This window comes from Macrosteles quadrilineatus, unplaced genomic scaffold, assembly GCF_028750875.1.
Source record: "Macrosteles quadrilineatus isolate MER2022 unplaced genomic scaffold, UCM_ALF_1.0 Scaffold_6__1_contigs__length_79288215, whole genome shotgun sequence".
NCBI classification, from domain to species: Eukaryota; Metazoa; Arthropoda; class Insecta; order Hemiptera; family Cicadellidae; genus Macrosteles; species Macrosteles quadrilineatus.
In genome coordinates, this window is record NW_026542599.1 from 59,148,486 (window position 1) to 59,220,574 (window position 72,089).

At 33.4% G+C, this 72,089-nt stretch overlaps 1 protein-coding gene across 1 annotated transcript; it reads left to right on the top strand.

Annotated features, from left to right (window-relative positions):
• The first annotated feature begins 25,513 nt into the window (after positions 1–25,513).
• LOC128997048 (neuroligin-4, Y-linked-like) lies at positions 25,514–53,244 on the top strand. Its single transcript, XM_054422628.1, has 8 exons — positions 25,514–26,146; positions 40,414–41,020; positions 42,717–42,872; positions 45,480–45,680; positions 47,114–47,847; positions 48,513–48,664; positions 50,769–50,887; positions 52,227–53,244. The coding sequence occupies exons 2-8, from the start codon at positions 40,564–40,566 to the stop codon at positions 53,132–53,134; spliced, it is 2,727 nt and encodes a 908-aa protein (XP_054278603.1). The 5' UTR covers positions 25,514–26,146; positions 40,414–40,563; the 3' UTR covers positions 53,135–53,244.
• The last annotated feature ends 18,845 nt before the right edge of the window (positions 53,245–72,089 follow it).

The following is a 72,089-nucleotide window of genomic DNA, read 5'->3' on the forward strand; positions in this document are numbered from 1 at the left end:
AATTTAGATAAAAATACGTCACGTACAAATATATCCACGATAAATTGCAAATAAGAATGGTATTTTTCATAATCTTAATAAAGTAACCGGTTAGAGAGTTACAAAAGGTAAAAAATTTACATCTATCAAAGATGTTTAACGAACTGAAATATACAGGGTGGAACGAAGTTAGTGTTAAACAATGTTATGTGTTTAACTACTAAGTATTGGTGACAAAATGGCACTAATTTAAGTTTTCATACCCTCACAGGTAGGGAATAACAGACAATTTAAGATTTTTTCAAAATATTTGTATTTCCTTACATAAAATGGCCATAAGTGCACTAAACATTGTTTTTATTCCAAATTCATTGTCATATTTAGAATTCTCGTTAAATTCCCATTATTAATAGTACAAATTCATTGAGATGAAACATCTGCATAAGCCCTTATTTGGCAATGGAAGTTTGAATTTGTGATTTTTTAGAAAAAAGTAATAACTTTTTCCAAAGTTTTTCTATACTACACTGGACTGTAAAGAGTGTCAAATATTACTAAACACTTCTGCAGTTAATAACCTTTAAAATTATGTATAAACATCTACTGTTCGTTTGATTTGTCGTTCTCAAATTTAAGAGTTTCTCTTGAAAAACACGGAACGGCTAATGTTTAATTTCCTGTAAAAAAAAACATGTATTGGCTTCATTGATATGGCAGCAGCTGCTTTTAAAATTATTGAAATGGGTATTATTTGCAATTGTCAGAATCCTTGTGAAATTCCTAATAAGAATATTGAGGAATTGTTAGGATTAACACTTTATGAACCTATGTTTTGTGATGAATCTCCATTTAGGGGATTTTTCTTATTTATTGGGATAACTTAAATATCGTTTGCGGTGTTAGTTCTGTGGTACATTCAATCCATGTGCGAGATTGACTTAATGCAAATTACACAACTTAAATGATAACAATGATAAAGATGGGTCATATGGTGTGGTTTGCTCGCATGCCAGGTCACCAGACCGTAAGTCCACTGGACTTGTTTTGTGTGGCTATGTGGAGTACTTGGTCTCCTCATCTTTAGTTAAAGATAATCAGGAAATTTACAACTGGATAATGAATGCAGATCTGAAAGTAAGAGGAACGTAGTATTTTAATGTTACTGTTGGTGCCACGTGTAAAAACTTGGCTGTATATCAGGGAAATTAAAGGAGATTAAAAAAACTCAATAGTTGGCATCAAATAGAAGGCGACTATTAAAATGTTAAGGAAGTAAGGTACAGTTGTTTAAGTTTCGAATATTGAGTGTTTTAGGATTAACTTTTAGTTTTTGTGTAAATAAGTTAAACTATGTATTTCTGAGGTTTTAACAATTATTTTAGTAAAGAAATATATCACTTGGCTGAGTTATTTCCATTAGCATGTGTCTAAGCACTACAACCAATTAATTGGTTTACTTTACTTAGGTTAATTTTGGGTTTGCGGTGAACATATAGACAACATTGCAAAGTGTAGTATCTACATAATTTTAGAGGTTACTCCATTGGAAGTATTTGCTTATGCTTAGAAAAAAATCTTAAGTTAAATGGACCATGTGTAACTTTAAACAATATTCAATGAATTCAAAAAATAAAAATTAAACTAGTTTAACATGTTTTCACAAAACATACGTTTATATGGATGATAATCCTAATGGATCTTTAATATTCTTACAATAAATCTCACAAGGATTCTAAAAATTACAATAAATCCTATTCAAATATAATTGTTATTGCAGCTAGTGCCATGTTATTTAAGCAGGTACATGTAATTTTAAAGGGAGGCGATTTTGGCCATTCCGTGTTTTTCAAGAGAATCTCTTAAATTTGAGAACGACAAATCAAACGAACAGTAGATGTTTATACATCATTTTAATTTTAAAGGTTATTAACTTTAGAAGTTTTTAGTAATGTTTGACACTCTCTAGAATCCAGTGTAGTATAGAAACACTTTGGAAAAATGTATTACTTTTTTCTAAAAAATCACAAATTCAAACTTCCATTGCCAAATAAGGGCTTATGCAGATGTTTCATCTCAGTGAGTTCGTACTATTAATATTGGAAATTTAACAAGGATTCTAAAAATGACAATGGATTTGGAATAAAAAAAAATTTTAGTGCACTTATGGCCATTTTATTTAAGCAAATACACATATTCTGAAAAAATCTTAAATTGTCTGTTATTCCCTACCTGTGAGGGTATGGAAACTTTAATTGGTGCCATTTTGTCACCAATACTTAGTAGTTAAACACATAAAATTTTTTAACACTAACTTCGTTACACCCTGTATAACTTGTTGCTATTGAATCATGTTTTGTAAGAAGCCCGTGGCAAATTTAAAATGATTTTTCTATGAAAAGTAAACAAAGGCAGAATGAAAAAAGAAATGAGGTAATATATTACGGTCGTATTTAGATTTATACTCCGGAATAAGAAGTGTTTTCACAAGATTTTACTGGTAATAAAATAGTCTTTTCGTGTATAGGTTGTAATCCCTGATAACATTTGACATTTTATGACGCACATAGTATATGGAACTCCTTATTTTATGTTTCAATAAAAAATATGTGTTCCCAAAATTAATTTTAGTACAATATTTGAAGCCTTGACAAATGAATAAAAGTGAGTTCACTAAACAATGATATAACTAGACATCATGAGGTTTTTTTTCAATTATCATGAATTTGTTGACATTGAATAGTGCTTCAAATACAAGAAAAATCTTGTTAGTTTGTATTTAAAGAGGTACTTTTTTATTAGAGAGGGTTCTTAAAAACTAGAGAGTTTGAAGGATATCGAATCCATTTGGCTCAAAACTTGTCGAATAAAAACATGGTTTTTACCAAGATATACATTTAGTTACAGTTTAAATATATAAGTTTAGTTTGTTTCAACGGAATTGTAGGTTTTCGAGGGTTTTTTGAGTATGTGAATTGAATTATGCTATATTTTCCCTAAACAACGTGATATATTTACATTTAAAACAATAGATTTAAGAGTCTTCCTTAGTGGAAGCCATGTTGGATTTCTTCCCCATAAGAACAATGTTAACTTTGGGTCCAAATATCTCATCAGCAAATTGTCATATAATTATGGATAAGGAGTTAAATTTAAGGAATTGCGGTCCTCTAGAGATTGACGTTTTTTATTTCACAATTTTAAATTTTTATAATGAATAATTGATTATTAATTAGCTTAAAATTAAGCTAATTATTGAAAGGAAATGAAAATGGATTTTCGAAATTCAAAAACCTCAGTCACAAGTCTATTATGTAAAAAATACAAATTATAAATTTCAAAGCTATATCTTAACAAATAACGCCGTTACGTGTCCACAAATGATGTAATGTTTAACATTGTTCTTATGGGGAAGAAATCCATCATGGCTACCACTAAGGAAGACTCTTAAGGATGAAACTACAAAAAGCAGGAGAATAACTGGAGCATGTTGTGAGTTATTGGAATCAGCGTCGAACAAACAAGTTAAGCTAGTTTCAGTCACTAAAGTTCTTATTTAAATGACAATTTATGTAATTTTTACCAATATGAAAATAAAAACAGCTAAGTTTATTTCCTATTGACGTTATACATATGATGGTTACTCTTAATTACTAGATTTTTTAACACAATCAACGAATAACCTTATCTTAAGATAAGTTAATCATAATGCGTTATATAAAACGTTTAATTTTTCAATTTGTTCATTTTTATTTTGTTAGTTTTATTTATATATATTCTGATGATTTTCCATTTTCAAATCCAACCCGTTCAAAATAATTATACAGCATGTAATTAGTAACGATCATGTAAATCCTCCAGCTATATGAGTATTTAAATCAACTGCTAGTTACTACATGAGTGAGCTGCTCAATTTTAGTTATTAATAAGAATTATTTGTAAACTGGTCCCTTGAAAAATTACCCAGATGAAGTCTCTAACACGCCTTGTAACTAATTACGTGATTGGATCTCTCCTTGTGATTTTTTTAAGGGCCATAAAGGAGGAAACTAAGAAACTAGTTCAAGAAGATAATTTTTAACTATATAGATATGAAAGTTTACGTGTTTTCATCTTGTTTATACGTGATCAATTGGTAAACAAGATAAAGAGAAACTATTGAAAATACACCTATTACATCGCTTCTGCTAACAGTCATTCAGTTAGATGGCGTTACTTACGGTCTAATAGTCATAGTCAACTACTTCTCTGGTAGCTTTGAATACAGGGAATAAATAGATTTTAATATGTAATTGGTAAATTTATGATGAATGGTAAAATGTTAGATTTTTATTAACTGCATGTCAATGCTGCCAACCATTGACATTCAGCTAATAGACGAGAAGTACACAACTGATGGTTGATACACAAGTCTCCGCTGTTGGCAGAACTGACAGTACAGCTTGACTTATTGGTTGGATGCTACAAATCAATACAAATGTTTTGCAACCATACAAACTCAATATGGAAAATACAAATAGTTATTTTATGAAACGTACCGTGATCGTTTATTAATCCAAAATAAATCAGCAAAAGAAATATATTAGACACCTTAACGTTTTGTTAGATTATACATGCCTATTGGTTAACTACCGAAATGTTAAGTAAAGATTTTATAAAACAAAAAATTCCCGTAGAAATTAAAATATTTCTTTTACCGTCATGTTTGTTGAAATTAAACTTCTTTATGTATCCTGAAATATTATAACGTCAATTAACACTTAACACATCCTGCCCCATTCAACCAAATAATAAATAATTCCCACTTCGTTATAAAGGTTCTTAGTCTGTTGTTTATATATCATGATAAACAAACTGACCATTATTTAGAAGTTACATTACTTTTTATTTATGATGACAACTGTTCTCTCATGCATTGGTTTTGGGCCAAATGCAGTGTTAAGTTCCTGCTAAGCTAATAAAGCTGCAGCTAATAAATCTGCTAAGTAATCATAAAAAAAATATTCGGCTCTTAGGATGTAATTAGCTAATCCTCCTAGCTCCTAGCTCTTAGCTCCTAGCTAGCTTCCTAAGCTGGGTAGGGTTTGTTATGATTAGGCCTACAGTAGTTACTACTGTAGTTAGTTCAAACTGTAATTGTATGTAACGGGATTTACTGCTCCTGTTCCTTTTGTTACATAACAAAAATTATTTGTAATACTTATTTGCATGTTAAACTTAGAGCCATTGCAATTTTTTCAATCCGGTACATGTATTAAGTCTTGAAATTATACGTGTATGTATACCTAAAATGTGTATTGTAAATTAAATTCAAATTATGATTTATAAAGAGTGAGCTGTAAACAAGATAACACTATTAGAGAGGCAGCGTTTTTATATTACCAAAGGGAGTTTAGTGATTAAAAACCAACGCTGATTCCTTCCTCTAATCCTAACCGAAGGTGCGCTGAAGCGAGAAATTGAACAGTGCCTCATCGTTAGATACATTTTAATCTTGGTTTAAGATTATCAATCTTAAAATTCTTGAAAAACCACCAACTTGTACCAAAACATTTTTTTATAAATATATTTATTTCGATGCTTTCATAAAGGGTAGGACTAAAAATCATAAAAACCACCGTTAGTTTACCGATAAATATTTGTGTTTAGTGCAATCATAGAATTATTTATGATAATATGAATGTTTTTGTTTAATTCAACACAAAAATATATTTAGATTATAGCCAGAGAGTATTTCCGTATTTCTTAAATGTCTTAAAAAAATCATTCTACATCATATTCATGTAAAAATAATTAAAAAGCTAAAATACGATAAATGTAATAATGTGATATCCACCGTTGAATCCTCCCAATGGCAAACCAGTTTTTCTATTCCATTATTTTTTTATACAATTTGTTATTTTATGTTTCACGAAACTCAACCAAATTGTATGAATTAAGGCAAAGAACCTTTTTTTGCGAAGCATGTCAAAACTGACAATACCGCTGTAAAACAAATACATTGTGTGTCTGATGAACAAATGGTAAATAGGTTATATGATATGATGACGTTAAATCACTTTTTTATACTTTTGCGGAATACAAACAACAAAACTAGTTGTCTCGGAATACGGAGGCTAATTACTATGTTTTTTTCCAAATGTCATGCGATTTGCAAATAATTTATGTTTTTGCCTAACTAAAAACGAAAAACATGGCCATGAGTAAATAATGCTATGAGTAAATACTATTTATGACATATTGGGAGACTATTTGTATCCACACCTATTTTTACATTTATGAAACAGTTTTTCTTAGCCTATATAACAACTGTTTGAAGACGGATTTTATAATTTAATACAAAAAGGTAGAACAAATAATAATTTTGACAAAACATAGTATTTAACGAGTACGAATTTTAAAACCTACTGGGTACTGAGCTTGGGTACTTGGATCGTTACGAATAAAAAAGTTTAATGTGACTATTCCTGTTATTTTACGAGCTCTTAAAAGTGAAATAACTCAAATGTAACCTCAATTCATTAGCGATAGTGGCCAACCATTATACATTCCTTAACATAAAATGTGCATTTTTTTATTATTCATATGAACTTTTTTTGCCAAATCTATATTTTTTATAGATGTTGATATTTATAACAATCAAATAAAAGTTAAAATTCTTACCAAAATATATAAACACAATATGATAAAACAAAATTTTTATTTAACAAAACAGGACAAAGATTATAAATTCGTAGACAAACAATAAATTGAACAATTTCTTTTATTCGTTATATCCATACGAATATATTTAATATATTTATTGGATCCCGTGTGTAAATAAAGTATTTAAATTTATATTTTCATGCAAACAAGACGTTTATTCAATAAATCTACCTGAAAATATAAACTACTTCGTTGTAAAGTCTGTAGAGTGAAACGCTGGTAAAAGGAAATGATTCTGGAATTAGGTCTTTCCAGGTCAAAGTTGTTTGTCCGTCTCGTGTAGCTCGTTTGGGTGGTCTGCTGTAACCACTAAACCACTTGCTTAAAAAAATATGAAATATTATCACCAAATATTCCTAAACTTAAAAAGATTTATCACTATAAACCAACCTACTTAGGACATATAACTATAACTATTATATAGTATAATATAATTGTTAAACCTGATAAGAAAACAGTATTATAAAAATGTGTTGTTATTAAAACATTTTTATTCTTTAAATTACGGATTAACACGTTAGTAATACATAGAAGGAAATGTATACAATTATTTCATAATATTTTAGTATTTGAATGAATGATTTATTTGATACTGATCAATTGGAGTGTTACCCTTACCGTATTTTATTGTATTTACTGTCTTGTGAGTTAACAGTATAGGTGTGTATATACAGGGTGGTGCAGAGAAACGGAAAATTTTGAAACCAAGAAAACTGTACAAAAAAATCTCTAATGGTGAAAATGTGTTGGTCAAGGGTGGAAAATGCATAAAAAATTTTGGAAATAGGAATAATGTAAAAAATCACATCAGTTAAGTGCTGTCTTTTGGGCCTATTCGTTCAATCGATTTTGAAGACTTAGCATTGAGCGACGCAATGTGTCCTCTGGGATGTTGGCGACGTGTTCTTGGATCTGAGTCTTGAGCTCAATAAGACTTCTTGGCCTAGTCTGGCACACAACGCTCTTTAGATGTCCCCATAGAAAAAAGTCGCACACTGAGAGGTCTGGTGACCGTGGAGGCCAAATGACGTTAGCGTTCCTTGAAATGATACGCTCCCCCCAAACAAACGTCTCCATGCAGCCATTGACAGATTAGCAGTGTGTGAGGTGGCTCCATCTGGTTGAAACCAGGTTTGCTGGATTTCAATATCTAATAAAGCATGAAGCCGTGGAGCAAAAAATGTCTCCAGCATATGAATGTAACGTTGAGATGTGACAGTTACATTTGAGCCATCTTCATCCTCAAAAAAGTAAGGTCCAATCACACCAAGACAAGACCCTGCACACCATACAGTAACCTTGGGACTGTGTAACAGATGTTGACGAAGCTCAGTGGGATTTCAATGAGCCCAGTAACGCATGTTCTGCTTATTGAAATGTCCATTTAAATGAAAGAGACAGACATCCAAACATGTGCAGCCATTGCACACTGTCACCATTATTTTTTTTTAGTACGCTCTCACGGTGACTGCACGCTCCGCATTATTTCACTGTTCAATCTCAAATAAATTATTACTACTTGGCGTCGTGACTTCCGTTTCTCATTCCTACAAAACATGCAGGTGTACCAACAACGACTTTAACATTTCCCGGTTCTCTGCGCCACCCTGTTTATACTGTATATGTATATATACTAGCAGAGTACCCGTCCTTCATATGGGGTTGGCATATAAGTTTAAAATGCTTATGGCAGTTATACCCAGGCTTTGCGTTTGCAATGGGGGAGGACAAAGATTGATAAAATTTGCTTCTTTAAATTGACGGTATACTAATGGTATTACACATCTACCATAGCCATAATGTTCTACCACTTCACGTAAACAATAAAGAAAAAATCACAAATTATTCATGACATTAAAACAAAAACATAACTGTAAAAAATACTACTTTGATAGTTCTCATTGCGTATCGCAGTTTTTTGTTGCTGCTTAGTTCAAATTAGCTGTTTACATAAATGCAAAAAAAAACTATAGTGCTGCACCCTGTTGGTAAATCTTATAACTTTTAATGCTTTTGTATATCATATAACCAACTGCTTCTGTTGAAACAGCTGACTAAATTCTTTAATTCCCTTTAAATATGAATACTCATAAGGTTAACATGGGGACTACAGAGCCACTGGGGCAGAGCCCGAAAGGATTTTTAAGATAAGAATATGCCTATATGTTAATTAATCGGGAATGTAAACTATCATCATGCCAAATTTCAGCCCAATAAATCCCATGCCTCACTTTCAATTTAAGTTTCCTAAATGTATCACTCGCTTAGCTTAGTCAAGAGGTGTTAGGTTAATGAGACATAAGACTGCTTAAGGGTGTTACTCAACGTGTAATGAATAAAACACAATTTAGAAAAACAACAAAAGTTACAAAGTGTTACAACAGCAAAATAAAACTATGAAAAGGCAAAAAACAACAATAGTCAGATAAATTAATTTACAACATTAAATTTACAAGAAAAGAAAATCAATTGAAAAAATTTAAAATAATTAGTTACTGACAACTTATATGGCTTGTTTTGTTTTACAAAACTTTAGTTATATATTTTATTCTTTTTATATACTGTTTATTGTCACAGAAGCACACGCACCGATACACGCACTCCGAAACTCTTGATCTTCTTGGTCCGGTGGCCCATGGTGATCTCCTCGATGTTTTCCTTCCGGTCCTCCAGCTCCGAGACTCCTCACCCCCCCATCTTCTTCATTAGCCCTTCTCATTGGCTGATTACCGATAGGGTGTGTGGATTATAGGTTAACGATGTTTCTTGGAAGTCAGCCCTACCGGTCATCGCCTAGCTCACGTCAGCTGGGAAAGGATTTTGTAAATCGATGCTCATGCTACTGTTCAACTCTGTTCACACCAACTGGTTGACTAAGTGAAATGTGAACAGAGGGTCTGCATAGAAGATGAGCACCGTGGGTACGGGGTTAATCCTATTTCTTACACCGTCCAGTCCAGTGGTTTATACGTGATTGAACTTCAAACAAACAAACAAACACACAAACTTTTACATTTATAATATTAGTAAGATATATATTTCTTTGTCTATGTTTCTTTATGTAGTACCTTATGTACTTTATATATATATATTTTTTTTTCTTTCGGTATGTTTTTTTATGTAGTAGTTTGTACTTTTCGCAAATGTAATAACAAGTACAATGCTGATAAGTGAATATTTGAATCACTTTTGTTTGTAGGAAAATTTTAAAATAACATTTACTGTGTAAAGCTCTGAAAAATCTGCTATTTCCTCCGAAACATGTGTAGTGAATACTATTCAACATCAACAACTGGTGTAGCAGCCATCTGCTATTGATATTGCCTACGTCGCATACAAACTGCCTTCTTGAGCGTAGATATTTTCTCAGAAAAAAGGAAACTCAAACATGTCAATGTTTATTAATATAATGCAGATAAGTAAAGATACCACACATATTTCGTATTAAAATATTAAAAAAATATGGGTTGGTTAAAATACGATTATATCCATTGCCTGGGGGTTTTCATTTACAAAGTGTAAGTATCCTAAAGATGTTCTACTTAATTTTGATCTTAACTATAAACATTTACTACTGTCATCACTAGCGAACTATACCACTAAAGTATGCAATATTATTCTAACTACTTTGACACACTGATGACTTATTTAGTTCTTCAGATTACATGTTGGTAGGATTTATAAATTTATTTTTAACTGATATAAGTGTCGTGCTCATATTCTTGTAAAATGTATTATTATCCGTAGGAGAAAACACGTTTTTTAGGAACCTAGGATTTTGATCTAATCACCAGACATATTGATAAGGCTAATTTAAAGTAGTGGGATCTGAACAACCAGCATTCCCACATACCTAAGAGCCATTGATTTAAAAACAATTGATCTTCCATTGGAAGACTTTAAAAGCCGTATAGCTTTGACTACTAAATGAATTTATAGGCCAACACCAGGCAGTGAGTAGTACAGATTTGATTGCAATTATTATTTACCAACACTTCACTGACAGCTAAGGTGGTATTCGCAGTAATAGCCTGTCATTTGATCTTTCCCTCAGAGGGTTGGATGGTGAACATTTTACTCTAATTTATGATAATAACATATTATAATTTATTCTTTTGAATTAAAAAGGCCCTTTATCAACTTCCTCAGCTGTAAAGATGTAATTTACTATATCAATACAATTGATAAGGAAACAATCTTACTTGCTAATACTGTTAATGAGAGTTATTGGCCTAATAGGCTGTGTCCCCAATTGATATAGAATATTATCATGTTCCAAGTAAGCTTGAACTCGTCTGCATTAATTACAAAATAAATAATAACAGGTAACCTCAATAATTACTATTTTTATGTGTAATTTGTGTGAACATAATTAATTCAAATGTGATTTTATAAAAAAAAAAAATTAAAAACATTTGCTTTTCCATCCAAATGATACATGAAAGTTGAGTATATAATATTTAACAATTTCATAGTTATTAGCTGAGAGACAAGTGAAATGATTACATAAAACCATAGAAACATCTTTAAGAAAACATCATAGAACACAATCTTAGAAAACATAATCACAGATCTTAGAAAACATAATCACAGATCTTAGAAAACATAATCACAGATATTTTTAACGGGTGTGATGGTAAAATTAATATGTCTGCAACATTAATTGATTTGGCTAAATCTTTTGACTCAGTCTCTCATTAAATTCTTATAAAAAAATTTTCTTTTTACGGAGTAGTTGAAAAATCATTAAATCAGTTAAGCTCATATTTAGCGAACCGTTTCCAGCTGGTGCAGGTAAATAATTCAAGATATAATATGTTAAAAATCCAAATTGGCATACCTCAAGGATCAGTCCTAGGGCCTCTACTTTTTATTTTTTATGTTAATGATTTGCCTTGTTTTGTCCCCTGTAAAACCACTCTTTACGCTGATGATACTACATTCCCCACAAGTGGTCAAAATCTGAACAAAGCACTTGGAGAACGGGATGAGGTGTTAAGCTGAAGAGTGGTTTCGGGGAAATGAATTGAGCATTAATAACTCAAAAACAGAATACATTCATTTTAACCTTAAAATAAATTCTAATGACAATAAATCGGAAAAATTGCTAGGAATCCATATTGATCACAGAAGCTGAATTGGAGTGAGCGAGCATACAAACGTTTTATGTAGTAAATTGGCTAGAACTGTATTTTTGTTTAACAAATTAAAGGACAATGTAAGTGAACAAATTATTATAAATTGTTATTACGCATTTTTCCATTCTCACCTACAATATGGTGTTATCTTCTGGGGTAACTCTGTAGGAGCTAAAACGGTTTTCAAATGGCAAAGGAAAGCAGTTAGGTGTATTAGAGGAACAATGCCCAGGGAAGATTGCAAAGCAGATTTTAAGGCCTTAAATATCCTAACCCTTTCATCTATATACATTTTAAATTGCTTATTATACGTAAAAGAGAATATAGACCAGTATAGCATCTGATCTGACATACATGCACATTACACAAGAAATAGCCACCATCTCAACTTACCACTTACAAGACTTACACTTACACACAATAGCTACAAATATCTTAGTATACAATTTTTTTAATCAATTGCCTCCTTCTGCAGTAACGATTTCAATAAAAAAAATTCTAAACAATCCTTGAATCATGGTTAAAATTAAAATGTTTTTACTCTGTAGATAAGTTCTTGTCCTTGGAGGTTTTAGATATAAGTATTTTTTAGATAATTTTAGATCAAGGTTCCTGTTATTTATTCTATGACTATGTTCGATATGCTTTAATGCTAAGATACCATTTGACGAAGATTGCTGACCCTGCTCCGGCGAGGGAGGTTCGTGGAAAGGCCCCCCCTGTTTCAAAGAAACCCAGGCCGAGAAAGCCCAGGGCTGAGGCAATCCTGATCAACCCCTTAGGGGGGCGCTCTTTTGCTGAAGTCTTGGGTCGACTCAAGTCTAAGGCCAAGCCAGAGGAGACGGATACGATTGTTAAGTCAATCAGGTGTACCCAGAATGGGAAAGTTCTCCTCGAGCTGGGGAAATCTGGTGACCGAGTGGCTTTTGCTGCAAAGGTCAGAGAGGCTCTGGGGGACCACGGTACTGTTCGGGAACTCGAGCCTAGGGCCTCGGTGGAGATCCGGGACCTTGACGGTCTTTCGACTGAGGCTGAAGTCAGGGAGGCTATCAACAAGGCCATCCCTGATATCCAAAATGCCGACTCCCTTAAAGTATGGCTTACGCGGCCCAACCGCAGCGAGCAACGCATAGCTATCGCTGAAATGCGAAACCAAGATGCCAGCAAGCTGCTTAATCTCACACACCTGAGAATTGGATGGGTCAATTGCAGGCTCAGACGGAGGGTGTTTGTACCGCGATGCTTTCGCTGCCTCAGGTTTGGTCACTCTTCCCGAATCTGTAAAGGACCCGACCTATCCAAGAATTGTTTCAGGTGTGGCGGCTCGGGCCACAACAGGAAGAACTGTACCGCAGCAGAGCGTTGTTTTCTCTGCGCAGAGAAAGGCCAAAAGGACGCCTCATTAGGTCACATTCCAGGGGCTGGGCGATGCAGTGTTTTCAAGGCTGCACTCGACCTTGAGAAGGCTAGGTCTAGGAAGTGAGGATTCTCCAGGGTAACCTTGAGAGGTCCAGAACGGCTGACTCCCTCTTAGATCAGCTGGCCCAAGAGATCGGTGCGGACACCCTTCTGATCAGTGAGCAGTACCGTGACAGGGACCCACACTTCTGGTTCCCAGATTCTCTTGGTACTGCCGCTTGTTGGGTTCGAAACAGCACGGAAGCACCAGTGCGAGATCACGGACGCGGCCGAGGCTTCGTTTGGGTCAGGTGTAGGGACGTCACGTTTTTAAGTGTCTACCTTACCCCCAACGAGCCAATTCGGGAATTCCGTCTGAAGATTGACTGCTTAGAAGACAGTGTACGGGGCACCACCGTTGGGCATGTCATTGTTGCTGGTGATTTTAATGCGAGGGCTGTGGAGTGGGGTATGACCTCTACAAACTCCCGGGGGAAATACATCCTGGACTTTGCTTATAGGGCTGCGAAGAAAGCTCTTCGTCGGGCTATCATCAGGAGCAAGGTTACCTGTTGGAGGAGGCTTCAGGAGGATGTTGATTCTGATCCTTGGGGACTGGGCTACAAGGTTGTAACCCAGAAACTCGGCGCCCGATCACCACCTTCCGTCATGGAGGGCACCACCATTAACAGGATCGTCACCGCCCTCTTTCCGTCTCATCCTCGGCGGCCTTTTTTCGACTATGGCGAGGTAGGGGACATTCCACTCTTTAGCATTAAAGAGCTGGAATCATCTGTCCTCTCCCTGAAAAATAGAAAAGCACCTGGTCCTGATGGTATTCCCAGTGAGGCTCTCAAGAAGGTATTCTCCGTTAACCCCCTCTTACTGCTGAGAATGTACAACACATGCCTGTGCGAAGGGGTTTTCCCAACTCCTTGGAAAAGGGCTAGGCTTGTGCTAATCAGCAAGGGGAAAGGTGACCCGAATATGCCGTCGTATTACAGACCCCTCTGTATGTTGGATGTGGCCGGAAAACTCTTCGAGAAACTGATCCGCTGCCGCCTGACGTCTGCCGTGGAAGCTGCCGGAGATTTGTCTCCTCGTCAGTATGGCTTCAGAAAGGGTCGGTCAACAATCGACGCGATATCCGAGGTACACAGAGCGGTAGAGCGTGCCGAGAGCTTCAATCATTACTCTCGCCGTATCGTGCTTCTTGTTACGCTAGATGTCAAGAATGCTTTTAACTCGGCGAGATGGGTCGATATGTTGAGCGCGTTGAGGAACAGCTTCCGCGTACCAGCATATCTGTTGAGGCTGATCGAGGACTACCTGCGCTGCAGAACTCTTAATTACGAAACTAAAGATGGTTCGCGGACGATGGATGTTACTTCCGGTGCCGCGCAAGGTTCGATACTCGGCCCAGATTTGTGGAACGCTGCCTACGACAGCCTTCTGAGATCTGAGATGCCAGAGGAGACCGTTTTAGTTGGGTACGCCGATGAAGTCACAGCCCTCATTGCTGCACGCAACGTTGAGCTAGCCCAACTGAAACTGAACCAAGTCATGCGCGTTGTAAACGCCTGGATGACTGATCATGGTCTGACACTCGCTCTGAGCAAGACAGAGATCGTCATCCTCACGAAAAAACGGATTGAAACCATCGTTCCGCTACGAGTTGGGAACGTAGTTGTCCAAACCACGCGAACCACCAAGTACCTTGGTGTCATGGTGGACAACAAGCTGAGCTGGAGGGACCAGATCTTCCGTACGGCGGACAAGGCTGCTAGGAGTGTTGCTGCTCTTAGTAGGCTCATGGCCAATGTCGGTGGTCCCCGGTCCAGCCGTAGAAGACTACTGATGTCTGCAGTCCAGTCCGTGCTTCTCTACGGCTCTGAGGTGTGGGCAGACGCGCTTAACAAGGAGGCGTATAGGTTGAGGCTCGCACGAGTGCAGCGTCAGGCGGCACTCAGGGTCGCTTCCGCGTACCGTACGGTGTCCGAACCGGCCGTTTTGGTGATCGCTGGAGTTATCCCAGTCAAACTCTTGGCAGCGGAGAGGAAGGCAATCTACCAGAGACAAGGCTACATCGGAAAGGACGCTGCAAGAACAGAAGAGCGCTCCCGCACTTTTCAGATGTGGCAAGAAAGCTGGGAAAGGGAGACTCGAGGACGTTGGACTGCCAGACTCATCAGGCAGGTCCAACCGTGGGTAGAACGGCGGCACGGTGAGGTTGACTATTACCTCACGCAGTTCTTGTCAGGTCACGGCTATTTTCAGTCGTACCTGCACTTGATGGCCAAAACGAATTCACCTGACTGCATTTACTGCCCATGCATTCCCGACGACGCGGAACACACTTTTTTCCACTGTCCACAATGGGATATGCTTCGCCAGGAGGCCATTCAACATCTTGGGGTGCTGTCGATTGAATCGATCTGTGAGACCTTGCTGAAGGGTGAGGACAACTGGGACTGCTGGTCGCACTTTGTCCGGAATGTCCTTCAAGCTAAAAAGAATGATCTAGATCGGAACATTGTCTAGATTTGATAAGAAATAAACGGCTAGACACGGCGTAAGCCCCTCGGGCGTAGGCAAACTCGGCCTAGTTCTGATGAAGTGCGACAAGTGTTCCCAGGCTAGTGTCCGAAGAGTAGAGGAGGTTTTTAGTGGGTAGTCTCTGGGCCTTAAGCCCGTTGGAGTCCCACACTACAGGCTAGCAACCTGTGTGCATAAATGCATTTTCCCACCTCTCCCTAAAAAAAAATTAAAAAAAAAGATACCATTTGACGATGTCAATGGGTGTAGAGCTGAAAGACAATAAATAGATTTGATTTGATTATATTTTATAGATAAAAACATGGCAAACAATATTATTTACAATACAAAGTATATAAATCAGTTTTCTTATGACTAAAACGTTTTCAACTTACTATTTCACGAGTGTATAGTCAACATTTGGGTATGGGAATTAGCCAACTAAGAAAGATACAGTTCATTACAGATTTGTTCGAGTTAGTTGACTGAAATAGATTAATTGTTTTGAATTGAGTTGTTTAGCTGTTCTCCAGTTCTGCCAACAAGGTACTGTGAAATTTGTATAACTAATGAACCATTGATAAAAAAATTATACATACATCATATATCTGGTAATTTAAAATAATTTACATCTAACAGACATTTCCCTTATTTCAGTATACTAAGTACGTTATTTATTGGTTTTCCACAATGTCATGGTGTTGACGATGGATTTTGGAATTATTAGTGGTTTATCCATAATTGATAAAAATTATTACATTATTTTATAGAAATCATGTACAATATTCCCCCCCAGACAAAAAATAACGCTCGACACACATAAATAAAATATATGACAGATGTAATACATATAACTCAAACATAGAAGTAAGAGATTATAAAGCCATAATCCTTTTTATATTGCTACCTAGAAATAACTCAATAAATTATTGTATGAATTAAAACAGCAAATGTGTATTGTGTATGGTTACTGGTAAGTTTCACCTAACGGACCCTCAAGTTACCAAATCAAATTTATTGCAGCCAGATGCTGCCGAGACGTGTCAAATCAAATGATTATTTCACATAATCATGAATATTCTGAAATACTAATTTACTTTACGAATAAAAAAACCTAACTATAAACTTTTTTTGGTAAATTTTTAGTGGTTTTGTTATTTTCCTCAACCTTTTTTGGTTAGGATACAAATTATACATTATTTTGTTATTCATAAAATTGTTGAAAACTGATTACACTGTTCCAAGCGTCCCTTGATTAGATGCTGGGTTTTATGGTGTAACGCCAGCGGCATTTCGTTTCGTTAAAAGAATGTCTAAGAATGCAAAAACATGGAGATATTTTCCTTCGAAATCTTTTATTTTCTAATATTTACTTAAACTATATATCAAGTATAATTTTAAATTTATCTGATTAGCTCAATATATCTATAGCCTAAAAATAATGTTATAAAATATTTGCATTAATTGTATAGTAGTAATATTGTTTAATAAATTATACTGCACTATAACGCTCCCTTTCATAGGCTTTTTCTTCAATGAGTTCATATAAAACTGCAATAAGACGTGTACCTATACTAAAACATTATTTTGTTTATAATTTTTCTCGCGTATATTCCTTTAAAAGGAATATTGCTGATAAATAATATTGTATAGTGTTTGGTACCTATACAACATATAGCTACAAATACATCCATAAGTATTATTAAGAATAAATATAGCATGGTTTATGTTATCAATCTATATAAATTGCATTGTTAAATAACACAGTGAACTACAGAGGTGTTTCTTTTTATTTGAAGAATGTCATAGATTTTTTTTTTACCACCTATTTACACTTTTGTATTGCATATTTTTTTACGCAACTGCAATGTTAATCTTTTCTGATAGATGACAATTGGCATCGCGGTTCTTTTTTTATGTTTACATAATTTTCCTCATAGTCTATATGTACAGTCATTTTTACTATTGTATTCTGTTTCTTAAAAAAATCCCTACGAAATTCTGAACGTTTTTTAAATTTTTTCCAACTTATCCCTTTATTTAGTTAGGTAAATTAGATTTATAACTAGAAATTCTGACCGATAATGATGGATGAAAATTTCAATAACATTTTACGTTTAAAAACTACGTCCTAGACTCTTTACAATGTGGTAGTTTTTATTTGGTAAAAGCAAGCATGACAATATTTAGAGTCAAAGCTTCCAAATTCTCAGACAATATAGGAATAACACTAAACTGTTTTATTATACTCCTTGAATGGCGTTGTATGTTTATAGCTGTTGTCGATTGAATTGCTGCTTCAAACCATTTTATTGCATACATAAACAATTTTATGTTGGTATTCAAGCACGTATGAGTATACAAATATGAAATCTTAAGTTAACTCATAGATTTAGAGCATGGTGAGTATATTTAAACTGTTTAACTCCACTAGTAATTTAGCTTAACACTGTCTATTTACTTATTACCATGCAATAAGACAGTGAAAACTGACAGTCTTAGACGTATGTGTTATTGTCATTATGCATAAACATGTTATATTTGGATTTTCTCCCATTTTGCATGTCACTCGTATCATTTATCATATCTATTCCATAGCTCTCGTAATACCAATAACAATATTCTGAATTTCACAGTGAATGACAGCAAACAGGTTTGTTTTTAAATTTGTAATATTTATTAATATGTATGATTAATATGCATATTTAATCTGCAAAAAAATCTAGTAAATTGAATAAAAACCTCGCCAAATGTTTTACCGAATATTTAACCGTATTCATACTAACTTAAAAATAAATGTTTTAGATTTGTTGTATTCATTTGTTGTATTTTTTATGTTTTTTTTTTAGGAAAAGAATCATAACGTCGTTTTGATAACAAACCTAAATAATTACTGTTCAAACAAATTACATTTTTTAATAAATGTTTTGTTATATTCCAGATATACCTCAAATAAAACAGTATTTCCTTACAAGACCAATGAAATAAATTGTAAAATGGCTTGGTACACTAGTTACAGGGTAATATGAATATATATATTCATTGGTTAATATTGGAGTATTATTTCATTTTATATGGGCTTTTTGTTTATAAGTACAAAATTCTACCGGAAACAGGCGATACCATATTTAATCAACAGAATAAATTTTTCTACTTTTAATGTGAATACAAAATTATTTCTTGGCTATTTTCGTTTGCTGTTTTTAAATATTTTACTTGTAAATTTAAACTTTGTCAACGTAATATGTAGATCGTCAATACAAAAGCTAAACACCCTTAAGATCCATTTTCATCCCATCCGAACAATATGATCGTCATATAAAAGCTGAGAGTTTATGAATCAAGTTGCTAGAAAGTGACAAGTATTGGAGCTTGCAAGGTAAAATGAAAATTTAATGTCATAAGACTTTCAGACTTTCCGCCAATATTACTTTTCTGAAGCGCACTTTATGATTTCGGCTTATAAGGCTTACATTTTCGATTACTTCAAGTTTGATACAATGTGAAATGGTTTCCATTTATAACATTCATTGATACCAGGTTAAAAACTCAAATTTAAAATTGACTGTTTAAGTTTTTGTTCTTATGCCACTATTTATGTAGAATTCTAATAATGTTAACATACAAGAGTGAATAACTATTAAAATCCAAATATTTCTTAACCGTAAGCTTAAGTGGCCGTAAACTTATAAAACTAACAATAACTAATAATTGTAGGAACTTTAATGTAAATTATATTTATAAAAGTAGAAAAGAAGCTGTATGGAAAGATTAACACTAAAACACACACACACACGCACACACCCACACACACACACACACACACACACACACACACACACACACACACACACACACACACACACAAAACAATCCGGGAAAACGGTTGCATATTCCATCAGACAGGCGAAAATACCTAATTTTCTGTGTGGAAAATATTAGTGAAACCAGGCGACACGCATTAACAACCAGATTTAGCTTCAATTAAATATATTATTAGTATAGAAAACCGTTAGGATTATAAGTCTAACACAAACCTTTGAACAATATTGTTTCCTTGTCCAGAGAAGATGGGTATTACTTACAGCGTATAAATCAACTTAGTTACTCTAAACAAACTTGACAAACAAGTTTATATTGTATTATAAGTTTCATCCTGAATAAGTTTGTTCTAGGAAACAAGATCACTCATTTAGTAACTGACTGAGAAATCGGAATACAGATGCTTGAAACCTTTTGTACCATTTCTAAAGTAAAAGTAATATACAATATTATTAATCAAACTAATTTGTCTATGTATAGTTATTAATAAATAAAATATAAACTAATGTGTTGTATAGTAGTTTGATTTTAACATTTAGTGGTTGCAATTATTGGCTATGCAATATGTTTGCAAATAAGTAATTTCCTTAGATTTGTATAAATCACGTAATTTATTACTGAGTTGTTAGCATAAATCTTACCTCGTTACAATCATTTAAATATCTTTAGGTTACATGTAGGCTTACCTTAAAAGTCCATAACATAAACCCCTGAATACAAATGTATTAGAAGTTTAAGCATTTAATTACATGGAAAAGAAATATTCAAAATGTAAGTAATTATCCAAAAAATGTAAGGAAATACAACCATTGTGTAAAAAAATATTTAATATAGGCTAAAATTTGTCAAAGACAAGTTTTGTCATAAAAGAAGTAAAAACATCCAACTCAGCAAATCGAAAATAACGAATAAATGCCCTTCTATATTTTTGTCGGGCAGAGTTTCATATCAGTTGTCATAAACAACCGAACGAAAAACATCGATCGTTATTTTTTTATTCGATTATTCCATTCAATATATCGTTTGGTTATTAAGTTTGGATTAACCTAACTAACTAAACTATACATGGAATGAAATAATTGATTTATCGATCGATATTTTCATTTGGTTGTTTTTGACAACAGATATGAAACCACCCTGTTCGTCTATACAGTAAGGGTTTATAAAAGGGTTTTCCCAATTTTGATCACAGTCCAGTACACTCAAGAGTTAAATATGGCCGTCAGGAGAATCCTGGGTGTTTGATTAAGTGTTTCCTAATTTAACACTGTTCAATCTTGATTGGGCTTTAAACAGGTTCCATTTGAAGCCACTTATGTTGGCTGGTAGATAATATTTTGTCAACTATACTTCAATTTCATCGATTACAGTTTTTATATAATACTTTATTAGTATGTAGTACTTTTTACTGCATAGTAACTAACAGTTTTTTAAGACAATGCACCGCATATGGAATAAACTATTACCGGAAGTCTCATGATATAACCTAGACCCTAGACTGGTTTACTTTTTCGTTTCGATGTCCCAAGAGGCCAAAAAAATCATCCGTTCAAATTCATATAAAACTAGTGATAATGATGTGATGTCGACATTATTTTGTAAAAACGTCTAATTTGCGCTCAATTACTAATAAAAAATTTAAACGGCTAATAGTTTTACATAACGAGCAGTTATATTACCCAATGACTAAATATATTAACACTTTATCTAATATATTAATATATTAAATATGAATAATCTCCCTTATTTAAAACCCGACTTTCTTAAGAGTGGAAACGTTATAATTTAGAGAACTTCTTGTAAATAAAATAATAGTGCAGTCGTTATGTTTACCTACGTAGTGTTTCTTTTATTTTATTTTTAAGGATTTGTCATGACCGCCATTTTTTACACTCATGATAAACATTTTATATATATATATATATATATATTTTTTACATAGGTCTTGACGATTATTACTTTTATTCTAGTCCAGGAATAATACTTTAAAAGGACGGTAGGGAACTTAGGGACACCCTGTGTATTTAAGATTGATTGCTCAACAAACTGCAAAAAAATATCATTTGACTTTGAACAAAGGATACACTTTTAAGATTAAACCTGAAACTACTAACAGTCGATACTAGTTCTAATTTCCTTCATCAACGCTAGAATGTAAGAGGATTGGGTGTAATCTTCTCTTTCATCGTCCAAAGAAATTGATTGGTCCAATATTGCCGTAATTGCTAGCGATGGCGTCTCTTGCTGGACCGCCTGACACAACTCTTGTGATACGACTTTCACAGCAATTCATTCGATTTGTTCTTGCAATTTAAAGGGTTTTATTTTTGCTTAAAACATAGTTTAATCGTATACTTATTGAGGTATTTATATGGCAATCTTAGTCCATTTTCTATGCATTTTCTGTAAAGGGAATTAGTTATTACCATTGTTTGTCTCATGGTAAGATCTGGCCCCAGGACCGGTTTAATTTTTTATTTTGAAGACCCAAGAGGTCAAAAACTGAATTTATTCTAATTGAAATATATAAGTATTTGTATATGTTTATATATGCTTTGGGGTTTTTTCGATAGCACGAAAACTCCAATTAGCAAAAATGAACCGAATATGCTTAAGTTTAGTGTTAACATGTAAACCTTTATTCGAACGGGTTCGTGAACCAGAACGATCAGACTTTGGGAACGGTATTTTATGGAGTAAAGATTTGTTTTTCAAATTTTTGACCACGAACTCGGAAGAATAAAATCGAACTTAAAAACTGTTCTTACACATGTTAAACGTATTATTCTATCCAAAAATAAAACTTATTGTAGATTTTAAAAACATTAATTTATACTTTTTCAAATGTTCTTTAAATATAAATTCACACGACAAATTGAAAAACCACTTTGTTAACTTGTAAAGTATATAATATTGTGACATTGGTTTGGAATCCACTACATAAAAAAAAACTATTTCCATCTGAAATTATGTTTATTTATTTAAGGAATGTTGTTTATCACCATTAATGTAATCAAATATCTTAGTTTTATAGAGAACAATTCGAAGAATGCCTCTAAATAGGTTGTTGAACGTAAACGTTCACTTGAAGCGGAATCTTGTTTCCTTTCACTGGCTTTGCTCTTTTAAGGGCCTAATTAACAACCTCATTTAACGTTTTGTGCTTTGTATCTGTATTTACTGACTTAGGTACGTAGGAACCAGGTTGAAACACCAAGTCTAGTTGGCCTAATAATATATATTAGATGTATTTATATTTGTTTTACATTAGCATCTTCTTTACGGAACAAGAATGCATGTATGTAAAAATGTAATAGTTGATAATCGAAACGATAAACTACCTTTAGGTTTATTGATTTACAAATATATTACTTATTGACTTTAACGAACAGTAATTTCAGACTTAAGAAAAAATCAAATTTTTCAACTTATAAAGAAACATAACGTTTTCAACACAAATAAGAACTTTGAACGTTGAATATTTTTTTATTATTTTAATTAATAATAACACTATATAAAAAAATATTAACTAACCGTTCCCCTGTTTAGACAAAATTCGGCTACTAACAGAATTGTATTTATAAGTCAACTAATAAACTCTTTGTTGCCATTAATACATAGTTGTCTGAATTCATTCCGGCTTCTAACGACACTTAACGATACGAATACAGACTAATTGTATTTCTTTTTTTAGCAGGATAGTCATCAAGAGTTGAATAGCAAATTACAATGAGTAATTAATTAATCTTTATTTCAAAATTATTTTACCCATATTTGCATTTGGAAAATATTTTCTGTGATAAACTCTTTTTTTTGTTACAATAATTTTGACTTTTTCTGCCGTGTACAGCACATTTTAGCGTTTCCAATTCTATTGTAGTGGTCGATTCCTATTTTTTTTAATTTGTGAAAGCTAAGATACACACTGTTGCACAAGCTATATTGCATTCGTTTATGAAGCTTTGCCATGCGTTACATCTGTATTACTGTAGAAAATTATGTATGTTGAGTCTATACCAACATATTTAATCGAATGAAATATTTACAAATGAGGAATTTATATTTGACAGTAAGAGGAAAGGGGGCTAAGACAGCAACAACTTTACAGGATTTCTTGAGCCTGATTAAGAAACACATTTTACTTCCCAGGGCCATAAGCGCGAATAGGAAGAATGTTCACAGCTGGCAAAAATGTTACTCCTTAGCGCTAATCAGTTTATCTGAGTATCATAAATAGGAAACACATCCAACACATAGCTGGAAACAACACGGGTTTAAATCGTTCCGCGGATTTATTTGGTAATTTAAATTTCATTAATTAAATTAAGCCACTCAAAAGTGTTATATCTTTCTACCTTGGTAGTTTATGCTCTAAATTAAAATAAAATAAATTCTGCATGTTAAGTTGTAACAAAATGGCCGCCATTTATAATTACGTTTCTTATATAACTAAAAAAACAATTGATTTTACAAAAAGTGTATTTTTATGGCCACCATTTTGTTTTTGGAATTTGGAAAATTGTCATGATTTTTTGTAGCTTTGTCTAGTCGTCCTTAATGTTCCACATAATTTCAATTTCGTATGTTTAACAATCCTTAAAAAATAATAATAAGTGAAAAAAGACGGCTGTGTAACTAAGGACTTCCGGACAGTTTAAATGTGATATTTAGATATGTTTCTTACCCAGTAGCAATACCCAAAAGTATTGGTAGATAGTTCTGGGACACTCTGTGCAGCTATGTTTAGGCAGGTTAGGTTGTTATATTTTCGTAAATATAAACAGAGTTGACGAATTGCCTTTTATTTATTTTTTTTTGCTTAGGCTAGTCTTTTCTCTTGTGGAAATTCGTTTGAAAGGTAAAATCAAACGATTGCAGTTCAAATTTGAAGGAAAACTGATAGTTTTTCAGAGATTTTTTTTTCACACGATTGTGCAAGTGCTTCATTTATTAACAAAATATTCTGTTGTAGCTTTCATCGTACAAAAATCACTTTTTTTTAATCCATTGTATGCCGGGGAGGGGGCTACTCCGTAGGTGTAAGTATGTGTGCGTTAGTGTGGATGTGTGTCTGTCTGTCTTTGTGTGAGGATCCTTACTGCGCGGGCTGCTACCATCGTCCCATTACTTGTATAGTTCTTATTTTTATTTAAAGCTTTATCAATGTTGTTTCCACACATACCCTTCTTTGATAAGCTTATATGAACAAATTTTATAAATTTTAGGTTTGTTTTTAGTATAAAACAATTCTACTAATTGAAATGTGTTATTGCAAAAATCAAACCTGTTTCAAAAAGGTTTTAAGTTTTATAAATGATTAAAATGTTAATACAACACTAAAACAATTCTCATATCTTTAAAATTAAGATCGTATCCAACGGGAAACTTAACATTATAGTTTTACTAAGCACGTTGGCTAAGTAGAGTCTTTTAATTAATTACGAGACATTGCTGGTTCAAAACCAGCAGCTTTTAACATATCGTTACTAAATTCACTAAAACGTATATTAAGACTCATATTTTACAGGGGGTTGATATCCATAACCTTCATATTTTAGGGAAAAATATTAATATATTCGTTTACGGTAAAAAAAAAAATTAAAAATATGGCTTATAAGCCATTTAACTCTGCAAAAATGTGTAAAAATATTTTTTTTTTTACAAACCCTTAAAATTCAACTAAATCCTATTCAGACCAAGTAGAGAGATTTTATTAATTATTAATCTAGCAAAAAAATTCACACAGAAACAATAATTGACGCTTCCCTAAGAAGACAATCCAAAATACTACACAACGACACTTGTGACGCCAAAATTTCGTAAGTGCTACTACAACGTCGTATATATTGATTATTTAAGGGCCGTGGCGCCTGGGCGTGCGCGTTACGCGCCCTAGCGGCAGTTAACCGTACCATCGTCAGTAGCGGAGTAGACTTCTACCCTTGCAAAGGTACCTGTCAAAACCCAACCCTGCATGACCCTGTCTGCTGACAGTTTCCTTATGGTGTCGGAAATTAGAGAGTGATTTTAATTTTATTTTATAAATATAGTTTTACTCATCATCAGTGATTTAAAATTAGTTTCTTTGTGTGATGTTAAAAATATTATTACTTTGATCAGTTGGAATCTTGGACTTTTTTACCAGGTAGTGATTCTTTTTGGATATAGTACTCAAAACATTATAAATGTTTAGGTGTAAAATATTGTGATTTTTACAGTGCAATTTTATTACATTATATCTAAAGAAACATTTTTTTAATATAATTTTTAAGAATGACTGTGTACAAATGTTTACTCAGTGACAAATATTACAACTTACTACCTACTACAACCTACTATGGTGTGCCCATGGATGGTTTTGGCAGTGCTACGTCCCAGCTCCGCTCTGACGCATGATTTGTCTCCGGAAAGCAATTTTGCCAGCGACAAATCACCCAGAAGTTAATTGCTTTTTATTTTGTCGATCGGGCGCTTCCAATCTGACAGGATTTTGGGATTAAGTGGCTAAATTGTGTGTGTTTGTGGCAATGGATATCAAGGGGGTGAAAGGATTAAGCGGATTTAAGTGAAAGGTAAGATTGTTTGTTATTGTGTCAAAAGGTTAATCAATTATTCTCTGCTATGCAGTGCTTGGAATTAGTTTAAAAAAGGAATATTAAGTTATAATTCATAGGGATACGTAATTGACTTAATTAACTATTGTAAATACAAATGATTTTATGACTAGCCTACATATAATATTTATAATAATCTCAATATTTTATAAAGCAATTTCATTTAATAAATATGCAAACTATAGTTATATGGTTATATGTTTACTGCATTTCAATCTTAGATTTTATTTTAACTGTATTCGTCATGTTAGTCATTAAGACGTATTACAGCTTAGGCAAAAACATTTCCCATTTGAATTTGTACACTGCTAAGTAAAAATAAGTAAAGTAAAGCTGTCTCTTAACCTGTCTTCCTGAAAAATATTTAACTTATAAAAAACCCTGCGCCGTAATGATTGGCATAAAATTGACGTATGTAATGGATGAGACGTGTTTGGGAATACTTTGTCAGATATGAATAAACTGTAGTCAATGCAATCAAAAACCATGTAAAGCGAAAAGCCTTTGGAAGATGACTTTAAAACAATATTGAAAGATTAATATAAACTGTCAAATTTACGTTTGATGAAAGATACAAAGTATTTTCCTATTTTAATGGGTAAGCTATATGATAATTTCCAGAATGTACTAGTCTTTAATCGGCAACTGTAAAACTAATTTAACCATACAAAACTATTTTAAGCAAAACTATTATTGTTTTGACTAGTTTCATCCGATAATTTATTATTTTATTATTTTCATTATTTTATTATTTCACAAGGATTTCCAAAATACAAACCATTGTGATGAGGCACTTTACTTCAATAACAGTTTTATGCATGCATAAACGGGTTCATGCTTTTGTTTTATGAAGCTAATACTAGATACCGAAGAAATATTAAGATATATGTTAAAGAAATGAATATAACCGAAGGTTAGGTAAATTGTAAAATTTCATTTATGTTTCGGGGCGTGGCTAGTCTAAGGACAGAATAACAATATTTTAATGAGTAATTGGGATTAAAGTTTCAAGTTTAAATCACCTGTGGGAATATTTGTTGGTAAAAGTTGGTTTAAGGGAATTAAATGCGTGTTGTTTTAGTGTGTAGTAACCTTGAGTTATTTTATGTGTCTAATGATAACATGATGCCTAACGAAGGTCTCAAAAAATGTAAATTTATAAGATATTGGTGCAGTTCCTATTTTAAATTATATTTAAACCACTGTATACTGTTATTATTGAAGATTTTTTTTTACAATATAAGTATGCAAATCTCTGTCACTGATAGATGATAAGTATACATACTTGTTTATATTTAATGTGAATAAGTGAAACACAGATGAAGATGAAAAATTTTTTCATCAGTCCTTCAACCATCAGTAAATTTATGACTAGTTGAACAATTATGAATTATACACCATTCAGTTTGGAGCGAACACATAATTAGTATAACTCATTGAGCCGTCCTAGAACTATAATTTGTCAACGAAAATTGCCGAAGGTCTATACACTATACAGGGGAAGCACTCTCTCCGTCTAGAGGGTGAATTTTAAGGAAACATATAAAGACTTTTTTACTCATTTAGATCATATTAGATCTTTTATTTCCATTAGATATTCTTTGGAATACATTGGATATTTCAGGTTGCAATATGTAATGTATACAATAATAAAATGAACACAGTGCTCGCCCATCTTCACGTAAAATCATTGTAAGTCAATTTTCCTGTCAAATATTCATCAATTGAATAAAATGTCTTTGCAGGTAAGAACCTGGTTACAACAGTTTTTAAATTTGATAATGTGCATGCCCCTAATTGAAAGGGGTAGCTTATTAAATAACCTTATGGCTAGTTCAGATGGCTTTTTCATTGATTTACTTAGTCTAACACAAGGCAATTGTAATCCATATATTATTCTAGTGTTGTAAGAGTGCACGTCATTATTACGCATTTAAATCTGTTTGGTTAATAATGAATAGCAAGTTTTGCAGATTAATGGAAGAGTAAACAACTTAAATTAACAAACCATGATTCATAGTGAATTTTATAATGGACCCCTGCAATGATTCGGACAGCACGTTTTTATAGGATAAAACATTTGTTGATGCCGAGGAACGCCCCAGACGATCAAACCATAAGTAATTCTAGCATGAAATAATCCAAAATAGGCTACAATATACAATAACTATAACTATAACAATAACTAACTACATTTTGCGAGACGACACGATAGAGTCGTCTTAGCGCAAAAATGGCAAAATTCGATCTCATGCATACTTCCGATAAGTGCATACCCCCTCCTCCTTGGTCAGATCCCTCATAAGTTCTTCCTCTATTCAAAAATTTAATTGTTGGCATCCAGCCAGCCACTCGCCTTGTTAACATTTTCCTGGATGTCAAATTCAGCCAATTCTTTGATTTTGATTTTAGTGATCAATGCGGTGTCGTCTGCGTACATGAAAGTTCCAGATGGCATTAACTTCTGGATCATTGATTAACGCAAAAAAGAGTAGAGGCATAAACATATTGAAATCCATTTTTTAGATAACTTAAAAAAATAACAACTCCCTGCCTCTAACATTATAATAACTTGCCTTGTCTAACAAGTAAGTTTAGTTGTCGTTGACTATGTCAAAAGCCTTGCCGAGGTCGCAAAATGTGGCCTTTTATAAGCTCTCTCAACTCAAAACAGTCCAACATTTCCTAAACCAGATTTTTCAAGGCTGTATTTGTCGAAACACCCTTTCATCGACTTTGTCATACTAAAAGCTTGTCCAAAAACTAGAGATTTAAATGTTTTAATAAGTAATTTTATTCATTAAACCTTGTCGATTAATGTTTGACAACAATTTAAATATCGTGTTTGTGTCATGTTGTAACATAACCACTAAAGGCGTCTTCATTTAACTGTGCATAAACGCATTTTTGTAGTGGATGGGAAAATCTTGTAAAAACAGTATTTAATAGTTAAAACTAAATTAAAAAAGGATGCATGATATTGAATTTAAAAACAAAATATTATTGCATAAGACCAACAAAGCTATAACTATAAAGCAATTAAACCATATAAACACTATTTATTGTGATATACAATATACATAATATTGTTATTGATTATCGTTGATTTTAAAATTTTAAACCAATCAAACTAATGTACGATTATAATTGTTTACGAATTATTAACTGTTATAGAAATACTTAATTATGTTCTGATATATATTGATGGTTTGAAATACATTTAGAATAAATCGTTGATACATTAGTGAGAATATAATACAAGAGATTAAATAATTAATTACAATTAGTCTGATATAAACAGAAAGGTTAAATAAATAACATAAAACCCAATGTATTGCCCTTTGGGATGATTTTATTGTAGCTAACAGAGTGCATTATAATATGACGGGTTTTAATGTAATAGCTTTATTAATTAAATGATTAACCAGGGTTTTATCCATTAAAGCTCTTTGTACAAATCAGGAATGATTCAGTTATGGAATTAAATCAAGTATTTGAAATAACAACTAAACTTATGCTATTTGCTGTTTGTTTAGTTCAGCATTTTATGGAAAAACTAACGTCAAACACACGGTAGATAAGTTAGAATCCTAAACACACGCCAAAGAGCCACACAGATGGGAATGCCCCAGGTAATACAACCTAAATAGCCTTTGAGACTCGGGACTTTTATCTTGCCTTTATTTGCCTTCATTTCCCACTTTTCTCCTGCTGGTATTTTCATCTCCAAAGACGCTTAAAAATAGTTTAAACTTAGATTATTAGTTTAGAAAATATCATATTGCACAGTGTCAGGCATAGGAATATTTAATACAAAGTAATATTTAATGCATAGAAATATTTAATACATATAAATATTTAATACATAGTAATATTATCATTTAATACTTTACGTAAAAACAGACTAAACAACTTATAAACAGTCGATGATAATAAATATGGACACATAAACATTTTAACGGCAGTTTGTTAAAAAGAAAATAGGATCCAACATTTTAAAGCCAACACTAACTTAAATCAGTTGTCTATAACATCCAAACAGAGAAGACACTGGGCTCGGCTGTCCGGAAGAATCGATATTAATAATTTGATGTGAAAGACTGATTTGGTTTGTAATTCTAGGACTTAATAATAACTGTCCCAGTTTCATAAACGTCAAGTCAACCAAGAAAAAAAAATAACAAATACAATATTGAGGTACATTTAAAAATACACCTTCTAGACATATTTTTTCAACAAAATACGAACCTTGGCACTATTTAATAAATTTTTACGTATATTTTTCACTTTATTTACAATGCAGTAAGTTTGTTTGGAAAATAAATGTTTCAATGGCAATGTATTTCGACCAGTGACAACAGTCATCATTACCTCCATTTGAAAAATGTATACGTTTTATTTACCAACCCTGAATATTCCATTTATGTTTTAAAATTATTGTATATTTAAAATATTACAAATTCGTAAATACAGCAATATAAATAAAAGACCACCACTGCAGCACACTTACAGACTAAGTAAATGTTCATTCAATTAAAATCGTACGTATATTCTATTTAAATAATATTGGAGTTAAAGAACACAAATGTTTGCTGCGTAGGGAAAGGAAAAAAGTATTTTTGATCAAATTATAACAGTAAAGGATAATATAAACTAATTTGCCAAACTTGATGAAAATCGGCTAAATAGGCTTTACCCACAACTGTTAACTTTTATAGAATAACATGGGAATCGTTGCTTACAACAATAATTCAATACACAAAACCCAGCTACAAGTGAAACTGGACATCTTCGTGTTAAAGAGGAAAATACGAAAAACCCGTTTTTGGAAAGTGTTATACCCCGTTTCAACAATCTAATCCATATAATTCGCGAACTCATTCTAGCCCTATTCTATATATTTGTACACATTCATATAAAATTTGATCGTCATCTTACAAAAATTGCTTAAATTATCGTGTTTACGGACACACATATAAATTAATTTTATTTTTTTTTTTGAACTCTAGGGACAACAAAATTAACAAGTAAATTGGTCCGGGAGCTGGGTCTTACTTTGCAGTCAATAGCAACCCCCCCCCTTTCGGGAAATTCACTAAAATTTTCGGAAACGAGGGTTTAAGACCAATAACTGTAAAATAAAAAAAATATCGATGATGTTTTATAACAAATATTTTGTTTTAGTATAAAATACACGATAACTTGTAACACATCTGCCTAACAAGCGTTTCTCGTATGGATTTTTTTTTATAAGCGTGAATTAATAACCAACATGTTGGCTACGTGTAAATTTGTTGTTGTAAATTGGTTAAGTACGAGAAATACAAGTTCCAATTTTCTAAATTCCGCACATGCAAGCCATCAGGTCAATAAAAAGTCACTAACTTTTCTTACATAATCAGTTTGTCTCCTTATCACAATTCACTTTACAAATATTATGTGTTACAAATGTTATTACAAATGTCCGTGAAATATTTAATCAGCAAACAAATCATTTACAGCGACTTGTGGAAACTAACCTTTCTTGGGGTGTATTTCAGAAGTTATTTTTGAGTGAAAAGGAGTCAATTGAAGTGTTGTCTCTGCTAAAGAGACATTATTTTACCCCTTTTGACCCCAGACTCTCCCCCCTCACAGGAGGAATCATCGATTCTCTCCTGACAGAATCCGTCACAGCTGTCCTTGTCTCCATCTTGTACGTCTGTACTTTGTCATGTATCACATCAACACCTATCTGCCATCCGTGTTTAGTCTCCTTTGTAATATAAACTTATGGGAGCTGACTATTTTAAAATTAGTAATATTTAAAATAGTGTTTGAACAATCGTCTTATGTTCTGAACAGGAACAATCTTTTTGAAGTTCCAATGTTTAGAATGCTCAGGATAACCATACATTAGTATCCTTTCGTTTACAGAGTTAATTTTAAAATATTTTGCACAAACTCCTAACCTAATTGAACCCTAGTACCCAGGATTCAGGGTCCAGGAGATAGTCGGTAGCGTCACGGACTTCGGGCCAAAGGCACCGATATCGTGGGTTCAGATCCTGGCCACTGCCGCAAACATTTTATCAGTACAGTTCTCCTTCGCTAGGTACGGGTTCACCCCTTGCTTTGCTGGATTAAGCAGTTACTCTATGTGGACGGGCAAATGCAAGGGTTAAAGAGGCCATAAACCTCTAAAAAACTCAATTAACAAAGAAAGGAAATATATGTGTGCTGGCAGAGTACCCGTCCATAGTACGGGGCTAGCAAATAAGTATAAAATGCTTATTGCAGTTATACTCAAGCTTTGCGTTTGCAATGGGAGAGGACACAGTTTGATAACATTTGGTTCTGTAAATTTACGGTATGATGTATTGTAATACATCTACCATTGCCATAATGTTCTACCACTGCTCCTAAACATCAGGAAAAAACGATCAAACACTCGCACAATATAAAAAAATATTAATATAATTAAAAACATAACTGTAAACAATTTTACTTCGACAGTTCTCATTATGTATCACAGCTCTTTGTTGCTACTGAGATCAAATTAGCTGTTGCCAAAAATACAAAAAAGACTAACAGTGCTGCACACTGCGTTGGGAAACCTTATAACGTTTTAATGCTATTGCATATCATATAACCAACTTGATTAGTAGACAAAGCTGACTAAAATATTTAATCCCTTTTAATTATAAATACTTATGAGGTTAACATGGGGAGCTACTCAGCCACTGGGGTGGAGCCCGAAAGGATTTTTTATATAAGAATAGGCCCATACGTCAATCGGGAATGTGATGTATCATCATGTCAAATTTAAGCCCAATCCATCTAGTAGTACTTGATTGAACTTCAAACAAACAAACACACAAACTTTCACATTTATAATAGATTACTTACATAACTGTTGACGTTTTCGAGATTTTTAAATAAATCTATAAGTTTACTTTTTAATGTTTTATGGGAAAATTTACATTTTTCGAACAATCCGCAGATATCCAAACAATTTAGTTAATAATCAAACGGTTTTAATAGTTGTTTTGACTGAATGTTAAGAGCCTACAGACTTTTTGTTATTACAGTACCTGCGACGGTTACTTAAATGGAAGTATCTGAAACCCTTGCAAAACCTTCTCAAAACTATAAAAAAACAATTTATCTTCAACCGAGTTAAAAAAACTATCAATTGATCCAACGGAATGTCCATAATAGATCCAATGGCCAATACTTTTGATGTTTATCAGAATTACCAAGGTCAGAAAAATAAATAAAATATCGTATTTGGGTGTGGATATTTTGGGTTGGTTCTTCAATGTTTTGATATTTATCAAATTACCAATTGTTACCAATGTACATTGTTAGATAATTTACTTATTTATAAAGTTGTTGTCAGAACAAAGGTCTCTCTATTGCCTTTATATACAGGTTGAATAAACAGTCAAGGCCCCATCTAATATGTTTTTAAGTAAATATACAGAGACATAATTTTCGTGGTCGTGTAAACCTAGCAGGAAATTTTATTTTATAATTTTGCTAATTTTTAGTATCCCCCAAAAATAGGGGATTTTTGTGGCAACTCAAATTTTTTTAATGAAGACCTTCAAGTGACACCTATAATTTTAAATTGTTTACAAAAGCTTAGTAAATGATGAAAGCCAGAGCACGCTATCTCTTCTCTATCCAAAATGGTAGCCAATATTACAATTACATAGTTTTTTTCTTATCTTTTTAATGTGTACTCTTCAATACATTTGATGGCCTACCTTTTTTAGACAGAGAACAGATAGCGATCTTTAGTTTTCGCCATTGTTTAAGTTTTTGTAAACACTTCAAAATGACATCTTACTTGAAGGGGGTTAAATAAAAAAATATTTATATACCCAACAAATCCCCCCTTTTGGGGGATACTCAAAATAAAAAAATAAAATAAAATGAACTCAATGATTAGTATGCACAACCACCAAATTTCATAATAATGAATAATGCTGCTTGAATAATGCTATGCTGTATATTTACATAAAAAAATATTAGATGCGGGGATCTTGATTTTTTATTCACCCTGTATAGTATTTATGCGTTGAAGTTGGGATGTAAATTGGTGTTTCCACTATACCGATGTTTATGTACTTTATACGATGTGTAATATTAAAGCTTCTTAATCTTTTTCCGTTATAAACTCAATCACTATAAAATAACGTTAAAGTTAAACTAAATACAATATTTATTAAAGTGTGTTGACAAAATCTTAATGTGAACTTCCAAAGAATTGTAATGAAGCAAAATAGTAGATAGAAATATATAAATAACTAGCAGTTTACCCGCCCTTTGTACGGGGTTGGAGTATAGTTATTAAATGCTAATTGCAGTTATACTCGTGCTTTGCGTTTGCATTGGGAAAGGACACGGTTTACGAAATATTGGATCTTTTAATAGTATAGCGCATCTACCATAGCTTTTTAAAAGCAAAAAAGTTACTTTATAATTAACCAACCTTATAACAACCTTATAAACCTTATAACCTTTTAATGCTATTTAATAAACTAGAACCAACTTGTGTAGTTGAAGCAGCTGATAAAAATTATTTTATTCCTTGTATGAATACACATAAGGTTAACATGGGAAACTCCAGAGCCACTGGGGCAGACCCTGAAAGGATTTTTGAGATAAAAATGCGTCTATATGTTATCGGGAATGTAAGCTATTATCACACCAAATTTCAGCCCAATCCGACCAGTATATTTCGCGTTTAATTGTCACAAACATCCATACATCCAAACTTTCTCCCTTATAATATTATAGTATGAAATATTAGTGGGATAATTTAACAAAAGTCACAATTTGTTTTGATAGCAAAGCAGTTTGAAATAATAGGCTTATACAAACCACAAAACATATACAATAATGGTTTTTTATCAATACACCCTAACTTTTGAATCCCTTTTCTAGAACGTTTAAACCAAATAATCATAAAAATTGAACTATCTATACAAAAATATACTTGAGGCTGTTCAAGCGAACACAATAAAGTTCATATTGAAGAACATTTAACCAGCATTTAGGCTAATCCAAAAAGCTCCGATATAGACTACTCTTTAAATGTAAATGATACTGCAAATGCAGTAATTTCTTGAACTGCCACTTTCATTTGAGGTGATTTTTTAAATTAAAGTAATTAAACCCTTAATACTCTGTAATTGTTAAAACAAATAGCAAATTTTAGGATTATTAACAATATAAATTAATTAAAATAAATCAGCATTGTTACATTAGGTACCTCTTGTTGTGAATGTAAAAATCTTTATGACAAATTTAACATTCAATTTACAGGGTGTTTTTTTTTTTTTTTTTTTTTTTTTTTTTTACTTGCATCTTTATTTATGTAAAAACCACAATAGATAGAAATATGCAGTTTGCGGGATTCATCTATTGACGTAGGGGGCCCAATTATTTTGAATTCAACGTTACATTCACATTCCCCCCTCTCCACCATGCCCCAACTTATTTTTTATAGCAAGGTACCCCTTGTGACATATCAAATGAAAGAGCACGAAAAAAAATGTTTTGTAAAAAAATTGAAAATCAGCTCATGAACTTGTGAGATAATCCCCCGTTTTCCCCCTGCCCATTACTTGTTTTTAAATAGCAAGGTACCCCTTGTGACATATCAAAAGAAAGAGCACGAAAAAAATGTTTTGTAAAAAAATTTAAAATCAGCTCATGAATTTTGGAGATAGTCCCCCGCTTTCCCCCTACCCATACTTGTTTTTAAATAGCAAGGTACCCCTTGTGACATAACAAATGAAAGAGCATGAAAAAAAAATGTTTGGTGAAATTCATTTTTCATTTGATATGTCACAAGGGGTACATTGCTATTATAAAAAAAGTTATCGGTAGTGGGAAAGGGGGGGGGGGTTATGTCACAAATTCAAGAGCCGATTTTCAATTTTTTTCTCCAAAATATTTTATTTTTTCATTCTCTTTCATTTGATATATCACAAGGGGTACCTTGCTATTGACAAACAAATAAGTGCCGAGCAGGGGGGGGGGATATCTTTCAAATTTATGAGCCATTTTTTTTTTTTCACTAAACATTTTATTTTTTCATGCTCTTTCATTTCAAATATCACGAGGGGTACCTCGCTATTTAAAAAAAAAGTTTTGGGCAGGGGGGGAAGGGGGGAATGTGAATGTAACGTTTAATTCAAAACAATTGGGCCCCCTACGTCAATAGATGATTCCCGCAAACTGTATATTTCTATCTATTGCGGTTTTTACATAAATAAAGATGCAAGTAAAAAAAAAAAAAAAACACCCTGTATGTTTGCATTACATCGGTATATTTAAAATCACTAGGTATGTGGCCTCAGGTCCACAAATGTTCGGAGTGAACATAGTGTAACAAGTAATCTTATTTCTAAATGATTAATTCATAAGGGATTCATACAACTTTCAATGGTCAATGAAATACTTTATTTTTTTGAGAATCTAATTAATTTTAACAAGCAATCTTCTTGCGTCTTTCCATCTCCTTTTTTGTCCTGACGATTTACTGTTCTTGATTAAATAAAATCCATATAATTATATCTCCTTTACTTCTTCCTCCGGACTTCTTTTTTTGCTATAACTTGTCGTTTAATGATTTTCGTCATATGTAAGTGGATAATTGGTAAAATTGCATGTTTCTTATATAATATTTAGACAAAGGTTAATTTTATAATTACTAATTAATTACAAACAGACATTGTTTGTTTTGAGCTGCCATTGATATCATATAAATATTACTTTATTGCAAAAAAAAATATTAAATTTAGCCGACATTGCTTGACTCAACCGTTTCCAAATAAGACAACTAGCATAACCAACTTAGAACTTAACAATGAAGTGAGGAGTCTATGATAAAAATGTTGTAAATAACTAAAGTCGATGACAAATCACGTTTGTATCATGTTTGTATTTGCATAGGAGGATTTAAATTAAAGTAGATATGAATTTTGCCAATTAGGTCGAATGTTGACTGGTTTACAAACGCAGGCTAAGATTCTCTGTTTACTTTTATATAGCCCATTGGTAACCATCATGGAAACCCGTATGCCTAATACTCCCTACACTTACTATTTTAAGCTATATTTAAATCGGACATACGTTATAAAATTAGGATTTGCTTATTACAAAGTTTTCACTGTTTTCTTTTTAAATAACCTTGGTTTGGTTAAGATACGTAAAGCCATAACTGAGTAACGAGATTACAAAATTCGTATAAGCCTCTATTCCAAAGAAATGACTAGACAATCTGTTATGTTCGTGCATAGCAGGCCCACAAGTTTTAAACATTTGTTCATGATGATTATTGATTGATCTTTAATGCGTATAAGTACATGTAGCTAATGTTAAAGAAGTGTTAAATAAATTAAAACCTCGTTGAAGATTGGCATGGCTCCCAAATTCATGTTTTGTGTGGTTTGAAGATGTTAAATAATTTGTTAGATGATATTTTAAATAACCTAATACTGTGCAAAGGAGCATAGTTGTGGCTGGAAACTCCTCAGATCTACAATTTCATTTAGACGGTACAAACATTTCTGAGTGAAAACAAAAGTGTAGATATATATGCAGCCAAATGATATTGTGAATAAGATTAAATGTGTCATTTAATCAGTTTCAGTACTTTTTCACTCCCTAACTTATTTTAAGTGAGGTGCCTAACTAATTTTTACAAAAAATACAGCATTCGATTCTCAAACCATAAACACTCCAATCATCCTTTAAACATGATCTAAAACCGTTTATTTCTAACAATAACCTCTTATACTTCATTCATATTCTGGGGGGATTTAAAGTGGTTCAAGGGCTGAAGTTCGCTCAGAATTGACATCAGGAGAGGCAAACAATAAGATGGAGTCAGCAAATGGAAATAAAGAGTCGAGGGACTCGGAGCCTCTGAAGCGGCGCTTTCATTTGTAAAGGAATCACAGTTCGTATGTTTGTACAGTCCATTTACAAACTTTTCAATCCCGGCTTACTTTTGAATGCCCTACTTGAACATAGCTAACGGTTATAGAAAATAAGAATGACATGTTGAGTATGTAGGACTATAGATAATAATTTCTGAATAAAGTTTGTACAGTCCATTTACAAACGTTTCAATCCCGGCTTACTTTTGAATGCCCTACTTCAACATAGCTAACGGTTATAGAAAATAAGAATGACATGTTGAGTATGCAGGACTATAGATAATAATTTCTGAATAAAGTTTGTACAGTCCATTTACAAACTTTTCAATCCCGGCTTACTTTTGAATGCCCTACTTCAACATAGCTAACGTTTATAGAAAATAAGAATGACATGTTGAGTATGTAGGACTATAGATAATAATTGTAAGATAATAGTTGTGTTTACAAACCCAAATAATGTTCTCTATAATAAATTATTTTAAATATCAAAATCTTAAAATATCTGTGTGTGAAATTATCCCAATCCGTATATTAGAAACATGGTACGCTTTCTCTGGTACACAAAATACTAAATTTTATACTATATTTTTTTATATATTTTTTTATTATTGTAAGCAACACTACAATAATGGCAATTATATTTGTGAAAACGCCTCTGATGATAATCCCTATAAAAAAAAAAAATAAAAAAATGGTAATTACATTAATCAATTTTATTTGATTTTATTACGTTTGTATTATATACAACAATGTAATCAAAATAGTACTGCTGCAATTACATGTATCACTATTATGTCACACTTGTCTAATCAACACACAAGATGACTACACATCGCATTAAAGCTTGGTATAAATAATAGGAATTGTTCACATAAGTCAGTTTATACATGTAACTAATAAATCGTTTTAAACATAGGGTTGTCTCTATAAATGCACTTTGTTGTAATTTTAAAGATTTAAATGACTAGAAAACTTTTAAACAATGGTTTTATTCGTTTTGAACACGTTTTGATGTAAATGACATAATATAATTTCATAATTAATATTGATATTTATCATATTTTATTGAAGAACATTGGGATAAATGAAATTCCATGAAAACAACCCAGGAAGAGATTTCCTTTTCGTATGTTTTGTGCTTGTGGGCACTACTTATTGTAAATCAATATAATCAAAAAGTAGTTTGTGGATGTATCTACAGTTTTACCGCATTTGTTATAATGTGTACATGTACAAGACTAGAAAACAATGGAGGTTAGGCTAAGTTGGTTTTGCTAAAATTGTTGTATCTTCCGTAGGAGTGTGTTACTAGGTGTATGTCTATACACTTGTAATTTTTTTATTAAAATGATTTACAAAGAGTTGGTCTGAGAATGGCAAGAATGTACCAGAATCCAAAATAATAGCCATACTTCAAAATGAATGCCAATATTGCATGTGATATAATATTAAGTGGAAGTAAATGAAGGTATAGTGAATTGCGTTACGCAAGCATGCAAACTTCTCTGATAATATGTGCAGAATAAACATAAATTTGGCCGAACAGGAAGCACGAAAGTATTTCCATGTTCGTGTTTAGCGTAGGAACATGTCAAACAAAGTTTGTCGGATACATCGACTTTGTGAACAAGAGATACATTATTCCTGAGAAGCTTGCTCGGAGGTTCCCTTGAGGCTGCAAATGAGCTAACCTACTCTCCTTCTTTGTACCTTTGAAAGTTTTATATACAAACACGTCCTAAAGTATATTTGGTAGTAGACTATCGTCACCTAAGATAAAACATGAGACTGTTATAAGTAGACATTTGATAGGATATAGGGTGTAAATGACTATTCACCTGATTTATGGTCTTCATTATATGGTTTTTTTTTGGCTTAATGTTAAAATAACATTAAGTAAACAAGTTAACCTTCTTTGGAGAAATATTTTCGTCATTCTTAAGTTAGCAAGCAAACTTACGCACTAATGCTAAGTCTTTGCTGTCAACAAGGTTGTTGAAGCTCTAAACGTCTATGAAAAATCCAATGATGTTGGTTAACTGAAGGATAAAAACAGGTCTAAATTGTCTAGGGATATTTGTTAATATTTTTCTAAATGGCTGCAAATACTTTGAATGCATCCTTAAAATTTACGATCGTTTCTCCTGCATAGCTTAACTGTTTTATAAATATTCCATAATAGAATACCTGATAAATGAGTAAACTCAAGGATACGTTAAATATATATATTTAATGATTTTCATAATCATATTTCTAGACCACTGTTAATTTTCGTTGTTATTGCAGATACTTCTAAAGATGGCGGAAGAAGTAAAAAAGGCACAATGGAAAAGGCTTTTTCACCTCGGCAAACAATCGCCTGAAATCCCAAATACCTCCAACCTAAGAATAACCTCAAGATAAAACCAAGCAATCGGTGAAAATGTCTCTAAGATTATGGAAATAAAATGGCCATCAATAATGTTCCTTCATGCACCTGACTACCTCTTACTTGTTTTGTCTCTGTTGTTGATTCTAACGAAGAGTGAAAGTGGAAACACATTGACTAGAATAGTCCAAACACGCTACGGAAAGCTGCAGGGGATAGTGAAGCCTATGAACCCAGCGAAGCATTTGAAGCCTATAGAGGCGTTTCTAGGAGTGCCATACGCCACGCCTCCTATTGCGAGCAATAGATTCAGCCCTACTCGCACCCCATCACCTTGGGAGGGTGTTTTGGTTGCTGACAAGATGAGTCCAGTTTGTCCTCAACAACCTCCTGACATTACTAACGACACTGCAGCGCTGTTGAGAATGCCTGTGGGGAGACTGAGGTACCTGCGGAGGTTGCTGCCAGAATTGAGGAATCAGAGTGAAGACTGCCTCTACCTCAATATCTACGCTCCAGCGCAAGGTAAGGCTATTGCATTTGCTTTACATTTCATGAAATAGTTTTAAAAATCATGCATAGCTCTTCTTTGTACAGACAGATACATTTATAGGTCTAGCAAGAGGAAACCTAGGCAACTGCAGCATTCGTGTACTTCTGTGCAGCCTGCTTTACTTCAGAACCGATCGGAATTTAGATACCTGACAAGAAGCATACTCTTTGTTACAGTAAGGATGGCAAGAGTCCTCTCTTACTTTTGTTAATTCATATCGGTAAGGTTAATCCGACAGTATGTAATCAACTCAGACTGCCTCGTACCCGAATGTTCTATAAACATCTCTTACTAATAGTCTTAACATAAGTTCTCGAGGCAAGCTTCATCAATAACCTTATGGATTGAAGGAAAATCGAGGATTATATTGGTTTTTGTTACATTATCTAAGTTACGTATTAAATGTTTGGCTTAAAATTCTTCCCAACATAAATTTTATGTGTAATAAGTCAAGATAAAGCTATATCTCTATCAAAAAGATTGACTACAAAGCTAACGTAATTAAAAATAACACAATTAATAATACGTTAAATTGAAACTGTGCGAACGGCATATCTATTTCAGAACTAAAAGATTAAAGTCATATGTAAATAACAAAATTTATATGTTTCTTTTAGATGAATAAGGACTTCAAAACGTATCCATAAATTGCTTGAAACTATGTTAAGAAAATTCAATAGGTGTAATAATAACCTATTGCATTCCAACAGATTCATTCACTATTGTGTGTTTAAAATAGCATTTTGAATAAGCTTGAAGTCGCTTTGAATATGAGTTTTTCGATCACGGCCTTAAAATTGTGCATATAAAGAGTACTAAACAAAAACTGATAAACTGAAAAAATCTGTACTGGGGCACAACCTACTTGAGTAATTAAATAACTTATAATATATTAAATAAGATACTTGCATATTTAAATCATTTATCTCTATAGGATATGGGAGAAAACAATATAATATTAACTTTTTTATCTGTTACTTTAATATGTTGATTTAACACAATATCCATGGAGTAACATAGTCATCTAATATTTAAATAAATAAGGAATAGTACTTGCTTCTCATAAATTGAGTTTATGACTATCCAAACAATTGTTGAGACTTGGTCAACAATAAACAATAACCAAAATCAAATCAACTCAATGTGTTTTCATAGTCGTAACAACCACTGTCTGTTTAATGTTTAAATCTGGTGGGTATAAACTAATATTGGCTTTGCGTGTTTATTTATCATAGCTTCGCTTGATACACTTGAAACGCTCAGGCCTTATATGATGACAGGAAAATACATGATCTGAGAGACCTCTAACTTATTTAAAACAATTCGTTAGCTAGAGTACAAGGCACAAGGATAAGTCAGTTAGAAGACACAATAGTCAATTAGGATTGTCAATTGTAAGGCAATAAAGAATGAGGATCGTAAAATATTTTTATTTTTTAAACGTGGCTAGATTTTAATGCATGTTTTATGTATATTTTATCTAATAATAACAACTATAATTCTATGTCAATAAACAACTAATTTTTCTTTAAAGTAATAGCTTTGCCTTTTACTTTATTTTATTTTATGAAATTAATTACATTGTGTTCTCAGTTATCTTAGCTCTATAAATGCTTTTATTAATTATCTTCGAATTTTTAAGGTTGCCTATCCTTGTTTCCTGTACAGATGTGGCTGGAGGGAAGTTGACCAGACATCCTGTTCTGCTGTTTATTCATGGAGAGTCCTTTTCCTGGAACTCCGGAAATCCTTACGACGGAAGTGTGTTGGCCAGCTACGCAGACTTAGTTGTAGTAACTCTCAACTACAGGCTTGGCATTTTGGGTAAGAAATATAGTTTTTACCTTCTAGATAAACTTTAATATTGTAGTTGATTATATTTTGATAAATAATTTAAGAAATATATTGGAATTGGTGTCCATAATCACGTAATTTACGACATTCAAGATTATGCTTTAATCTATTCAATTAAAATTTATATAATTTGATTGAAGTATAATATATGTTTATTTATGCACGAAATAAAAGTAACAAATTGAGCTAATATTGATAAATATTTTACTGATTCAATTTAAAAGGTTTTAGAGTACCTGTAGTAAGTTTTAATAAATAAACACAATAATAAAACTCCATAAAAAAATGTTTGTAAGAGGATAGTTTTGGGTGAGTCTACTAATACAGGCCATTTACGTTTTAAATGAATTGAATACAAACTCCTTTTTGTAAAATAACTATAACAATATTAATGCATATTTCTCCGTTATCAATACATACATTTAAAAGTAAACAGATCAATTTAATTGAAATCCATTTATGAATTAGCGGATGTAATCATCTACAACCATTCATTAAAATGCTAGTGGTTAACGTGGCGTAGCTGAATAACAATCAATAAATACCATGATAAAACGTCACTATCATTTATATTATAATTTTAAATACTCATGGATTAATTCATTGACCTTAGTAATAAATAGGATATCAAAATTAAATTTGACTACATATACTCTCTATTCTATATAACAGTCATATAAATTCAGTGAACATGATCCTTTATGGGTGTTAGCACTGACTACCTACTACCTACCTGATTTTGGCAAATTTTAGATTAATGAATCTTATAACACACAATTAAGCTCATAAAAGAGCTCATAAAAAGAATCGTTATGAAACAAAATCCCATTACCTCCCAGCACTGCAGTAATGAAGACATTGTGTTAAAGTACACCTGGTGACGTTGAAGCTATTTATTTTGTATTTTTCTATGATTCGTGAAAATGTAAAAGTCATTACGGAAATACTTATTAATTTGTATGCAGATAGTTGCTCAAATAGTTTGCAATATCATCACCTTAGTGGATTTTGGTAATGAATGTTTTGTATTTAATTTGATTGTATCTTGGTAAATTTACAGTAAAACCTTTAAGTTTGTAAATTAATAATTTATTAATTTTGTAAATAAATATTTTTTTAATTCTGTTAATTTCATTTTTTCGTAATTTTGAGTTAATGGATATTTGGCTCCAAAGATACAGAACATAAAATGGCATATATTTTATCTAAATTAATGCATTACAAGTCGTAATTTAGATTTTAAATGTTGACTGAATATACTAATTTAAATAACTCGTTTAACATTGGAATCGAAGCAGATCTTATTTTAATACTTTATACAGAAGATATATATAAATAATAAAAAATCCAACACTAAGTCGCAAACCTTGTTAAGAGAATAATGTTGTTATAATTAGCTAGGCACAACAAATCCATCGAAAGTAGAGTTAATGAAATATCTGACACTTTTTAATGATAGATAGTTTACTCTTTGAAATAATAATATATAAGTAGAAATGTTAAAAAAAATAACCAAGGGCTCTACTTCTGGGTCTTGAAATGTATATATTATTATTTATTATAAAGCTTTGCCACGTAACTGGTAACAGCTATGTGTTTGGTTAAATGAGCTGAACAAGGCATGAACAGGGACGCACAAACACCACCATACATGTTTTAGGGATGTGTTGCAGTTTTCCAGCTCATAATGGTATAGAATTGTTTCGTTTTCGTAAATTTTAAAATTTGTGAATATTATCGGTTAAGTACCCAACTTTGGCAATTAAAAATACACTTTTTTGTATTAACTTAATCCATGACTATTATATTTTAACAACAGCCATAAATACTTATCCATATACATATATACCATATACTTATATGTCATATACTTACTTAATAGCCACATCAGCCAATATAAACCAGGTGCATCAGTGGTCCCGTTCTTAACTGACAAGCCACGCATTACTTTTGCAAGCCCAAGTGAAAAATTCCAGGAAAAACAAAGGAGACTAGAATCAAAATTGGTTATCATCAGTTTTTGGCAAAATTCTGTTATTAGTGGTGACTGTTGAAATTGTAATACTGAAATAGCCATTGTTACACAAATTCCAGGTGTATATTATGTAAAAAATCAAAATGGCTACAGTTAATATTTAGCCTCTTAAACAGTGCGCTTGTGTCAAAATTTTAATCCTGCAGTCTTTAGCCCTATGATGCAATATAAAAGAATCCATAGCTTACAAACTATCTTTTTTACCAGCTAAAAAAACAATGTTGAAATAAACTTAAACCATTTACGGTTTTTAACATATCCATTTACGGTCAATGGGTGGTTAGTTAGTAATTAAAACGGTCGTCAGAAATCAGAAATTTACATTGCAACAATTCTACTAATCATTCTTTTGGTGGCTAAACCCATGTTTTAAATGGTCGTTAAATTGATTTAATGACCATGAAAAACAGGGTTCCGTTGTAACATTTGAACAATATAACATTTTTAACACTGGTACACCTTATACCGTAACTTTTTCTTCATACATTTATCATTACACATACCAACAGTCTAAAATGTTTGAATAAGAAATATTTCCCCAGGTTTCCTGAACGCCAACGCCGCCCCTCATCTGAAGGCCCGGGTGGCCAACTACGGTCTGATGGACCAAGTCGCAGCTCTTCACTGGGTGCAGCAAAACATCGCTCTGTTCGGTGGTGACCCTGGAAGTGTAACACTTATGGGACATGGGACAGGAGCTGCATGCATACATCTGCTCATCATGTCTCCAACCGTCATGCCAGGTTTGAAATACTTTTGTATGAGGGTTTTTTTACAATTTATTATGTTATTTACTGTAATACACCACAATACACACTGAACAGGACACGACATTTTGGTAGTGACTGTACCACAGTGTTTATGAAAAGATTCACAAATGTTTCATGGTAACAACAAAAACATAATATAAACTCTTTTTGGGCCTAACTAGTATTTAATTTCTGCTAGTGGTTGTGTCACAGTATATTTAAGTGATTTAATTGCCAAAAGCCCAGTTTGGTGAACAAACACGGATCTTTCTTTGCGATTTTGAAACTTGATTTACACTAGCTAAACATAATTCTAATCATTGACATTAATTGACATAATTGTTCAAACATATTTTCCGTTAAGATTCTTTTAGCAAATCCTAATTTAATGATGCACTTGACAGGATAAGTGTGAACAAGTCTTATAATTTGAGTCTTATAAGTGAGGTTTTGCATAATTTGAAATTAAAGTCAAGCCTGGTATGTGCCTACTGGTAAGTGTTTAGACCAATACCTGATACAGATTATTATATGCATCATTCTCAAATACCATCTTAAAACAGTTTTCCAAGATCGAACTACATAATAATGTTACAATTTGAGAACCAACCGGTTATATTAAGCTATCTGGTAAATATTTTACAAACTTTAGAACCATGCTGCGTATCTATTTCCACCAGTAATGAACTAGTACTGTAACAATAATAACCCCCGCTAAAACAGTAGCTATGCAAACCTCATTTTTATAAGGTCCACTTAAAATGCTTGTAGCAAAACCAAAATAATGTTCTAATAAATTAGGTTAACAGCTTAGATACCAATAATATAAAACAAACAATCCAGTTTATACTGGCTAGACTTCTCACACCACTAGTGATTGGCCGACGCAAACAGCTTGAACTTTAACGCTAGTTAAACTACCTTAATTAGCACAGTTGCGGAAACTACAACATGGAATAGCCAATGGAAAATTGGCTGATTGGGAAAGTCGATAGCGTTTTAAAACCCTAAACACCTGTTGGTTCAAAACATGAATTTTACTTCTGGGCTAATGATATAAGTAATGCCATAATAGGGCTGTTAGACGGGAATTGACATCATCAGATTTTTTGTTGAAAGTGAGAGTATAAAGGAATACGTGGAGATCATTGACTTAGTTGAAATGGAATGGCCTGAATTACGTAATATTACCACATAATGTGTTGATGTTATTAGTAAACGTCTGTAGTCTAAAGTCAAGGATATTTAGATGTATTTAGATAAAGCTACGTCACTAATATTCTTTATACCATTTACCCTTCCTCCTTACTTACACCCAATAACCACCCCACTAATTACCTCTTTTCCGGTCCAACAGCCCTGCTATGACACATATCTGATGTTATATATTTATCTGGGTAGTAATGCATTGATTTATTTCATGACAGGTCTTTTCCATCGGGCAGTTCTTCTCTCAGGATCGGCTCTTAGCTCCTGGGCGATCGTTGAGGACCCAGTGACGTCAGCTATGAAGCTGGCCAAACAAGTGAATTGTTCCGTTCCCGACGACCTATTCAAAGATCACGAGGAGATCGTAGACTGCCTCCGAGACGTTCCCCTAGAAGATCTAATGCGTAATGACGTTCCTGCCCCTGCTTACCTCAGCTCCTTCGGCCCCAGCGTAGACGGGGTAGTCATCAAGACTGACTTCCGAGAAGATCTTCTAACCCACTTCCTGCCAGACATGCAGGGTCTCAACGTCAATGTCAAGAGAAGTGGGGAGTTCATGGGCGCTAACAGATACGATTTGCTCTTCGGAGTCGTTACTAGTGAAGCCCTTTGGAGGTTTTCCTCCACTGACATTCAAAGTGGTTTTGATTTCGAAAGGCGGGATAAGATATTAAGGACTTACGTTAGGAACGCGTATATCTATCACCTTTCGGAGATATTTTTGACCATAGTGAACGAGTATACGGACTGGGAAAGAACAGTGGTTCACCCGATCAACACTAGAGACGCTACTGTCGGTGCGTTGAGTGACGCACAGTTCGTGGCTCCTGTGGTACAGACAGGGGATTTACTTAGTACTCCTTTGGCAAATGTGGACACTTCCAGTCAACTGAACACGAGGTCGTACTTCTACGTGTTTGATTATCAGACGAAGGATGGGGACTATCCTCAGGTAAATAATACAGTGGTTATAAAATTGTACATACAAATTATTACCTAACAGCATTATAATATCCTTTAAAAATGTACACAATTAATAGAATTTTAAAAATAAGAATTTATTTTATTCATAACGATTATTGTGGTTCAACAAAAACCGTGTAGGTGTGTGTTGTTCACATCCTTATCATTTGAGAAAAGAACATTTTTAGCAAAACATAGGACGTGTTTAGTTAAAAATATTTGAACGTATTATCTTAGAAATAAAGTCAATGGTATTATGTTCATTTTAATTTTTTTTTGGGTACGTAACATGGAAAATTTTTTTTTATATTTTTAAAATTATTTTATTATTGGATAAAGTCTCTGGTAACAGAAATGCCAATTGCATGGCTCTAAAATAAGTCGTAAAGTAAATTATTTAATGAATGAATTCATTTATTCTTCAACACGTGTGATGCTATTTGTATTTACTACTAATATAATTTTTATTTACTACTGTAATAATAATTCAAATTCATCATTCGACTATTTGTAAATTTACTTGACAATTGTGGATAAAAACATAACACAGATAAGACTTGCCTTAAGTACAACATTCACGATATTATACGTCAAGATATGAATGCTATTAGTGTAAGTGCTCTTAGAGCCATTACATTTGTGGTATTGTTGTAGAGGCTGGGTACAGTCCACGGGGACGAATTGACCTACTTCTTGGGAGCTCCTCTAGTTGATGGTTTCTCTCATTTCCTCAAAAACTACACCAAGTCTGAGATTGCGCTGTGTGAGTCCGTCATAACCTACCTCACCAACTTCATCAAAACAGGGTAAGAGATTGATAACTGTTAGTTTTTCACTTACCTTTACTAAATAACGATGAATATTTATCTTGTCATAAAAATTTGTTACATTGATTATGAAAATATTTTAAATTTATCAATCATAACCGAAATGGAAAAATCTAATTTTTTTTGACAAAGTCAAGCTGTAGAGTGCTTTGAAATCACAAAGAATTGCAGTACATACACGTGACATATACATGCACATCTCAAATCTATTATACCTCCTACAATGGGCTCTTAAATAAAAATAGTCGTGGATGTATATATAGGCCTAATAATCCTTCACTAGAGCCAAAAAAAAAACAGAAACATGTATTATGGATGCTACATTAAACACTTAAACTGTTGAGTGCGATGTATTGATGTTTTAAATAGAATAAGAATTAGTGGCCATAATTTATTAAAGACCATAATTTTTTAAGAACCTAAACTTAAACTAGTTGTAATTGTAGTCACAAAGACGTACACAATACTTAGTTTAAGAACCAAGCACTTTGTTTCCAAACGCACTACGTAATGATTTTCTATGATGCAAAATTGTTTACGATAACATTAAAAATTATATTTCAATCAAATAAATAACAATGCGGAATTAAATTGGTAAAAGCTATTCACTAAAACCTAATTTGCCATCATCTCAATGTAGGTCATAAATATATTCGATTATTATATTATTGGATACAAACAAAAGTTGGAATAAAGCTGTTACCACATGGCATTTAAAAACATTTTCAATGCACCTACAAATAAATTCCACTTGTTTTGAATTTAGCTATAATGCTTAATTGTAACTGTGTATTTTTATCTAAATCACTTTCGATCGAAAACGTCAACTTGAATCTCACAAAAAATAATCCCTTAAAAAACCTATAAAGCCACCAGAGAATTATTTACATTGAATACTTTTTGCGTTTTCATCGCTAAATCAATCGCCATTTGTCAATTGAGATTTTTATTAACCTCGTTATTGAATCACCAATTAAATGTCTAGTGTCTCTACCACGATGAGGGAATATTGGATGTCAGAGGGTGGCAGGGGGGTTTTAGAGGGGGGCGTAATTTCAGGGTGAAGGGGGAATCATCAGTGGAGAGTGTTCGATAACGAATTGTCAAGGCTGACATGTCAGAGGGCCAATTTCGAAACACTATACTGAATCCATACTGTCAGATGTGACGTTGTAACGTGATAAAATATTACTTATAATCAAAGTTCTAAAATAAAATTTAACAATAAACTATACATACTATTTTCTACGACATTTGGTGGTGTTTCAGATGGCTAGTTTGATAATCCAGAGATTTTATTTTATTTAACTTTGATAGTCCAGCTTGAAAATTGATTTAAAAGTAAAATGCGTTTAAGAAAATCGTTTATTGTACAGGTGTTAAAAACATTATTTTGATTTATAAACATAAGTAACAAAGCCTTTGTAAATAATAAGTTTGAATATATAAGCCAAAGGCTTAGCACGATAGGACTAAATCTAAAACAAATACATACAACAATTAATGCAATAAGTCTTTCAATCAAACATGCGAATTCGTCATACTTTTTACTAATATGGAACAAATTAATATTAGATGCGCAAATAAAAATAAAAATATACAAGTTCAAATTTATTATGAATAAAGTTTGTATATAGACTGTCTTACTTTAGATTGGCATTTGTTGTATTAAACTGTCTGAATAACGATTGAACTACGATGAAATCTTGTTTCAATATTACATTCTTTGAAAGACTTTCTTGAAGACATGATCCAATTTAAAAGTATTGTCCTGAATGCAACTCACGTTTACGTCAGTTACATTCTCCAAGCATATAATGGTATGTCCTGTATGAACTAAAAGTATGCCAGAGGCTAGTTTAAAGATGAAAATCAATATTCGCCTGGAATTTGTGGAAGTAAAGAAGGTATAAATTAATACAACTTAATTGAAATCTATCAAAGAGTTAGAGAACATATTGAATAATTAATTATTTTTTAAATTTGTATAGCGTGTATATTCAGAGTTGAAAACAAATGTTCATTATGTGTGGACAGTTCTTGCTACAGTTAATGCACATTACAGACGGTTTTATGGTTTCAGGAATCCAAACGATAAGGACAAACAGGATGCCTCCCTTCCTATTTCTAAGGAGAGGAACAGATTCAGATCCATTGTATGGGAGGAGTATGACCCAGTTCACCAGAAGTATCTGGAAATAGGTCAGTATTTACATGTTTATGAATACCTTACCGTGGTTTAGAGGAAAGGCAAGAATCTTTTTTAATGAGTGTATGCATTAAAGTATGCAATGCATCTTCAATGATGTGGATCATTATTATTAACCACTCCGTCCGGAACTTGTATATCTTGTTACTGATGTATTTTTCCATCTTTTTTATATAATTTAATCTCAAATTTCACAAGTTGTTCGATTATTTACCAGCTTTTTTTAATAAATGATAGAAAATACTCCTGCAGCCTAGTATTGTTCTACAATGTTTGTTTTATAACACTATTAAGTGTTTACCTTTGGCGATGCAGCCAAATATTCAATATTATTTTCTAAGTTTTGCATTATGAGATTTATTTTCGTATCATTATTCTGTTCTTGATCTGTATAGCAAATTTGCTAGGTTTAAAAAAAAAAAATCAAACCAATTAGTTTTTTTGTTAATATGTTGAATATAAATACTATTAATTTACTTGCGTTATTGACTTTTTTATTTTAAATGTAGGACAATCTTTTTATTTTAAATTTTTCATAATGGTGAAACCCAAACCATGATATGTTCGTCTTTAAGCCTTAATTAATTAACTAACCATCATAATTTACAATACTTAGAGCATTTTCTTGTCTTGCAACACGTATAGATTTATAGCAGAGTAAACAAATTATAATAATACTTATTTGATAATTTATTTATACAGTGTACATATTACAGTTTGTTTGACGTTTTTATTTTGTAAGTTCAACAGATATTGAGGGTGTGTATGACAATAAAAAACACTATAAATATAATTATTAATTGTATGTCTAAGATTTAGAATTTTTTACCAACAACATACTATGTAGACAGTTGTCCTTGGTATGCACCATTACATAATATCAGTTAGATTCCTCCTATCATACTAATAATAATAACTAGCTGTTACCACGGGCTTCACTCCGTTTGACTTCATAAGTATTAATAACATTACTGATTGGTTGGATTGGTTAGGTTAGGCTGATATAAACAAATCTGAATACAGTATTGCAAAAAAATAAGTACAGCTGATGTATTTTAACATTAGGTATATGGAAAGTTCCCTTTAGAAAGGAATTACGACCTTAAAGGACAATTATTTATGAAGTAATAGATAGTTTTGCGCAAGATTTCTCGTCATGACGAACATTTTAAATGGTTTATGGGAGTGTGATTTGTAGTTTTCTCAAAAGTTTATGGGTACTTTTGGCTTTATATATAGATTATCATATTAATAAATAAATACAGTATATCATTTTCTGATATTTATCTTATCATCGCAGAATTGTAATGATTTCCATTTACCATTTCCCAGGCCTCAAGCCCCGCGTGAAGAACCACTACAGGGCCCACCAGCTGTCAGTATGGCTGAGGTTGATCCCCGAGCTCCATCGTGCAGGAATGGAGGACGCCGCAGCTCGCCACAATCTCTTCCGCAACCACGGTGACTCCAGCCTGTACGACGGCGCAGTTCGGCCCGACCCTCTCTCGCGCACCGACGACCTCCGCCGTCGAGGGTCCCTGAACGGAACCGTGGCCGAGGTCGTCCTACCTATCACAACAATGGAAACCATGGTAACCACCTGTGTCAGTGTGATCGGCAATCAAGGCTACGTCAATCCTCACGTATCTAACACCACAGACACTCTAGCTAGTCTAGAAGCAGCTGGTTACGCAGCGTACAGCACAGCTCTCAGTGTCACCATAGCTATCGGCTGCTCACTTCTTGTCCTGAACATCCTCATATTCGCTGGAGTGTATTATCAACGGGACAAAACGAGATTGGAGATTAAGAATCTTCAACAGCAAAGGAACTATGAGAGTGGAACTGTAAAGGGTCATTATCACAAGCATAGATCGTCTGCGAGTGTGATCGTCGATGTGGCAAGAGAAGCTTCTAGCGAATCTTTGTCCTCTCCGATGCATCACCATCATCCTGTAGCAACTCTTCCGAGACCGCACCCCCATCCTAGGATACCTACGATGGCGACGCTTCCGAGGAATATCAGTCTTCTGAGGACTCCGGAACCTCCCATGGTCACTTCTCCTCCTAACGGATCAGTCACGATGCACATGTCACTCCCAAGGCCACCACCTCCTCCCAAGTGCAAGTCGCCTCCCGAGATGACTCCCATGGGCAACCACGTGTCTCCTACATCAAACAATCCCCCTAAAAGTGCTTTAAAGGTGCCAGCTGCCGCCATGAACGAGATGAGGGTATGATACGTAAGACAGACTGATGTTAGAGGACGTTCTGTGCTGGTACTTTTTTCTTGTGTATAAAGACTTTCGAGCATGTAAATAGTTTATGGTTTGTAGGTTCTTGTTTTTTTTTTTTTTTTTTTTTTTTTTTTTTTGAGAGAGAGAGTTGATTAAAACGTACCTTTCTGTGATATTGGGTATAGATCAAACAATTTATTTCGAGTTAATTAGACCTACAGGGTGGCCAAAAATCCCTTTACACAATATTGCAGTAGGTATTACACTGTTATAAACACGACTGATCAGCAAATATACATACGTGAGTAGTAAGGCAACAGTGGGGGAAGATAATGAAGCCTCACTCTCCCTTCCCAACCACCGCCACAGCCCTAGGATGCGGCGACACCCAGTAGAGAGCGAGGGCAGCCTTTGCACGAGTCTCTCCGGAAATACTGAAACGAATGAGCTAACGAACTTGGAGTCGAATCAAGCTTTGCCAAGACAATGTAGGTATGCATGGCGATTTTTTGGACTAAAAATTATGTTTACTTGGTGTAGTCCACAGTAAATTTCTGATTAAAATAGATTTCTTTGGTTTAAATCAACACCAATTAAAATTAACTTTAGTGTAAAGGGACTTTTCGGCCACCATGTAAAGCTAAGTCGGTTTATTATCTAAATATGTCCTTTTTTAATCCACATAGAGCATTTTATTTATAAATGTTTTAAAACACAAACAAAATTTGTAAATTTAATTGTAGTATTTTCGTTTTGAATCTCTGTATATATATCCCTTTAAACTAAATCGCATCTGCTCATAATTAAACAATATCTTATGAGAGTTTGACATTTATTTATACCAACACCATTAATTCTTTTACTTACTTAGTCATTTACCGGCATCTTTTGTAAATTTGCGATGAAAATCTTTAAGGGCTTGTTGTAAAAAGCAAACACCGACAAATTTCAAAGAAAAATTCCATTCCTAAATTGTTTCATATAAATTTACAATGAACCTACCATACTACCTGACTATTTATGGGATTCTCAGTTATTCCTTTTATTATTATTTTTATTTATTCGCTTTCGTGGTTCGTTTTATTCGGAATGTTCTGTGAAAATATTTAAACAGGAAACAAATTGACATGTTGTTGTTTTTTTATTTCCTCACTATTGCATATGATTTGTATTTAAGACTCGTTAAACAGTTTTGCTAACATTTAAAAACACTCCTGAGATTTTTGATACAAGCAAACTAATAAGACTATACTTGAGTAGGCCTACTACAGGACGATTTGTAAATAGGATGTTTATCATTTAATTTATTACAGTACCGATTATAATGTAACAAAAAAGAAATATTGACTGCGTATTTCATAGCTTGGATACCCCTCATAGTTGCTAAGAAAACACAATTAAACAATACAGTCATAAATAAAATCAAAGGTATTTATTTTATTACATCTATAGATTTGTGGTTAATGTTTTAGCTATTTTAAGCAGCAAACCACTAAAGGAAAAATATAGTGGTTATGTACTTTTCTTCGCAGTAAAACAAACATTTTATCAACCTAAGCTCTCGAACTTTTTACGATGAATTCTTACTTAAAAGAACGGTGGGAAAGAAATAAGCCGATTTAAACGAATACGGCAAATCAGTTCAGAAAGAGTGCTCTAGTATGTTCCCTTGAGGTAGGCAGATGTGGCTGTCATCCAGGCGTGCTTCTATTCATGTAAGTATAGACGTTTCTTGTGATTGAATGAACAAGCCTGAGAGAAAGTTTTTACAAAGTAACATTACTTATTTTTTTCCTGCACGTGTTCTTATAAAACTTATTGAAGTGTATGCATTAAGAGAATCTCTACTTCTTATATTTTCAATTCGTTAGTGTGAAAATATATTAAATATTAACACAATTTGTATTATTCGGTAATAAAAGCGTGACGAATTTATGTATTTATGGAATATGATACATCGCTAGATGGCCATCATTTGAATATTATTTTTAAGTACCTGGCAATATTCCATATCTATTTTACCACAACGTGATTTGTGGTAGATTTTTTCGCAATTTTTTATCAATACCAATTTAAAATAAAATACATTTTAATCTTTTTACTAAACCATAATAATTAATCAATACTAAATATGTCTTTTTATTTAATACTTTTTGAAGTTTTCATTGAAACGGCAACCATATTAAAGTAGATATTTAAAGCCGAGTATGAATGGAGATGAGTGTAGTATGAGTGGCACGACCTTGTAGTCTTCTTAGTGACTAAGGCCGACATATTCCTTAGACATAGCTGTTAATTAATAGACCATACATCCAATGGCAACTAAGGGATCTACAGTTTATAGTGGAATCAAAACCACATGTTTTCCTTCTAATTAAATTAACGAATTTGTCTAATTATCAGGACAAAACTACGGATATTCGTAGTACTCACTAGTGCGGACATTAATCTACACCAAGGAATTTTGCTCAATGAATCTATGAATAAGAAAATCTCTACATGAAGGTTAGAATCCTAAATTAAATCTTTAAATCTCAAAATATTTAGGAGACTTTTGTAACTCTATATAATAAACAGTTGATTACCGGCTGTACCGAAAGTGCCACGACGTTTTATGATCATAATCCATACCGAAACTGCCACGGCAATTAGTGAGGATTAAAAAGAGGCCATACTAACTTTGTACTTATTTAAATCAAGTAATAGAAAAAGTCATTTAATTACCGATAAAGGCAGAAATAATTTTGTTCTAAAGGATTAAGATTGCAATGGAATGTAAAATTGTTCTTACTAAATCTATTATATGAATTCTCTTAACCCGTTATAATGAATAACTGTTAAAAAAACTCGATATACATATATTTTATCATAAATTTTAAGTTTATAAATATACCAAGGTTTAGGTAGGAATCATCAAAATTACACAACAAAAAACATCATTTAATGCACATAATGGATACGTGTCCTGAAGTATAAATAAAACACAATTGTGATATATATGTTGATCATATTTGGCAAATTTAATGATTTCATCCTATAATATTAATATTTGGCAAACAAACACTTTTTAGCTTCGCCGTAGCAGTAAACCCTACGTAGGTATTTGTTAAATCTAATGTTATTTAAATATGGAATAAATATCTCTTGTTTATGGACAATTTTAGTAAGAATCCAATCAATCAAATTGAAATTCTCCTAGTGTGCAGGTTTGATGCGGGCTGTGGTGGAGGTAATGTATTTGGAATGAGCTGGAAATACCATAAACACATGTTTTTTTTTTCAAAAATGAGTTGGAAATACTGCGTGCACTGCGTCCCAATTGTCTTAGGAATTTGGGTCCAAGTATGAGATCCTTTGTGATGACTAGAATACACGAAATTGAGTTCGAGCCTGTCCAGATTTTGTTTAGTATGAAATTTAAAAAATCTGAATTATGTGTAAAAATAATTATAAATCAATAATGAATAATCTACTCTGAAATATAGTTTTCTTGAAAATTTGTTCTATTCAGATTTAAAGTACAGTACGAGTTCTTATATATAATATCTACTAAATAAATATTGGTTGCAGCATGATAAAAACTGTACCTTTTTTATATACGCGTTAAAATCGTTTTAGTTACTGTGAAGCATTTTGCTCGACATCCTCCCCGTCTTTTTCTCTAACAAAACCACTTTCTTATTACGTCTACTAACAACGCCGCACACCCTCTCTTCGGTTCAAATATCTTATCCTCCATCGAAAGACTATCAACTAAGTATAACTAACACACCAATACGCTTACTACTAACCCTCTGAAGGATAGCACAAAACTGTTGAGAAATACCGAATTTGAAAAATATACCCTTACGCGAATCGAGCAAATAGTTGGGCATTCCACTGAGATTCCACTTGACCACTCCTCTGCAGGGCATGGTGGTTGGTACAGTAGTTGTAGTTCTGCAGCCTAGCGTCTTGGGTGAATAAAAATATTTTTGAATATTACAGTTTTACAGTATTATATTAGTATTTGATCATTTCTAGTGTAATTAAAAACGTCAAACATCAAACGTCAAAACGTGCTATATAAGTGCTATAAAAAGAATTTTATTGTAGAAATTGCATTGAGGTCAAGACTAAATTTCTTTACTTGTATATTATTACACTTTTTAAGTAATTATTGTTCAATAATTATATCCACAGGGATTGCTTTAAAACAAATACATTAATGATTAATAAAAAAACATGGACTTACTTTTAACCAATTGGAATAGGATTTTAGTCATTTAATATTTCCCAGTTACATAGATGCTTTGCAAATCTGTCATGTACATTACAAGATGATAATGTGGTCCTGGTTGAGAGGACATGATATATCAATGTCACTAGAGTCTGTCTATATTAAGGTTTAGTTTAGCGTTACTATGGACCTTACACAGGCTATATAATGCTGTCTTCCTTATAATGTTACTTACTAGAATTAAATCCACTAATTGTTTATGTATTTACCGTTAATTTAGATTCTCAATAACGATATTAATAACAATAAATAAGTAACAATACATTATTATTACAGTTTTTGGGTATTCAAACCTACTTTTTTTTATTAAATTGAACGTATTGCACCCTTAGCTTATAAAGAGTGGCCCAATTAATTTTAGTTTCCTATTTATAATTTATGAAAAAGTACACCAAGATGTACATTATCTTAAACTTTATTTTATGAACAAAATCTTAGAAAATTTTCATTAGCAGTGGAAAATGATATCAGGAAAATTGCCACCTCTGGCCCTCTTACAGCAGTTGATTTTTCGAGGTAATTTATATGACTCTTTGACAAGTTTCGAGAGTAATCCGGGCTATAATTTAGAAAATATATATCCTACAACATTTACAGTTTATTAACGTGGACACGAATCTAAAAAAAAATCCATAGACGTTAAATCACATGATTTTGGAGTAAAGAAATTAAGTGAACTCTGAACTTTGCATCCAAAGTTGCACGTGATGTGTTGCATGTTGCGCCGTCATGTTGAAAGATGGTTCTCGCTTGGTGTTCCGGTGTTGGAAGGATTAGCCGTTAAAGATAACGTTGCCCAGGGTACGCCCGATTGTGGTATGTGGTCAGCAATCTTCGGGGAGGCTCCTTCCGTGTACCCCATTATTGGAAAAATAATATCTAATTGAGCTGGTGTTTTTATCCGGACACGGAAAGAAAGAAGAAGAAGATATTGAAAGATCATGACATCGAAATAATATCTTCCATATCAATATTAATATATTCATTCTAAAAGTACTCGATTATTATGCACCTGTAGCAGCACTTTGGCCTTCATTGATTTTAAAAAGTAGGGCCCAATTACACCACCTAACCATAATGTGCACCAAAGAGTTACTTTTTTGGCATGCAGTGGTTTCTCGTGTATGGCGTGAGGGTTTTCATCGCCCCATATTAGGCTATTCTGTTTATAAACATACCCAGAGTGATTGAATCAGAGAAGACATTTTTTGATGAAAAATCTGCACAAACCTGCTGTTCTAACACCGATTCTGAAAATATTCTTCGCTGTCGATGATCTCTGGATTTCAGTTCTTGGATTAACTAAACTTTACAGGTGATGAAGTGCAAATCTTTATGCAAAATACGCCATAGGGACTTATGATAAGCCTAAAGTAGTCCGTGAACGACGTAGAATTGATAATCGTGGTTCTTTGTTCACGCGATAATTCGCAGCAAAAATATTCTGGGCTGAGTGTACTCCACGATGACGCACAGGTCTTGCTTGCTCTATCTCAAATCCGTCAAGTTTCCTAAAACCTTCTTTAATATATTGTTAATTGTTCTCCCATTAGGACGGTTAAATCGGCCATACTCTTTTCTTCGATCCACAGATCGTACGGAATTGTTATAAGTATAGAACAATTGCACAACAAGTGCACATGTTGAGCAGTTTTTTAGTGATTCATTTTGTAAATCTTGAGCGTAGTTACGGAACAATCATGAAACTAACTGAAATTAAATGACTATTAAAAGAAATCTGAAATTTATATACTTCTCTGTTAAATAATATAAATAGTTTACATACTTAAAGAATATTTATAGTGACATCCACTGGGACATTCAGGGTTTCCTATAAAACACATAAAACATATCAAATATAGAGGGTGTTCCACGAAGAGAGTTACACGTTAGATTTTATATTTCTTGCCCATTTATAGACCGAACATTTTGAAACTTCACAATTAATAAAGCATTTTTTTAAATATTCTGGTAAAATTTAAGCTCTCTAACCCTTGTAAAAACAAAATAGTGGCATATTGGAAAATGACACATTAAACACATTTAAACAGATTCTTTTTTAAATATTTTTAGTGTCATATTCAAGGGAAATATTCAAGAATAAAATGTAATGAAACCCCTAAAAGTATAGTTAACAATTATTAAAACTGCACCAAATACAATTTGTAATACATCACTAGTTAATAAAAAAAAAAATAGATTTATTAAATGATGTAATGGAGCTAAAATTTTCCAATAATATTTTTAAAACATACTTTATTGTTTGTGTCAAGCTACAAAATGTTCCGTCAATAAATAGGCAAGAAATATAAAATCAAACGTTTAAACCTCATCTTCGTGGGACACCCTGTATATCTATAACAGATAGATCTATAGATGCGGGGAGCAAGCTAGAGTAGTAGTTATAGCGCGGGACTTCAGTCCCTGAGGTCCCGGGTTCGATCCCGGCCAAGTCACCAACGGATTTTTGTCTAAGTGATAATGCCGCAACCCCTAAGTCTAGCATGAAGTAATGTAAAAAACAATCCTAGGCTCGTGCCTAGCGTCCTAGGACGAAAAAAAGATTTATAGATGAAATTAACTAGGAACCATTTAATTAAACTTTGATCTTATATTGTATTTGTATGAACTGGATGATCCACTTATTTACGGGGAATACTTCACGAAACATATGCCAAAAGTTTTAGGAGTTCCATATAGTTTAACATGCATCAAAACGCACATTCTACCATACCATTTTCGTACCTCAATACAAGATATTAGATTATTCAACTGCGTCAGTGACGTCACCCAAGTGATCAGCTGATTCGAACGAAGAAGTGAAACATTTTAGACAGAGTTTTTTGGTGCGTTCCCTCAAGGTAACCAGAACTTGCTTTCGACCAGACTTCTATAGATGTATATCAGATGTCCTTAAATGTTGTACAAGTCCATAAATCGTTGATATACTAGATACTGAAATCACATCTAAAATCCCCATTTCAAACCTCTCTTTGCCTCCAGCCAATAATTTGCTTTTAACATATCCTTTTACAATTTAAAACGTTGTTATGGTTTATAAAACACCATTTTGAGTCTTATTTGCAATGAATTCCCAAAAACACTAAACCTCATAGATAACTGTGAAACATTGTGACGTACTTTTCCACACTGAAACATATAACACTAGTTTACATGCCAGGTTTAAGTACCACGTGCTATACAGCACATTTAGTTTCCGGATAGGCCTCAGTACGGAGATTTGGGTTGGCCTTCCAGGGTTCGCGTCAAGATGTTACCTTCACACTCAGCCGTGCCGTCGCCTTGGCTGAGGTTTGCCGCGTCGGAGATCTCGAACATCTGGTTCATCACACAGATGTCGCCGTAGTCCGGATTAATCCTCACGGACCGGTCACTGCCCCTTCCACCGCAGTGAGACGTGGTGGCCTTCCATGGAAGCTAGTCGCCACCCCCGAAATCGTTTTCATGTTCAGCACACGACATCCAGCCAGGCACTTGGGTTCTGCACACCAAGTATGGGTTGACTCCGTCTGCCGTTGTAGCCTGAGGTCCACGGTCGCCCTCCTGTCGTTACAGCCGCAGGCTGAGGCACATTCCGCCACCCCACTCGTCGTAGTAGGCTGGGGCTTATCCGGCCTTACCTGGCCGTCGTTGCAGGTTGGGTCTGTTGTGACCACCGTCGATGCTACTGCAGAGTCTGGTCATACTTCCCATCCGTCGCCGCTGTCGTCTGGGCATCTGGTTTCTCACAAAGATTCCTGTCGGTGCTGTCGTCTGGGAATCCGGCTCATCGCACGGACCCCTGTCTCTGCCGTCGTATCGGTATCCTGCTCGTTGCAGGAATACCTTTCGTTGCCGTCGTTCGTCCGGGCGCAATAAATGTGACGTACTTTTCCACACTGAAACATATAACACTAGTTTACATGCCAGGTTTAAGTACCACGTGCTATACAGCACATTTAGTTTCCGGATAGGCCTCAGTACGGAGATTTGGGTTGGCCTTCCAGGGTTCGCGTTAAGATGTTACTTTCACGCTCAGCCGTGCCGTCGCCTTGGCTGAGGTTTACCGCGTCGGAGATCTCGAGCATCTGGTTCATCACACAGATGTCGCCGTAGTCCGGATTAATCCTCACGGACCGGTCACTGCCCCTTCCACCACAGTGAGACGTGGTGGCCTTCCATGGAAGCTAGTCGCCACCCCCGAATCGTCTACATGTCCACATGTAGTCCCAGGAGAATCTGGTTCCACACACAGATCCCAGCGTTGTAGCGGTACCTGGGGAGCTTCACCTGCCGCTGAAGTCGGGGTTCGGATCACCCACCTAACGTCGCAGCTACTACGCCTTCACTGCAGGCTGGGCGTCCATCGTGGGCCCAATCGAGACTACAGCCGGTAGTCCTCGGCCCCGTCGGTCTCCGCCGCCGTCCTGGGTGTCTGTCTGGTTCTGCACACAGATTCGTGATGTCGCGGTACCTTCAACTTAGCCGACTCAACCCGCCACTGTAGCATAGGGTTCCAGCTCACCCGTCGACCACGGCTACAGGCTGAGGTGCGTTCCACCCCCCCCACTCGTCGTCGTAGGCTGGGGCTCAGCCATCCTCACCTGGTCTTCACCGCGGCCTGGGTTTTCCAGCCCGCGCGCCCTATATCGGTACTACAGCCGGGGAGCCTACTCGTATGTTTTCGTCGCTGACGTCCTGAGTGTCCGGTTTCTCACACGGACATGTGTCACTGCCCCGTCCGCCGCAGTGATCTGCGTGGTGGCCGTCCGTTCGTAGTTGTCGTTTGCCACCCCCGATGTGAGCTACTTGCGCCTTCCGCAGGTAGTCCTCGGGGATCCGGTTTCTCACACGGACATGTGTCACTGCCCCGTCCGCCGCAGTGAGTCCCGTGGTGGCCGTCCGTTCATCGTTATTGAGTGCCACCCCCGATGCGGATAGTCCTTGGATTTACACCACGCCAAGATCCACCAAAACGGTTCAACACTCGTTGGGTACACGTTGACTAAGCCCCGGTTGTCTCGCTGACCGTTGTTCTCCGTTGCAATGATTGGTTTATCACGCAACCACTGCCGCTGGATAATCAATCGAAGAACACCAAAGCTGGCCAACAGCGTGATGTGAGTTCCTCTGGTTGGTTTATCACACAACCCCAGCCGTTCGAGAATCATAGTAGGCTAGCTGACATCTCTACGTCAATCTTCTTTCCGCTAACAAGTCGCTGGTTCCAGTGTCGTGAGTTGGTCATCACTCCAGGTAGGTTTAACACGCTACCGCAGCTGCTGAAGTGTCGATGAACTTCATGGTCGTCACCAATGGTAGGTTCAACACGCTACCACAGCTGCCGAAGACACGCTGAGTCCACGCCGACTCGCCAGTCCCAGACCATAGGCCAACGTTATCCAATTCGCACCAAAACAATCTCATCACCTGTCGTAAACTCATAACACAAAATATTAAAACACATATAAATCGTTAAACATGAAATAATACTCAAAGGGTTAGTCACGAATTATCTCACATGACACTAACAATCAGAGATTATATCACCAGACAGACTGAATATAAAATGCATTGTTACTTAAAACGAAAATAGCTAAAGCTGGAGGCCATTCCAACGAAGCAAACAAACTCCACTATTAATAAAGTAACTAAGGCTGAGACGAGTTATCCACTTCTGGTTTACATTAATCTAAAAGCTCTTTATGGCAAACACGTAGTTAAAACCATAAAGCATCGTAAAACACAGGCCTAAGGCCACTACTACCAACACGCCATGCGTGCCGGCCGGGACGTGCTCAACTAGCACAACTAATCTTAGTAGTCACTGACTACTACTAATAAATTCGTATATGATAAGATTACATTGTTTTGGGCTTACTGAAAATGGATTAAAAATACACTGACCTCGTAATATTTATTCGTTACGTTATGGGTTTAACACACCATCATAATCAAGTCAACTTGGCCTAAGTCTATTGGTTTAACAGGAGTGAAAATATAAAACCTAGTAAAACAGATTTTAAAAACTAGTATTTTACACCCTGGCAATAGTTAACTCGGTTTACCTTATATCTAATGAAATATAAGACTTACAATTTGACTTGAAGTATCACGCGAGTTAACTAATGCTTCACTAATCACGATGTCGGGACTAACTCGAACTTGTCGTGGTAGTTGCTGGTGAGGAACTCTCCTATCTCGTGGCTGGTGAGGAACTAACTTTCTTGCTTGCCGTCTGAGGGTTCCTCGGTTCATCCCTCTCGCTCCCTTCTCTAGCAAAGTAGGGGGCTCAGCTGATCTGGAACGGTTGCTGTTTGCTAACCCGAAAAAAAAGCTAGCCGGCCGCCGTCGTCTGCAGCCGCTAAATTGTCAGTCGCTCGAGCTTTTTGTTGTTGTTGACTGTAGGTTATGTTGCGTTTGTTTCACACGACAATGAGTTTTAACTTCAAATTGTCGGTTTATATTACTCACACCGCATTTCCTCACGCCTTTGAGACGGATTATTGGCCTAAGGCCATGATCTGCGGGTTTACTAAGTGTAGAAAGTTTCTTCGAAGTACCAAGCTGGGTTGAGCCCTAGCTTGCGAAACACATAGCTGGTGAGTCAATAAGCTATAAAACACTGCATAAGGTTTATGTCACGCTCATACAGTATTGATAACTATCGTTCCACACTTATTTATTACCAAACACAACAGTGTATCATGCCTATAGTTACTAGTGATGCTATAACTAAGGTTAGCCTTCTAACCTATAACCTTAGTTAGGGCTGGTAGGCTATGCCTAGGGATATGCTAGACATAGGAGTAGGCTAGTTTGACCCCCCCTCAAATTAGGCACGTTACAACATTGCAAACCGGCTGATCGACAATGAAGTCAAGAAAACAGGGATACCAACTTATGAGCTTGTTTTGTCGTATAAAGTGTCTAACGGTACTTGTAATTTGAGTTAATTACATTTTACCAATTATTACACCCATTATTACGCCATTTATTACATTTCATCTACGAATAAATCCTTGCCAGTAATACATTATTCTTAAGATGAAATTAAATTATAAGTGATTGGTTGTTATGTTTATCAATAGCTAAGATTAAAACTATTGGAAATCTACTGGATAATAGAGAATGTGTAAATTTCCGCCTTCATTTTACCTTTAACTGCCAAGCTTTTAGTTTTTCATTACTAGTGAATTAGTCCTTAAGAATAAGACTTCCTTTAAGCAAACTTTATCTGAGTGTTCAAATAATATTTGTTTCACTATAAGGTTAAAACCGGTACAGTCAGCGTTTCGTTTTTATCATTGTATAGTTTAATTAGTATCATATGTGGGATAAAACATAAACTTCCTATTTGAATGCCAAATAATAATATTCATATTATTTTACGTTGAGTAAACACAGAGTAGCTTAAAAAGCATTCCCTATTCCTGATTAAAAATGTTAATATGTAGAGTAATTTAAACTCTAAATTTGAATCTTTTTAAAATCCCTAAGCTTGGTTAGACCGGCAGTATTGTTGAATATTACAGTTTCACCAGTTTTTTTTAAGTGCAAATACTACAGAGATTAATAACTGAGAATAAAGCTCAGAATAAATAAAGAGACTTATTTATAATATTTATACTGCTGTTTACTTCTGTGAGTGGCGTTTTTATATGCTCAAAATATGAATCGCAGAAAGCTTAAGCGTAATATAAAGTAAATTTGTGTTATTAAATAAATTTCTCCTACTGTAATTATTTGTATATTAAATAAATATTATAACACAACTTGCCTCTAAACTATAAACTCTAAATTAATTACTAAAAACATTTGCATTTAGCTAGCAAATGAATGCTTAGTCAACAAATTAAATATATGTATAATCTTCACATAAATATATCGCTTGAATATAACAAATTAACCAAATGCAAGGCGCGTCTAAATGTAAACACTGTTTGGATATCTATGCCATTATTAGTTAGGTTGTCTTTGACTTCCCATGAAATAAATGTGTTTTAATAATTGTTGTTTTAAACATTTATGATTTGTCTCGCAACCAACTCTTTTTGTGATTTAGAAGTGTTACGATCCTCCTTAATAGTTTTGGAATTTTCGTAAAAAATCATGGTTAAGATATTTAAAAAATAGTATTATTTTAACATAAGTTTAAGTAATTAAAATCCATTGTTGTAGCCCCGAAACTATGATTTTTTACGTAGAAGTGTTTCAAACCTAAAAGCATATTTTGCTCTCATGATTTGATTTTTAATTGAAATAATTTAATAATTTATTTTGTTTTCATAGTATTAGATCGGAAGATAATTTTTAGAGTATGAAAATACGTACATCACATTACCGCTGCAAGGGGTTAAAACTTTTTATTTATTTTTTGGTAGAAAGTAAACAGTGTATTTAGAAGTTACATAAACTATCTCTTACTATAATATTATAATTTCATCTAATATTATTGATATCATATTATTATATGTGTGACTAATATATCTTATTGTTTTATTCAATGTTATGATACATACAGAAAACAATAATTACATTAACACTTAGAGATCTAGTCTACTTATGACTAAACAAATAAGTTCGGATAATGTTCCGACACACGTATCAAAGTTTGGCATAAACTTGAAGGGTATGTTTGATAGCAGGAGTTATAATGCATCGTTTATATGTTAATGTTTCACTTAACAGTCTACAAAACTCTCTTTGAGGTGTGAAAATACTTCCCTCCTCCTTGCAAAGTCTGCTTTGCTCTGACTGCTGTTTAATAATGTAAAGTCTTGAAACAAAGAATGATAAGTAAAAAGTATTTAATTAGTTAAATGTATTTACGCTATACTGTATCTCTCTTTTAGAAATTAATTGCACGATACCTTAAGTGTTCTAGTTTAAGAGTTGTTACAATTAATTGTACATCTGTTGCAAGTTATGTTGGATAAAAAGTCCTAATGAAAAAATTTGTATCACGAATGTTTATTGATTAATTTTTGTTACTATTTTTAGTTCTGATAAATTACGATTACTTGACTTGATTTTAAATCTTTCTTTTCAGTCATCAACTGTCAACAATACATCACACATACGGAAATATTCAGATTTACAAAGTTTTTCTGTAGTTTTGCCACTCTGTTGATTATAATGTTTGAGCCAAAAGTTAATTTCTCATTCAAAACATCATTTGGTGATTTTGTTATTGCCTTCTAGAACTTTTATATTGTATAACTTAGGACAATCGTTGGAAGAAAATCTGTTTACGCCATATATATCAAGACTATTATCAGTTTGAGTTGTGTTTAATTGTTGTTATAGTTTATTGGTATTCTTACATGCCAGAATTATGTTTTGTTTTTTCAATTCATTTATCAAGGTGAAATATAAATTATTGCAAAAGTCCAATGGATACATATTTAAAATTAGGTTCATCTAGTATTTTTTTGTGTTTTCTGTTTATTAATTTTCTTAACTTTAATGCTGCTTGAAAATTCATTCCAACAAAATATTGACTGATCCTTAATCACCAGCACTAAATGGGTTACCTAAAGTCCATTAAGAGCATATGTTGACGAGACTATTAGTAAATTTTACCATTTTACCATCATACAAAATGTCAAAAACACAAGACAGAATACTTCGGAGCAACATTAAGCAACATTAAGTTTTACAACAACAGCAGTCTTCAAAATAGCCTAGAGTTGATTGATTTGACAAAAAATATGGATATAGAAAATAGGCACACCCTATCCCCACTAGTCATAGTCAACTTGTACACAAATATCCCAGTACAGAGAACTCTTGAAACTACAAAAAAAATCGTCTGACTAACTCTGTACTTGCCACCAACGCCATTACTTTTATGGTTTTACTTTAGTTTAGATCTTATGATAGTAAAAACAAATACCATTAGAAAAATTTATGATTAGGTTAAGACCAATATTTAAAATGAATTACCGAACCGTAGGTTTTTATTAACTCTAACAGACTTAATCATTGTTTGGTAGTATTTCATCTTCATATTATAAAAAATTCCATTCCACAATTAATCATTAAAGAGATAAATGAAAACATTTTTCCACCCCAACAATATAATCCAGCCCATTACTACTAAGCACTGCAGTATCTAAGACAAAAGATCGTGGTAACTGTTCCTAGAGGACATATAAATTGACCTCATGAGTCCCATGTATCTTGTAGACTATTGTCAGGTGTTCAAACATTTGTTCTATTTCAATTTAATACAATATTAGTTCAACGTTTTAACATATCAAAGTTGAATTAATTGTTTTTGTTTATCCTTATCTGATATAGATTATTTTATTGTAATTTAGGTAAGTCAAGATATTAAATTATATCTCATTCACTACGTAAGTGTATAATTTTGGTAATACTGTTACTTTACACATAAAGGCAATTTAATACATTTGGTTGTTTTTGAAAAAGAAAAACTTAAGCGATCTAATATATCCAAGGTAAAGCATACCTTATTACTGCTATAAAGAGTGTTCCATTCATTCGTTTTTATTTCATTGAATAACATGAAATGCATTTTTATATATGAAATTATAGGACTTTTGTTTTGTTTCAATTTACAATTTTTAAATCCTCATACACATATCTTGCTATATGACACAAACGTAGTTCCACTTCTCACTTGATTATGTGCCTTAGTATTTTTTATGTTTTATAAGATTGATTAAAATGTAATAACCTCTTTTACAATAAATATATCAGTTTATTTTCATTTTTACCTGTTAGCTATACAAATATTTCATGACTGTTGCGGGGAGATGTAGAACTTAATGTTAAAATGTTTTTTTTTATTATTTTGGGTTTAAGGGATTTACTTTTAAATCACCGACCCTTTCTTTAATGCCTTTTAAAGCTAGAGAGAAGGATGATCCTAAGACTAAAACAAACGTTTATAAATATTTAAGATAATCATTCCATAATCCTTGCCGGGTGGATATAATATCCTACAATGTTTCTATAAAACATTTATAAGTTGTTTTGTTATGTTTATCAATAGTCTTATAATTATTACTAACGTAAATATAGGAACTTGTTAGTGAATGAGATGATCAGAAAACTATGACTAAGCTGAAAAAATAATAAAATAATGATTATGATTAAGCTTCCCCTCAAACTGTCACAGATTTCAATTAAGCTCATTGAGCATATTTAGTTCTACGTAAAAATAAACCATCGGTAAAATATATACTTCTAAAAAAAAAATGGGCTATGCATTTTGGGTAAAAATAATAATAATTAAACAAACTTATGTAAGGTTGAAACCTAACAGAAGAAGAGAAGAGTTTTTGGATCCATGATTGTGTATTATGAGCAGTAGATTCAGTTGAATATTAGAAACTGTGTTTATGAAACTGAAGTACAAAATATTAATATATGGATATACAGGGTGGCTGAAAAGTAACTTGCATCCCCCCCCCCCTAACTTTTCAACCATTTGAGATATTTGAAATCTGTTTGCGGCAACCTTCTTAGATATGAGAGGCTACAATAATTATGGTAAATTTTGAAAATTTTGCACTTTGCAAGTATAGCAAGTATAGTCGGGTTTGGTATCATTTTGCAGGTCTTAACGAAACATAACAATTGACAGGGATACCCCTATCGGGAGGTGCCAACGGATGTTCTGGCTGAGGAGCTGGGAATCCGGCCATTACACATGAGGCGCAGCGTTGCTGATGTTGGTCTCTTGTACAAGCTGCTAAGGGGTCCCGGGTCATATATGCTGTCCAGAGCTGCTATTAGAAATAGACATCAGAATCCCTACCATAACAAGATCCAGGGACCTATTCGGCCGTCGCTTCAGAGGCACAACTTATGACTTTCACAGTCCTCTGGCAAGAATCCTCAGGCTGGGCAACAGAGTTACTCGTGATGTCGACTTCTTCGCCGACTGCTATGCCTCCATAAGGAGGACAACCGAAGCAACCCTGGTGGAGATGTTGGACTAGCCTCAACGCCTCTATTGTTTTTGTTATATATATATTCTTGTTAACAATTTATATTTTTGTAATTGCTCTTTGTTATATTTATTATTGTTATATCTATAGTCTTTGTTAACTTATTCATTGTCAGATTATTTATTGTATCCTATTGAGTATTGTATAGTTCAGCTTGTTTTTTTCATCTATGTATCTTGTATTCTTTTGAGTATTGAATTATTGACTATTGTTCAGTTTGTTTTTTTCTTTTATTTTAGTCCGATTTTTATTTTTTTTATTTTCTTTATGTTAATTGTTATGTTTTGTCAAGACCTGTAAAATTATACCAAACTCGACTATACGAGCTATTTGAAAAATTCTAGCTACCCCCTACCCCCACTACCCCTAAGGGCGAAAAATATAGCTTGCATAGACGCTAAAATGATTTGTAATTTTGTAATCTACATAAATACACATTGGAGTTTACCCCTCCTTTAATAAGGACATAAATGTATTATGTATTGGTAAATTTTTTTTTACTGTCTAAGGAAATGTTATTGTTAGGTATTTTTTTTTTACAACGATTCAATCAATACGTATTAAAGCAAATATGTTCAGTAAAATTAATTATTGGTCCTATATCCAAGCAATCATGCAGCAATTAATTGTTAACGTAAAAAAACCTTCATTTATCTGCAAAACTCTAATTACCATATTTTTCGCTATTATAAGAAATGTTTTGGTTAATTGCAGACTGAAGTTAAACTGAAGGTAAAATCGTGTAAAATCTTCAAAAATAAATTACCCAAAAGGGAATAGTCTTTTTTATTTTGCATACTAGGCAAAACTACTTCAGCATGAGTGATTTTACCATTCTATGTCAGTATAATTAAAGCATTATCTTGACATTTTATTACAAGAATTTCACCTTTTATCTATTTAAAACAACATGATTGTCTACAGCTGTTATAACCTTTTTGTACCACCGTATTATTAAATTCCTTATTACTTAAAAATTGATGTTTTTACATTCAATAAGATTGATATATGATATAAGATAAATATCTTATGTTGAAAAGTTTTCTATTTGATTCCATATTCAAACTAATTCCAACATACAGTAAGACTTCATACATATAATGCATTATCAATACGATCCCAAATCGGAATCTTCTACAGCTATGCAGGCTCACTTTGTACACTGTGTATTATAATCTACATCCTGTATAAATGCAAGTAAGTGAATACTGTTTTTCCAAATTTTAAAAGTTACAGACTAATAAATTTTGCATGGATATTTTTTATTGTTTTATAAAATAAACACACCACAGTTTATGGTCTGTTAAGATTGGTATGAACTACAAGTCTGTGTCTTACAACAGAAGTTATCATACAACATTAAATCAAACATATATATATCAATGTTTCACTAAGCAGTCTACAAAACTCTCCTTGAGGTGTAAAATTACTTCCCTCTTTGCAAACTTTGCTTTTCCGTGTCCAACATAACCTTAATACTATTGAAACTGATAATTATAAACTATACAAACTATTATTTTGTACATAAAAAATACTTTGTAGTATATAAAAATACAGTACTTTAATTTAGTTTCGTTGTTACAATTGATAGTATTTTTAGTGCGTTGGTTGAAAATGTATTTATTATAAAATCACGATATGAATCACAATAATTGTTTTTAGTTTTCTCAATGAATAACTTACACAAATATGTGCACATAAATAATCACCCCCACTGGTATTAAATTAAGTTCCAAAATATAGGTCATATGAGACGGCTAGGCTCTCAGAAGACACTGGTATATATCTTTTATGTCTCGAACTCTATGGTGAACTACAGAAGGGTCATTTAAAACCTCTCCTGAAATTTATATTTTCATCATTCGTCCAAACAAAAAAATATACATTCATAAATTAAAATTTGTGTAAAAAATTTACAGTCTTATGAAAGGTCTGTGCAAGAACGTAGTTTACTAATTCTGCTTACATAACTGTCTTAAATATCTGACTCTAGCATACATTTTATGATCAGAATAAGATAACAAGTAATACTAACTTATCTTTTTATAAAGGTAATGTTTATTTTTTGTTATTGATTGAATTGCAACAAATCTGTGAGACACTCCTTAGAACCCTCTCAAACATTTTCCAAATCAATACTAAAATTTTACCCTACCAGGTCAAACAAATAATTTATCTGCCATACCACTTTAAATAAAAACCATTTGAACTCGTACATTTTACAATGTAAAATCAGGTAATATTATTTTGTTACTGTGTTCCTTTTTAGAGTTGTTTTCCAACAAAGATTATCATGTGCTTTTTACCTACAACGCTTTAAATGTAAACCTGTTAATTTATATGCTCACTCCGTCCTCTCACTCGTAGTTCAAATGTTAAGGAACTAAAGTTTGCAGCCTTTAAAGCCATATGAAGCAGTCCATTACTGATAGGCACTGCAGTAAGACAGACGATTGGGTTAAGCTCTGTTCCTAGGGGACATACAAATTGACCCCCGGAGTCTAATGTATCTCTTAGTCCATTGTCAAATTCACACATGTTGTACTATTGCTTAGAAACACGGCCTATTGTTAAACAGAATAATGTTGTCCATAAAATTTCAAACTGCTTACTTTTTGTCATATATAATGATAGTGATTTTTCTATATGATAATGATAAAAGTAAGCAATATCCTGCTATTCACTTGTATGGAAA

Bases quoted from the DNA above. Each gene is read 5' to 3' on its own strand.
- LOC128997048 (XM_054422628.1), top strand. From the start codon at position 40,564: ATGGAAATAAAATGGCCATCAATAATGTTCCTTCATGCACCTGACTAC. The intron at 48,665-50,768 runs GTAAGAGATTGA...TTATGGTTTCAG, and splicing joins ACCAACTTCATCAAAACAGG to GAATCCAAACGATAAGGACA. The intron at 50,888-52,226 runs GTCAGTATTTAC...ACCATTTCCCAG, and splicing joins CCAGAAGTATCTGGAAATAG to GCCTCAAGCCCCGCGTGAAG.